The 72,089-nt window shown below is 42.6% G+C and overlaps 3 protein-coding genes across 3 annotated transcripts; 1 reads left to right on the forward strand and 2 right to left on the reverse strand.

Moving 5' to 3' along the window:
• Window positions 1–381: 381 nt before the first annotated feature.
• On the reverse strand, window positions 382–12,105 carry tubb6 (tubulin, beta 6 class V). Its single transcript, XM_064941911.1, has 5 exons — window positions 11,980–12,105; window positions 11,254–11,362; window positions 6,505–6,615; window positions 3,395–4,454; window positions 382–841 (listed from the first exon to the last, which is right to left on the reverse strand). Exons 1-5 carry the CDS (start codon window positions 12,034–12,036, stop codon window positions 817–819), a joined length of 1,362 nt encoding a protein of 453 aa, XP_064797983.1. The 5' UTR covers window positions 12,037–12,105; the 3' UTR covers window positions 382–816.
• Window positions 12,106–15,190: 3,085 nt separating this feature from the next.
• cidea (cell death inducing DFFA like effector a) lies at window positions 15,191–28,861 on the reverse strand. Its single transcript, XM_064943735.1, has 5 exons — window positions 28,669–28,861; window positions 24,023–24,161; window positions 21,912–22,058; window positions 17,358–17,530; window positions 15,191–16,143 (listed from the first exon to the last, which is right to left on the reverse strand). Exons 1-5 carry the CDS (start codon window positions 28,734–28,736, stop codon window positions 16,041–16,043), a joined length of 630 nt encoding a protein of 209 aa, XP_064799807.1. The 5' UTR covers window positions 28,737–28,861; the 3' UTR covers window positions 15,191–16,040.
• Window positions 28,862–36,936: 8,075 nt separating this feature from the next.
• eci2 (enoyl-CoA delta isomerase 2) lies at window positions 36,937–49,904 on the forward strand. Its single transcript, XM_064941912.1, has 10 exons — window positions 36,937–37,069; window positions 38,108–38,270; window positions 42,300–42,398; window positions 43,126–43,308; window positions 43,613–43,682; window positions 43,978–44,080; window positions 44,192–44,312; window positions 46,197–46,286; window positions 46,530–46,673; window positions 48,900–49,904. The coding sequence occupies exons 1-10, from the start codon at window positions 37,026–37,028 to the stop codon at window positions 49,053–49,055; spliced, it is 1,173 nt and encodes a 390-aa protein (XP_064797984.1). The 5' UTR covers window positions 36,937–37,025; the 3' UTR covers window positions 49,056–49,904.
• The last annotated feature ends 22,185 nt before the right edge of the window (window positions 49,905–72,089 follow it).

Consider the following 72,089-nt stretch of genomic DNA (forward strand, 5'->3'; position numbering starts at 1 on the left):
TTTGTTAAAAAAGTTTTAAATATCCAATAAATGTCGTTCCACTTCATGATTGTGTCCCACTTGTTGTTGATTCTTCACAAAAAAATACAGTTTTATATCTTTATGTTTGAAGCCTGAAATGTGGCAAAAGGTCGCAAAGTTCAAGGGGGCCGAATACTTTCGCAAGGCACTGTATACTAAGTCACTCTTCCCCTTATTATTTTCATAACCCAGTCTGAGAGCCAGCACAGTCCTCCCTTAATAGGCAGTGGGTTTCTGCTAGAGTGAGGCTACAGAGACACATGGGAGGGTTACACTGGGTCTTTAACAGCTGCAAGTACTGTCTCTTTAAGACAGTGTCCGCCAATTTCACCAACTGTAGTTATTTTCAATCTTCAAACTCACAACAAATTGACAATTTCAAGGAAACATTTATTGAGTTTTGATTCACATACTATTCAGACCCGAAATGCTCGAAGACAATTGCAACATCTTACTTACTAAAGCAAACTACTTGGTTGGTTGTTGGTTGTGACATACTGCAATCTAGCATTACTGTTTCTGGTTCTGGCTCTAATGCAAGAACAGCTTTCTATAGAGAGTTCAATTGGCTTTCTTTTTCTCACATGTTTGTTCTGCTGTCAACGATTCATTTTATAATTTCTGAGTCAGTGAATCTTTACAGGGATAAGACTTACAGTGTCTGATAATACTTAAACAATCACTATTAAAGTAAAAACACTGTCAGCTTCATTGCCGGATTTTTCTGTTTCCAGTGCTAACGCCTTAGCTTTAGCTCAGTGAGATAACATTGTCTTCAAAGATGGGGGCTTCAAGCTATTGGGCTTCAAGGTTCCATTCCCTGTTGGATACAGGATACAGTTAACATGTATCAAGATCAAAGTGTAATAAACAGCCTGCTCATGCTAATGTAATACATAAAGTAATTCAGACACACACGCACACACACACACACACACACACTGGAGTTGTTCTCAGGGTCAGTGCCAATGTAATTTGAGTGGCATGAAGCACTTCTGCAGCTGACTTCCCGGCTAACTGGCTGGGCCAAGATCGTTTGTGACGCCAGCTGTGCATACCACGGCAAGCCCTTCCAACCACCACATCAGGTCAACGTACAGCCAATACCAATTCACTTCCTACCCATTCCCCATGGCCCTAACACTAAGATGTTAACAGATCTGAAGGATCTGTATACAGTAGGTGTAAGCAGTGTGGGGGAGCTTCCACCTTTATTGGGCTGATATACTGAGAGAGCTTTTAAAATCAGATGGTGATCATGCTTCATCTTGTTCATATCACGGGGAAAGATTCACTTCCTGTTTGCTTCATTTCCCTAAAGCACACAGCATGCACGGTGCTTTTATTGTGACATTTAGTAAAGTTGTCTTTAAAGGTATAAACCTTTTCACACATGGTATCTGTTTCTCTTCAATGCTTCCAAATGTAGCACTAAGCTGACTCAGTTAGCCAGTATGTGTATGGCAGAAGACTCATTGAGGCCATGAATAGCTCTAAATAGTTTGGTGCAGACTGGAGGTCCCCTATTGTTAGCTCCACAGTTCTAAATGGAGAAAGCCTTGCTCAGCAGCTGTTGTGAGTAACTAGGGGTAGGAGGGGGATTTTCCCCCACCATAGGAACGTTGAAGCCTGTCTGCTGTGGGACATGACTGAGGCGGATATGAACAAAGCACTTGGGGTTTACAATGACTGGTTCCCTTTATTTGTTCCCTAAATAGAACTGCTAGGAAATCAAGTTCTAACCACAATAGAGGGAGAACGATTAGCAAGCTATTGTAAGTGTACTACTCTGTATTGTCCATTATCACAGTCATACCGTAGAGTGTCTGGAGCTATATCTACTAAGCATTTACACCAGTGTTGTTCTTTATTCATCCAGGAAGTCCCTTAAGGCTTGACACTTCCAATGGAACAAGTTATATTCTAAAAGGTATTCTAAAGGGTATAAAACACAAAGAGTTGAAGGTAAAATAAAGATTAAGAGATGTATAAGGAAAAGTTCATCAAGACATTTTCATGTTTTGTCTTCCATTTGCATTGCACTAGACTAGAGCAGAAGCTTCGCAAATCAGTTTCCCAATGTACTAATCAACACACATCAACCATCAAACATATCTTGCCCACAACTTACCAACATGAATTCCATATTTGAATATACAGTTGTTCCATTTGATTTCAATCACTTTTTGAACTAAACTTTCTATACATATTTGCCCATGGTAGAAGTGTTCAGAAAGTGACTTTCAGGACCTGAATGCAAAAACAATTAGGAGATATATGTGCTCAAAGTTGACCTGTTTTGCATACCCCACCCTCCCGAGTGCCGCAGCGGTCTAAGGCACTGCGTCTCAGTGCAAGATGCGTCCCTACAGTCCCTTGTTCGAATCCAGGCTGTATCACATCCGGCCGTGATTTGGAGTCCCATAGAGCAGCGCACAATTGGCCCAGCGTCTTCTGGGTTTGGGCGGGGTAGGCCGTCATTGTAAATAAGATTTATTTTATTTACCATGAGACATCCATGTCTTCATCACTGGAACAATTAAACGGTTAAGTTTGATATAATTTAAAAGCTTACAAACAGAGTTATATTATTATTTATTTATTTATCATCTTTAATGTCAATTATCTAAAAATATGTAAAAGACACAGCATACTCTTGTAGACCGAGGGGGTCATTTCAATCATAGAAATAGCAATCATAGAATGGACATACAGTATCCCTTCAGACCACTGCAATTTAGCTGGTACATAATTTAAATTGAATCGAAATATTAACTTCAAAAGATAGATTAACTACAAAGGTGACTGCCGGTCAACCCACTGTTGAATGTCAACTTAAATGGGAATGTATATTCTAGTACTGTATTTCTATGATTTCAATAGGTTTCCTATGGAAGATTGACACTGTAGATTAAAACAACATTTTCTGATGTGGTGACCTCCAATAATCTTTGTGCTACCAATCTTTTCCAGAAATGAAGGAATGGATGTCTCTCGGTAGGGTGAGGTATGCAAAACTATCGAGCACCTCTATCCCTTAAATGTTTTGGCATTCCAGTCCAAAAAGTTACTTTCTGACCAGTGTCAAATACGTATAGAACGTTTTGCTCAAATCAAAAGGGGTGCAGTCAAAAAGTGATCAAAATCAAATGGAACGACCCCATACACAACATATGACACAATGGAAAACTGCACTAGATGAAAACTTTACAACACATTCAAAGCCTTTAAAAAGGCTTTATTTCCACCACTGCTTCCGAGACCTCTGGGCATAAAACAGTACACATCAAAACACATGTTAAAAAAAATATATATATAATAATAATAAATAAAATGTATATTTTTTTTTACAAACAGGCAACGTTATCCTTACTCATTGAGTTCTTCTTCCTCGTCGTCGAATGTCTCTTCCTCGTCATTAGCCGTGGCCTCCTGGTACTGCTGGTACTCAGACACCAGGTCGTTCATGTTGCTCTCGGCCTCTGTGAACTCCATCTCGTCCATGCCCTCCCCGGTGAACCAGTGCAAGAAGGCCTTGCGGCGGAACATGGCCGAGAACTGCTCCGAGAAGCGCTTGAACAGCTCCTGGATGGCCGTGCTGTTGCCGATGAATGTGGAGGCCATCTTAAGGCCGCGGGGCGCAATGTCACACACGGCCACCTTGACGTTGTTGGGGATCCACTCCACAAAGTAGCTGCTGTTCTTGTTCTGGATGGCCAGCATCTGCTCGTCCACCTCCTTCATGGACATGGGCCCTCGGAAAACAGTGGCCACGGTGAGGTAGCGGCCATGGCGCGGGTCGCACGCCGCCATCATGTTGCGGGCGTCAAACATTTGCTGAGTGAGTTCGGGCACTGTCAGGGCGCGATACTGCTGGCTCCCCCGGGCGGTTAGTGGTGCAAAGCCAGGCATGAAGAAATGTAGGCGGGGAAAGGGCACCATGTTGACGGCCAGTTTGCGAAGGTCGGCGTTGAGCTGGCCAGGGAAGCGCAGTGAGGTGGTCACACCGCTCATGGTGGCCGACACCAGGTGGTTGAGGTCTCCGTAAGTGGGTGTGGTCAGTTTTAGGGTACGGAAGCAGATGTCGTAGAGCGCCTCGTTGTCAATGCAGTATGTCTCATCCGTGTTCTCCACCAGCTGGTGCACAGAGAGCGTGGCGTTGTACGGTTCGACCACTGTATCAGACACCTTGGGTGAGGGCATGACGCTGAACGTGTTCATGATGCGGTCGGGGTACTCCTCACGGATCTTGCTGATGAGCAGGGTGCCCATGCCTGAGCCCGTGCCCCCACCCAGGGAGTGGGTGAGCTGGAAGCCCTGGAGACAGTCACAGTGCTCACACTCCTTCCTCACCACATCCAGCACAGAGTCTACCAGCTCTGCTCCCTCAGTGTAGTGGCCCTTGGCCCAGTTGTTCCCCGCACCCGTCTGCCCTGCAAGGACAGCAAAAAGGGATGAAAATTGTCAGTTAAATCCTACACCCCATCCCTTAGGCAAGAATGTAGGTTGGGTCTGGCATTTGTACAAGCTTCATATTCTGTCAAATAGTTTTCCATTGTCTCCCCGTAGCTGCTAATGAAAAGGTAAATGACTAAGGCCATGTATCATGCATCTCTTGACAACTTTTGCTGGGACCGCCCCACTTGATCCATCCCAGTCTTCATTAGGTCATGCAATGGAAAACTTCTAAAAAATTAAATGAGTGTTTCTTATTGGACAAACCTAGGTAGTCCCTCCCTGTTTCACTCAGCTTTTTTACATGTGATGCCTAATGGTGCCTAATGACTATATCCACCTCCTGAAAAATACTGCTGGCACCACCACACTTGAAACCAGGTAGGAATGTTTGTGCAGGGACTTCGAACAGAAGAAAACTGTCTGTGAGGGACTTCCTTCACTTGTCCAATGAGAAACTAATTTCTGTTCTCAATTGCAGAACATTTTAAAACGTTTTCCATTTGTGTGCCCTAATGAAAACAACTGGACTAGGACATCATATGGATTATGATGTGTGCTGATTGAACGATTTAATTCATAACTGTAGATCACTTAATTCCATTTTGTTTTTGTATGACAATCATGTGTAGTTTAGAGTCACATGTCATATCTTTGGTTTGTACTAGACACAACACAAGATAGCACGCAAGTCCTTGATGTAGATTGACAATCAGTTGTTATGTCTGTAGAGGATCCCATTTTAACAGCCTCACATATTCACATTTACCTCACATATTGCCCACTCAAGTAAGCTTAAACAGTCTGTATATGCTGCTATCAAATCCTTGATGGATTTCCCTATCGTTACCAATTAGAGATGGGTGAAAACGTGCAGCTAAAGTAAATACCCTCCTAAAAAACAACCTGCCATTCATTTTGAGGGCACTGTTCAGAACCAAAACATCCATTGCTTTGATGCCATGGCTCATCTAGGGAGCTTTCAGGGGCTTTGTGTTATAAACTTGATCAATTCTGATCCCCAGGGCCCAGTTTTTCAAAAGTTCACTGATCAGATTTAGACAATCAGACAGGATTAAACGTCAGGTTTAATTGGGTTTTTCAAAACTAAAAATGTTGATTCTGATCCTGCAGGTATGGATTTGGATTTTGTAAATCCAATTTGACCTTTAATCAGGATTAAATGTTGTTTTTTTGCGTTTTTCAAAGGTGATTAAGATAGTTTTGATGCCGAAAATCAGGAATATCTTGATCCCACTAGATGGCTGGTTTCAGGTTGTATTTAGAAAGGTTAAAAGCACTACAACCAAGACATTGCAATGAAACTAAGGAAAGGCTAAAAAGAAACAGTATTACATTTGAAAACCAAAGGTTAATTGGGTTAAATTGACAGCAGTTTATGTATGTGGTCAGTTGTTATATTGAGTAGTATCAAATAAATGTATGCACTTACTTGTAAGTGATATGAAGGCTAATTTATGTTTTATTTCTATCTCAGGTACCTTTATTTGTGTAGTTTACTCCTCTCTGTTTCCCTATGACAGTGTAGAAGTAGTACCATAACCTGTCCAGTAGATGGCAAGGTGTAGGTTTGTTCGAAACACTGAGAATCCGTATTCTGTGATCTTAATATTGTGGTATCTGGATCAGAATGATATTTCCGATTATGTTCTGAAAAACTGGCTCAAAAACAGCCAGCACGATCTGATCCTGGATTGCTAAAAAAGACAAATACAGATCATTCTGATCCAGATTAAAAGTTTTTCAAAAACTGGGCCCAGTAGACCTCACGCGACTGCCGCCACACCTCATGCTGTGTGTCCTTGATATTGAAGAAACAATGAAATGGTACACATACCTAAAAACAGCCATTTAGAATCAGTAGGGGGAAAAAAATGTGTTTGCTACATAGAGACAAAATAAGCCATATAATAGGATATTATAAACGCTTTAAGATGCATATAATACCTAATAACAATGCATTATTTAGCTGTTGACTTTAAGTAAAGTGTTACAGTGTCCACTTACCGAAGATAAAGTTGTCAGGTCTGAATAGCTGTCCAAAAGACCCCGACCGGACACTGTCCATGGTCCCCGGTTCCAGGTCCACAAGGATTGCTCTGGGGACATACTTGTGTGCTAGAAAAAAAGACAACCAAACACCTATACAGATTGGAATACATTTCAAATGTATCTGAATGCATGGTATTCTACTGTAGTCTGTTTCACAAGCAGGACTTCGTCAGGTATGCCTATAACCTATTACCTAAAGCACATTCCTTATTTTAGGCCTTAAAGAATTGCCAACAACCTGATAACATTTCCCTTTTCAATGCGGCCTGCCATCTTCCCCTCACACTGAATATTTCAGTCCTAACTAACACTAACCTTAAAGGCTGAATGAATACAAAAGGTGAACATAGATGCGTCAGAAATAATGTATTCACATCATGCTATATAAAACATAGTATTATATATTACATATTAACATAGTAAGTAACAATCTAAGCAACAATCTAAGCAACATTAAAAAAAGCGATAGATTTTTGCATTGAATGCATCTCAATCCATCGCATCCGCCTGTATCGCACTTCCGCATCGGCGGTGAAAGGTAGTAGAGCTAGAGAGGTGTTGTCAGGCTATCGGACGTCCCAAAAATCAGACTTCTCACGAAAACGTCTGTAGCGTCCAAACGGTTTTGCTCAACGACCCCCACAGGCGTCAGTTGACTCGTCTGACGTCGGTACCGTCGATGTGCCAACTTCTGTTTGTAACGTCCGAAAGGTTTGGGCTACACACTAATCTCCCCTAATGTCAAAGGGAGATTCTCAAAGACACGATGGTGTTCTCAGTTTTGCATTACGACCCCCATAAGTGTCACGTGAGTTGTTGAAATGTCCCAAAAAATTAATGGAAGAATGAAGGTCGTTTTGTGCCTACCCCAAAAAATGGGTGAAATAAATATCCCAGCAAAAAAAGAAACAACTCACTGTCAACTGCGTTCATTTTCAGCAAACTTAACATGGGTAAATATTTGTATGAACATAAGATTCAACAACTGAGATGTAAACTGGACAAGTTCCACTGACATGCGACTAACAGAAATGGAATAATGTGTCCATGAACAAAAGGGGGGAATCTCCTCATGGACTGTACCAGATTTGCCAGTTCTTGCTGTGAGATGTTACCCCACTCTTCCACCGAGTCACCTGCAAGTTCCCGGACATTTTAGGGAGGGGAGGGGAGTCCCTAGCCCTCACCCTCCGATCAAACAGGTCCCAGACGTGCTCTATGGGAATGAGATCCGGGCTCTTTGCTGGCCATGCAGAACACAGACATTCCCGTCTTGCAGGAAATCACGCACAGAACGAGCAGTATGGCTGGTGGCATTGTCATGCTGGAGGGTCATGTCAGGTTATGCCTGGAGGACGGGTACCACATGAGGGAGGAGGATGTCTTCGCTGTAACGCACAGTGCTGTGACACACAGCCCTAGACCATGACGGACCCTCCACCTCCAAATCGATCCGGCTCCAGAGTACAGACCTCGGTGTAACGCTCATTCCTTCGACGATAAATGTGAATCCGATCATCACCCCTGGTGAGACAAAACTGCGACTCGTCAGTGAAGAGCACTTTTTGCCAATCCTATCTGGTCCAGCGACGCTGGGTTTGTGCCCATAGGAGACGTTGTTGCAGGTGATGTCTGGTGAGGACCTGCCTTACAACAGGCCTACAAGCTCTCAGTCCAGCCTCTCTCAGCCTATTGTGGACAGTGTGGGTACTGATGAAGGGATTGTGCGTTCCTGGTGTAACTCAGGCAGTTGTTGTTGCCATCCTGTACCTGTCCCGCAGGTGTGACGTTCGGATGTACCGATCCTGTGCAGGTGTTGCCACTGCGAGGATGATCAGCTGTCCATCCTGTCTCCCTGTAGCGCTGTCTTAGGCGTCTCACAGTACGGACATTAAAATGTATTGCTCTGGCCATATCTGCAGTCCTCATGCCTCCTTGCAGCATGCCTAAGGCACGTTCACACAGATGAGCAGGGACCCTGGGCATCTTTCTTTTGGTGTTTTTCAGAGTCAGTAGAAAGGCCTCTTTAATGTCCTAAGTTTTCATAACCGTGACCTTAATAGCCTACCGTCTGTAAGCTGTTAATGTCTCAACGACTGTTCCACAGTTGCATGTTCATTAATTGTTTATGGTTCATTGAACAATCATGGGAAACCGTGTTTAAACCATTTACAATGAAGATCTGTGAAGTAATTTGGATTTTTACGAAATATCTTTGAAAGACAGGGTCCTGAAAAAGGGACGTTTCTTTTTTTGCTGAGTTTATATATACACTGTATATACACACACACATACACAGTTGAATTCGGAAGTTTACATACACTTAGGTAGGAAAACCTTGTTTTCAACCACTCCATACATTTCTTGTTAACAAACTGTAGTTTTGGCAAGTCGGTTAGGACATGACAAGTAATTTTTCCAACAAATGTTTACAGACAGATTATTTCACTTATAACTCACTGTATCACAATTCCGGTGGGTCAGAAGTTTACATACACTAAGTTGACTGATCCTTTAAACAGCTTGGAAAATTCCAGAAAATTATGTCATGGCTTTAGAAGCTTCCGATGACTCGATTGAGTCAATTGGAGGTGTACCTGTGGATGTATTTCAAGGCCTACCTTCAAACCCAGTGCCTCTTTGCTTGACATCATGGGAAAATCAAAAGAAATCAGCCAAGACCTCAGGAAAAAAAATTGTAGACCTCCACAAGTCTGGATCATCCTTGGGAGCAATTTCCACACACCTGAAGGTACCAAGTTCATCTGTACAAACAATAGCACCCAAGTATAAACACCATGGGATCACACAGCCGTCATACCGCTCAGGAAGGAGACGAATTCTGTCTCCTAGAGATGAACTTACTTTGGTGTGAAAAGTGCAAATCAATCTCAGAACAACAGTAAAGGACCTTGTAAAGATGGAGGAAACAGGTACAAAAGTATCTATATCCACAGTAAAATGAGTCCTATATCGACATAACCTGAAAGGCCGCTCAGCAATTAAGAAGCCACTGCTCCAAAACCACCATAAAAAAGACAGACTACCGTTTGCATCTGCACATGGGGACAAATATTGTACTTTTTGGATAAATGTCCTCTGGTCCGATTAAAAAAAATAGAACTGTTTGGCCATAATGACCATCGTTATGTTTGGAGGAATAAGGGGGAGGCTTGGAAGCCGAAGAACACCATCCCAACTGTGAAGCGCAGGGGTGGCAGCATCATGTTGTGGGGGTGCTTTGCTGCAGGAGGGACTTGTGCACTTCACAAAATAGATGTCATCATGAGGAGGAAAATTATGTGGATATAATTAAGCAACATCTCAAGACATCAGTCAAGAAGTTAAAGCTTGGTCGCAAATGGGTCTTCCAAATGGACAATGACCCCAAGCATACTTCCAAAGTTGTGGCAAAATGGCTTAAGGACAACAAAGTCAAGGTTTTGGAGTGGCCATCAAAATCCTGACATCAATCCTATAGAAAAAGTGTGTGCAAGCAAGAAGGCCTACAAACCTGACTCAGTTACACCAGCCCTGTCAGGAAGAATGGGCCAAAATTCACCCAACTTACTGTGGGAAGCTTGTGGAAGGCTACCCAAAATGTTTGACTCAGGGGAAACATTTATTTAATACATTTTAGAATAAGACTGTAATGTAAGAAAATGTGGAAAAGAAAGGGTCTGAACACTTTTGAATGCACAGTATATTTCCGGAGCTTTCTTATATCTCCTAGATATAGGACAGACACTTCAAGAGCTTGTTTCTTACGATTTTTGTTTTTGCCATTTATGAATGTGTTATTCAATGCATTTCTCTGGGCTATAGTAGTAAAAGGCTAAATTCAATATTATATCAAATAATTTGTTCATATATATTTTTTGGTACCTAAAGGAGTCCTTAATTCAATAGCTAAATGATCCATAGTATGACCATCTTAAAATAATTCCATTGTTAGAATCACCCCATTGTCGTGCTATTCCTCCTCCTCACCCTTAAGTTTCAGCGTGATAATGCACGGCCCCATGTTTCAAGGATCTGTACACAATTCCTGGAATCTGAAAATGTCCGAGTTCTTCCATGGCCTGCATTCTCACCCATTGAGCATGTTTGGAATGCTCTAGATTGGCCTGTATGACAGAGTGTTCCAGTTCCCGCCAATATCCAGAAACTTTGCACTGCCATTGAAGAGGAGTGGGACAACATTCCACAGGCCACAATCAACAGCCTAATCAACTCTATGCGAAGGAGATGTGTCACGCTGCACGAGGAAAATGGTGGTCACACCAGATGTGGACTGGTTTTCCTATCCACAGCCCTACCTTTTTTGTTAAAGGTATCTTCGACCAGGTGAATATCTGTATTCCCAGTCATGTTAAATACATAGATTATGACATAATGAATTCATTTCCATTTACTAATTTTATTATAAGAACTGTAACTCATAGCATTTTTTAAATTGTTGCATGTTGCTTTTATTTTTGTTCAGTTTAATTGGAGTGTTCCGGATTTACATTTACTGTTACGTCTACCACTGAGTTCAGGTTGCGGCAAAATGTGGCAAAAGGGTTATGGCAATATATCAAAGCACCAGAAGTAAGGACCCTGTAGCAGGCCATGAGTGCGCTTATGTTAAATGCTCTATGCCTTTAACAATTGGGAACAACTTGGAAGCATGATGACTCATTCTACCACAGGCACACTTACCGGACGCTTCGTTGTAGTACACATTAATCCTGTCGATTTGAAGCGATGAGTCACCCACATAGTTTCCTGCCGGATCGATGCCGTGTTCATCGCTGATAACTTCCCAAAACTGTCGAGTTATCAACGTGAGGAAAACAAGGTTACAGTTAAATATCCTAAAGTTATCAAGGCATCATGAAAAAACGATTGGACATTGTGCATCCTTCGGTCTTATTTGATGACTGAAGCACACTCAGCTGCTGAAATTGCTAGACTCGCACAGCGCGAATTTCATGGCACTCCATGGCTGAACGCTCGGGACCGTTATGCAGTTTATTATAGGATAAATAGATTTGTAATTAAGCGATGGCAATTTACATTTTCAAAAGGCAAAGTCGCAGCCTATGACCCAAAGCATGGGGTCATATGCTATACAACACTGGCCTACAATTAGCCTATAATTTGTCACATCAGCTTCTAAAAATTTGGGGCTAATGCCACACACGGTATTTTCGGAGTTAAAAGACATTCCGATCATTCGTCATCCGTTGTCATTCATCTGGCAACGGATGATTCCCACTGAAAAAACATTGGCGGCAGTAACAAAAAATATTGGACAAAATCCGTGTGCGATGGCATAATAGAGTTAAGAAATTGTTTTACTACACAAAACATGCAAGGTGTTAATTCAAATAAAAAAAGTAATTCTTAATGAAAAAGTAATTCAGTTCAATGGTCTCTACTTGCCTTGGTGCCAATCTGATTCCCACATTGTCCGGCTTGTATGTGAACTATTTCTCTCATTCTGTCTGTGTGCAAAGGTGTCTTGGCGGCTGGAGTGTGTATGCAGCCTGGTAAACTCAACTGATTAGCAGGCGCGCTAAATTCCTGTTCACCTCTGCCGAACTTCCACGCCCAGTAGGGCTGGACAAGTGAATGACACCCCCAGCTGTGCAATAAAATAGTGAACCGTTATCTTCCATCCCATCTCCGTTCTCACAAGATAAGTATATTATCAGGCTTAGTTTGTTGAAATAATGTATCAATTCAATTGTGATAATTAGAATAGCCGAGGCTGTATTTGCTTTAGGTCTTGCACCGTTTCAAGTGTTAAAGTTAAAGTTGAGCTCACTACACTCATTCATTATGAGTGTAGTTCACTTGGGTACAAAAATATAAAAATACACAAAATATACCTTCAGGAGGTACACATATGATCTAACATGGTACTGTTTGGTACACTTTTGGGTACATGTGCAGCTAATCTATTAATTGTACATTTTTGTACCCAATATTTTGTATATAAAAAAGGTATAATTATTGGGGACGTGGTTTTCAGTTATTTTTGGCCGCCGTGAGTTGAAGTGTTGTACCAGTTTAAGTGGTCTACTGTTGTATTGCAAGTTTGAGCATGTCTGCTGATAGTTCTGAAATCTTTATATAGACTTATGTAATTTTGTAGCGAGCATAACCCAACACTGAGCAACTTAGTCAAGTACAGACCTCTTGGTGTAATGGTTAAGGTGTTCGCTTGATAGTCGCTGGAGCCAGGTTCGAATCCCAGTTGGGGCTACCCTCTGAATTTGCTACGTTGTTGTCAGAAGTGAGATGGTGAAGTGTAAGGGACTTAAGTTAATATTTGCCACTTGAAAAAGGTACAAACTGCAAAAAGGTACAATGGATGTACCTTACAGGGTGTGACAAGCAACCCATCACACAAAGGAAGTACATGTTGCACATGTGAAGCGTTTCAGGGAACCAGGTGTATGTCACAAGTCTGGAACTTTCATGTGCCTTAATAACAAACTTGGATGCCATCTGTAAATACGAATAAAATTGTTAAATTACAAGCCTTGGTTAAGCCACAGAAAAAGGTAGCTACCATCCCACTAGCCATGATTGGCTGAGATAATGAGTGGGCTGGACATGTCAAGAGAGGAATTCGGATTGGTCTGCCAAATAGAAGGCTTCTGTCTATTTGAGCTGGGCAGTCTGCGTTAGTAATCCTGTCGAACGCAGCTTTTTTTGATGTATCGTGTAGTGGAGCTGCATAAGTGTTGCTCTCCACTTTCTGGAGAATCAAATTTTGAGACGGAGGGAAAAAAAAAAGTTACCCGGACTATTTGCATTGTGCGCCACATCCCACCTCAATAACACTGACTAACAGGTGTCTGTCTGTATATAGCCTTGCTACTCTTTTTTTCAAATGTCTTTTACCGGTTTTATTTCTTTACTTACCTACACACACACACACTTTTTTCCCCCGCACCATTGGTTTCAGCTTGTAAGTAAGCACTTCACTCCCCTGTCGTATTCGGCGCACGTGACAAACTGATTTGAAAACACCTGTCTATGGATTACATCTTCAAACTAAGGGCATCTGTGACAGGGAAACGCGTCCATCATGCATGATGTTGTATACGGGTAAGATAGTCGAGCTAGCTACATTTTCAGATAATACACATTCTAATTGACAGAAAGTGGTTTCATTTCAAGCTAAAGTATACTGTTAGCTAGCTAACGTTAGTTGGCTGGCTCCCTAGCTAACGTCACGTGTATGACATTATTCGTATCCCAGAGCCATTTGCTTTGCTAGTTAGTTAGAGCCTAGCAAGCTAACATTGAACCTGGTTGGTATGCTCCCAGCAGATTCATGCAGGGTAGTAGTGCCAAATCAGGTCATTATGTTCATTGTTGTTTACCTAACTTTAGCTGGCCAGCTCGTTAGCTAACATTACATGTGTGATCTTACACTGTTTACCTAGCTAGCTCCTGGTCTTAAGCTGAAGTGTACAACACCCGGTGAATATGGCCTGTGTCAGTAAACGTCAACAAAAAAGCATAATGAAATTGCCAGCAGAGCTGGTAGGCTGTTTGTTATCCAGAGTTAAAATCACACAAAGTGTGCGCTCTGAACACGCAGAGAGCGAAATGAGATGGTGGGGCTAAAGCTTAAGAGGGTGTGAACAATGCCATAATGGGTGTAGACAGAGCTCTTCTCGAGATACCAAAAGATTCAAAAGGCCATTTTCTCAATGAGTTTACAGGTTTATCAACTTTCAAAGCAGAGTTACATTCCCACTGTTCCTCAAATGCAGTGAATGATACACATTTTTATAGATCTGAATAAACTTATCCAAATGTTATAAAACAAAAACACATTTTCAAATTTTGCAACATACTGTAACACTAAATCCAGGTGGGGAGTCACACACACCAGACTGAAACAGGGGGACTAGATGGGTTGTATTCATAGAACTCAACAAGCTAGTCTTGGACAGGTATTTGTAGTCTGTCCATTTTATGCCAATTTGGTATGGGGTTCCCTTATGAACACAACCCAGAATGTAGCCTACTACCCTTTATTCATGGTCAGCAGTCAGGGGAATTGATGACATTACTGCAAGTGTCAAGACTAAAAGGATCAAATTACCCAATTGAGGAAATCAGAAGTGTGGCTTTCACACTGCTAACTTTGGACTGCCCATTTAGGAACTAAGGCCCTTGGTTCAGGAGGGTGCAACAATATACAGATAGAATTGTACCATGTAGAACAAACAGGATTGATTAGTCATGTATTGGGAAGTGTCCACGAGTAGTCTGATTGCACTCAAAGATTCTAAATGCCTGTTCACAGAATGTGTGTATTACTCGGGTGAAGGATATGTAAAAGTCAGTGGTTACCCAGCAGAATTAGTGAATGCACTGTCCCATTTCTGACCACCCATCACTAGCACACAGCTCAAATGGATTTAAATAGCTTATGGCCGACAAAGGAAATCATGGCAGTCTGCAAAATGACTGCAGCTAGGCTCTGACTGAAGCGTAGGGGCCCCAATGTTCATGTATTTGACATCACCCACAGAAAATATACAATCATTGACAAACTAATAGCTTGCATCAAGGCAGATGAGACTTTTTACAAAAACCTTTATTTATAGATTTGACAGGACAAATATTCAGTGACATTTTAGTTTGAGTAGTTCCAAATTGAATGTTTTTGTACTTAGAAAATGCACAGTCCCAGACAGTTGGGCTTTCAATTGGTCCTGGAGTAAACCCCATTTTAGTCATTTAGCAGATGCTCTTATCCAGAGTGACTTACAGGCACAATTAGGGCCTTGCTCAAGGGCACAATAACCGATTTTTCAGAGTCAACTATTCAAACCTAGGCTACCTAGCGTTGGGCCAGAAAGTCTTTGCCTGATTCCTCACAACTTCAAAACTCATTGGAGGACAAGATCTGAGGTGATCTCCTCCAATGCAATTTGAGAAGATGCATGGAGAGGAAATACTTGAGATTCACGCTAGTAGATTGCTATTCTGATGGGGAATGGAATCACTCAGTCACCACGTCAATTCAAGCGACTTTTTCAGGCATGCATTTCTCTTTAAAAACATACGACACAAATGGAGCCATCCAGATTAAGGGATAGTTTAAGAACATTGATATTTTGCTACAGAAGCCAACCAGATTTGTTTTTTTTAGAGACTTTAAAAATCAACAAAATCACATCATCCCAACTAGAGATGCATGCAAGTTGGTATGTGTTGCCCATAGTAAAAATGTGCATATTGTATTTGTCCTCCTCCAGCAGGGCAGTGCTTTTATTTGATGTGTATCAACATTGTTTTACATACATTTGCAATGGCTCAACGAAACCAGCCGGTAACAAGGTCTACACGCATCTCACGAAGGAATTTTCCCAGTTACTTAGTGAGACAAATGGCATTCAGGAGGCCCTGGACACTTTTCACCTGGTTAATTTTAAAGAGCTCAAACGGGGCTTTGGAACTTTGGTCACGTCCTAGTAGTCATCGTCCCCAATGTACTGCAGTATGTACGAGGAACCACACAGAAGCAGCTGCCCCGCCACTCTCGCCACAGACGTCAGACAACGCAGAAGAGCTCTAAAGAGAATGCGAAAAGGCAGAGCTGAAAACTTCCTAAAAACAGTCAAAGCACATATTCTGTTGTTATCTCAGAACTTGTTCAGTGAAGACCCATTTGTAAGCCCCAACTTGTTCATGTTAAAAAAACAACTGGAATCTTCAGATATCCTTGCAGCCAACCCACTGGACACAAACTGGTAAAATAAACATTGTTTCTATGTAATTTAAACACCAACAATTGTCCCATCTGATGACGTTGAATCAACATGGAAAACTGGCAAAGGAATTTAAATATTTTTTACTTTAGTCCAATGACATGGTTCAATTTCTTGTTGGTTTCACATTAGTTGCCAACGCCATTAAATGTAAATCAGAACTAGATGTTTAACTGACGTCTGTGCCCAGTGGGAAGGAATGAACAAAAACACGAGGACACAATGACCTGCCGACTGAATATTTCTCTGCTAAAATATTTTACATTTTGACTAGTGCCTATAAAAATGTACAGTTCCAGTCAAAAGATTTGAAACCTACTCATTCAAGGTTTATTTTATTTTTTGCCATTTTCTACATTGTAGAACAATAGTGAAGACATCAAAACTATGAAACACGTATGGAATCATGTAGTAACTAAAAGTGTTATATCAAAACAATTTTATATTTCAGATTCTTCAAAGTAGCCATTCTTTGCCTTGATGACAGCTTTGCACACTGACATTTTCTCAACCAACTTCATGAGGTAGTCACCTGGAATGCATTTCAATAAACAGGTGTGCGTGTTAATTCCAGACAGTTAATTTGTGGAATTTCTTTTCTTTCTTGCGTTTGATCCAATCAGTTGGGTTGTGACAAGGTAGGGGTGGTGTACAGAATATAGTCCTATTTGGTAAAAGACCAAGTCCATATTGTGGCAAGGACAGCTCAAATACGCAGAGAGATGACAGATGATCTAGCCTCCGCAATCACCCGACCTCAACCCAATTGAGATGGTTGGGATGAGATGGACCGCAGAGTTAAGGAAAAGGAGCTAACAAGTGCTCAGCATGTGGGATCTCCTTCAAGACTGTTGGAAAAGCATTCCAGGTGCAGCTGGTTGAGTTTAAAGAAAAATCCTTGAATGAGTAGATGTCCAAACTTTTGACTGGTACTGTAAATCAAGTCTACTTCACCTGACATTTAAACCCCCCCCCATGATGTCCCCTTGAGAGATGGTGTGGTAGTAGTGCACTCACTTCAAGATACCCTTGGCCCTGGTGCATTGAACGTCGTACGACAGTGTGTAGATTTCATAAAGAGTCGCTTTGATGGTTAGACACCCGATGAAGTCCTTGGGGTTCAACTTGTACAGGTCAAAACTCAATTTACCGATTCCATTTCTCTTGGGCTGGCTGGAACTTGGGAGGACCTGTACAAGAATGGACAAAGGTCAGTCTAAGACAGGACTATTAAAATCTGGCAAGCTAGCTGAGTTACACTTCTGGTTCATTCTTCCCTCTAATCAAGGCATGATTTAGACAGTGAATTCAGAAAGTATTCACACCGACTTTTTCCAAAATTGGTTATTTTACAAAGTGGGATTAAGATGGTGTAATTTTGTCTCAACAATCACACAAAATATACTGAAAGATCCAAAAATAAAAATTAGATAATTATTCAACCCCCAGAGTTAAGAGATCACTTTAGCCAGAGATTACAGCTGTGAGTCTTTCTGGGTAAGTCTCAGAGCTTTGCACACCTGGATTGTACAATATTTGCCAATTATTCTTTTAGAAATTCCTCAAGCTCGGGCAAGCTGGTTGATCATTTCTAGACAGCCATTTTCAATTATTGCCACAGATTTAAGACCATTTAAGTCAAAACTAACTCCACCCATACCATAAACCCACCATGGGTTACAACGTGTTCACAACGTTGACATCAGCAAACCACTCGTTCACACACACACGTTCTGCAGTTGCGAGGCCGGTTGAAGATACTGAAGTTCTAAAACATTGGAGTCAGCTTAGGGTAGAGAATTTTACATTTCCAGAATCTTTTATTTCAGCTCATGAAACTTGTGACCAACACTTCACGTTGCGTTTATATTTTTTGTTCAGTGTATATTTAGCCTTGCGTTTTAGGTAATTGTCTTGCTGAACAGTGAATTTGTCTCCCAGTGTCTGTTGGAAAGCAGACAGATCCAAGTTTCTCTAGGATTTTGACTGTACTTAGCTCTATTTCGGACCTAGTCTTGTCGACGACAAGCATACCCATAACATGATGCAGCCACCACCATGCTAGAAAAAAAAAAGTGGAACTCGGTGATTGTATTTGCCCCAAACAAAACACCTTTGTATTCAGGACAAAAAGTTAATTTGTTTGCACTAAAATAATACTGCAAAAAATGTAGCAAACAGCATGCATGTTCTGGAATATTTTATTCTGTACAGGCTTCCTTTTCACTCAATTAGGTTAGTATTGTGGATTAACTACAATGTTATTGATCCATCCTCAGTTTTCTCCTATTACAGCCATTAAACTCTGCAACTGTTTTAAAGTCACCATTGGCCTCATGGTGAAATCCAGCAACTGCGTTTGGAAGAACGCCTGTATCTTTGTAGTGACTGTGTATTGATGCACCATCCAAAGTGTAATTAACAACTGCACCATGCTCAAACGGATATTCAATATCATTTTTCAAATTATTTCCCCCCTCTCTTCATCTACCAATAGCTGCACCTTTGTGAACCATTGGAAAAACCTTCCTGGTCTTTGTGGTTGAATCTGTGCTTGAGATTGACTGCTCAACTGAGGGACCTTACAGATAATTGTGTGGAGTACATGTTAAACAACTTTATTGCACACTGAGTCCATGCAACTTATTAGGCACATTCACTCCTGAACTTTAGGCTTGCCATAACAAAAAAGGGTTGAATACTTATTATTAAAATCAAGACATTTCAGCTTTACATTTGTAAACATTTCTAAAAACAAGAGGGCCACACTTTCACATCAAACCAGGGAACTCTGGTTCCAGACAGCTACTTGGAGATGCCTGGTTTGATGTGAAAGTGTGGCCCCTTGTGGTGTGTGATAATACAGCAAGTCTACACAATTGGGAAACGTGACATCCCAAAATTGTTAAAGTCAGTCCTACAACAGAGAAGTACGACACGGCCAGCCCTCATTTGATATGAACTTGCAGCAGATAGTGATCTTCAAATGCTTTCCCAAGGCAACAGTATGCCTCGCACTAAAGTTAACTTCTGTGTGCATGTACAGTCAGGTCAATAAATATTTGGACATTGTTATTTTAGCCATCAACAACAGCATATTGGAGTTGAGATTAAATAATGAATATGACTTTCAGGTTTAATTTGAGGGTATTTACATCCAAATCAGGTGAACAGTGTAGGAATTATAGCCTTTTTAACAGACCAAAAGTAATTGGACAATTGGCTACTCAGCTGTTCCATGGCCAGGTGTGTGTTATTCCCTCATTAGTTAAGTTACAAATGAGCAGATAAAAGGTCTAGAGTTGATTTCAAGTGTGGCATTTGGAATCTGTTGCTGACAACCCTCAATATGAAGGCCAAAGAGCAGTCACTGTCAGTGAAGCAAACCATCATTAGGCAAAAAAATAAATTAAAATCAAACCAATCAGAAATAGCAAAAACATTAGGTGTGGCCAAATCAACTATTTGGTACATTCTTAAAAAGTTAAAACACACTGGTGAGCTCAGGAAAACCAAACGGCTCAGAAGACCACAGAAAACAACTGTGGTGGATGACAAATGGTTTCCCTGGTGAAGAAAAACCCCATCACAACAGTTGGCCAGATCAAGAACATCCTCAAGGACGTAGGCCTATCTGTGTCAAAGTCAACAGAGAAGACTTCACCAGAATAAATACAGAACTGCTCATGATCCGACGCTTACCACCTTATCTGTGAAGCATGGTGGAGGCAGTGTTATGGCGTGGGCATGTATGGCTGCCAATGGAGCTGGTTCCCTTGTATTTATTGATGTGACTGTTGACAAAAGCAGCAGGGTGAATTCTGAAGTGTTCATGGCTATATTATCTGCTCAGATTCAGAGAATGCGTCACAACTCATTGGATGGCTCGTCACAGTGCAGCTGGACAATGACCCGAAGCATACTGCGAAAGCAACCCAAAACTTTAAGGCAAAGAAGTGCAATGTTCTGCAATGGACAAGTCAATTACCTGACGTGAATCCAATTGAGCATCAATTTCACTTGCAGAAGGCAAATCGCCCCAAGAACAAACAGGAACTGAAGACAGCTGCAATAAAGGCCTGGCATAGCATCACTGGGGAAGAAACCCAGCATCTGGTGATGTCTATGGGTTCCAGAGTTCAGGTAGTCATTGATGGCAAATGATTTAGCCAAGTATTAAAACTCAATTTAAAATGTATGATTGTTAGTTTGTCCAATTCATTTTGAGCCCCTAAATTTCAGGGGCTATGTATAGTTGTATACATAGTTGTAATTCCTACATGGTTAATACAGTAATTGACAAAACCCTTAAACTAAAGATGAGTCACTTAAAGAACATCTTGATTGTTTCTTTTCAAATCCATTGCTCTGGCATACAGACAAATTATGCAAATTGTGTCACTGTCCAAATAGTTATGGACCTGACTGTATGCATATACAGTTGTAGGTGGGAAGTTTACATACACTTAGGTTGGAGTCATTAAAACTCGTTTTTTAACCACTCCGCACATTTCTTGTTGACAAACTATAGTTTTGGCAAATCTACTTTGCATAACAAGTAATTTTTCCAACAATTGTTTACAGACAGTATTTAAATTATAATTCACTGTAATCACAATTCCAGTGGGTCAGAAGTTTACATAAACTGAATTGGCTGTGCCTTTAAAACAGCTTCAATTCCAGAAAATGTCATGCTTTAGAAGCTTCTGATAGGCTAATTGACATCATTTGAGGTGTACCTGTGGATGTTTTTTGAGGCCTACCTTCAAACTCAGTGCCTCTTTGCTTGACATCATAGGAAAATCTAAAATAAATCAGCAAAGACCTCAGAAAAAAAGTTGTAGACCTCCACAAGTCTGGTTCACCTTTAGGAGCAATTTCCAAACGCCTGACGGTACCACGTTCATCTGTACAAACAATAGTATGCAAGTATAAACACAATGGGACCACACAGCCGTCACACCGCTCAGGAAAGAGACGCGTTCTGTCTCCTAGAGATTAATGTACTTTGAGAAAAGTGCAGATCAATCCCAGAACAACAGCAAAGGATCTTGTGAAGATGCTGGAGTAAACAGGTACAAAAGTATCTATATCCACAGTAAAACGGGTCCTATATCGACAACCTGAAAAGCCGCTCAGCAAGGAAGAAGCCACTGCTCAAAAACCGACATACAAAAGCCAGACTATCGTTTGCAACTGCACATGGGGACAAATATTGTACTTTTGAGAAATGTTCTCCGGTCTGATGAAACAAAAATAGAACCGTTTGGCCATAACGACCATCGTTATGTTTGGAGGAAAAAGGGAGGCTTGCAAGCCAAAGAACACCACACCATCCCAAATTTGAATCACAGGGGTGGCAGCATGTTGTGGGGAAAAGCCTAAATAAATCACTGTACTATTACTCTGGCATTTCACATTCTTAAAATAAAAGTGGAGATCCTAACTGACCTAAGACAGGAATTTTTACTTGGATCAAATGTCAGGAATTGTGAAAACTGAGTTAATGCATTTGACTAAGGTGTATGTAAACTTGACTTCAACTGTATGTATGTATGTATGTATACGTACCCGAGTCCACATCTCTCCCTTCTGCAGGACCATGACTGGAGTATTGGCTGGCAGTGACTGGAAGAAGGCCTCAGAGTCCACCACTGTCCCATCTTCCTCTAGCACCAGGATGAGGAACTGGCATGTCAACAGGAAGGCACTTGCTGTCTGGGTAGGACCGGTGTCATAACACACTATGAGATTTTCAAATAGTTGTATTTTTCATTAAAAATATATATATAAAAGTAGGCAACAACGATTTTGTTCAATCAACAATTTTAACATTGTGTTTGTGTTGAACTTCGCTTTTACAGATGACATGCCAGGTGACCATCCTTGGAAGATCAACCATACAAAAAAAAAGAAAAAAAAGAAATGTCCCTTTTTCAGCACCCCATCTTTCAAAAGAGAAGGCGTAAAAAAAATTATAATAACAACCTCACAGATCTTCATTGTAAAGGGTTTAAACACTGAACAAGCATGGGAAACAAACCATAAACAATTAATGAACATGCACCTGTGGAAGTCGTTAAAACACTAACAGCTTACAGACGGTAGGATATTAAAGTCACAGTTATGAAAACTTACGATACTAAAAATGCCTTCCTACCGACACTGAAAAACACAAAAGAAAGATGCCCAAGGTCCCTGCTCATCTGCGTGAACGTGCCTTAGGCAAGGAGAAATGAGGACCGCAGATGTGGCCAGGGCAATAAATTGCAATGTCCGTACTGTGAGATGCTTTATACAGCGCTACAGGACAGACAGCGGATCTTCCTCGCTGTGGCAGACCACATGCACAGGATCGGTACATCCGAACATCACATCTGCGGGACAGGTACAAGATGGCAACAGCTGCCTGAGTTACACCAGGATCGCACAATCCCTCCATCAGTGCTCAGACTGTGCGCAATAAGCTAAGAGGGCTTGTAGGCCTGTTGTAAGGCAGGTCCTGACCAGACATCACCGGCAACCACATCGCCCATGGGCACAAACCCACCGTCGCTGGACCAGATAGGATTGGCAAAAAGTACTCTCCACTGAAGAGTCACAGTTTTGTCTCACCAGGGGCGATTGTCGGAGTCGCATTTATCGTCGGAGGAATCTGCGTTACACCGAGGCCTGTACTCTGGAGCGGGATCGATTTGGAGGTGGAGGGTCCGTCATGGTCTGGGGCGGTGCGTCACAGCATCATTGGACTGAGCTTGTCGTTATTGCAGGGAATCATGTCTGTGGAACTTGTTCAGTTTATGTCTCAGTTGCTGAATCTTATGGTCATACAAATATTTACACGTTAAGTTTGCTTAAAATAAAAGCAGTTGACAGAGGACGTTTCTTTTTTTGTTGAGTTTATATATCCATTTGTGAATCACATACTGTAGGTCATTTGCACAAGATGACTGGGTTGCGTTCAGGAGGGCAAAACATTCTGCCGATTGAAATGTCTTGCATATGATTTCCCTGAACATTTCACTCCACTGCACTCCGGACCCCAAGTCTCTCGGGTGAAGTTACTCAACAATTGCAACAAGCAGCGTCACCTTAACAGGGTCAGTAAACCAGGAGTGTATTAAATGTGTTGAAATGGTCATATTTTGTTTAACATTTGGTTACAGAGTTGCCTGTCTAGTAGCAGTGCTTGCAATTTTGTGTATATTAACTTCACAAGGTCATGTAACCTGTCCTTCATGACGTCTCATTAGCAGGAAGTTCCACCTCACATTCCTCTAATTAGACATTACTTTAAAAAAAAATCTTACCAATTATTTGGTGGGGTTGATGTAAGTGTTGGAGACTGATTTTCTGTCCCCATGAAATGGCTCTCTGAATACTTTAAAGACTGACATGTTGAATGACAACCATTGTAAATACCGTAGCAGCACAAACAGTATGCAAACGTTGTAGATATGAATGTATTCAGCTCTGGATGTAATTTGTATTTTAGTTAGACACTTTAGCACACACTCCTATCCAGGGTGACTTCCTGTTGGTGCATTCATCTTAAGATAATCACTTAGCTAAGTTATTTCTTATTTCACTTGTCAGAGGCATGTTTGTTCTGCGAAATATATTTGTATCTGAACGCTCCACAACGTTGTCCTGCTGAACGTAGCCCAGGAGTATGCATTTACCTGGTCTAGGAGGTCATCCAGGGAGGCGGCCATTAACCCTTTCCTCTGCCTTCGGCTCTGGGTACAGAGCCTGAAGGGACGGGGCTGGGGTGGGGGAAGGATCCGGCGTGAGATTGTTGTTTGGATAGTTGACACTGACCTGTCAGTATAGAAGCAAAAATGACAAAAAAAAGGAAAACTAGCTTAGTTCAAGGTCGTGTTCAGTAGAGCACAATGTGTGTTCAGGACAGGTAAAGTCTTCAGTTAAAACTGAGCGTTTTGTGCCTCGCTTCTTAGTGTGGAGCGATACTACCTGCTGGACTTCTTACAGAGACACTGTCTACCTTCTTGTTTTACCACATCTCCACAGCGAGGAGACAGCATCTCAAATGTTGCATTAGGATCATCAGGTTTTAGCAGAATAAGTATTAGAGGTCGACAGATTTATGATTTTTCAACGCCGATACCGATTATAGGAGGACCACAAAGAAGCCAATACCGATTAATATATATATATATATTTAACACAATACTGAATGAACACTTATAATACATAATCAATTTAGTCTCAAATAATGAAACATGTTCAATTTGGTTTAAATAATGCAAAAACACTGTTGGAGAAGCAAAAAAAAAAGTGTCTCATGTAAGAAAACTAACATTTGAGTTCCTTGCTCAGAAAATATGAAAGCTGGTGGTTCCTTTTAACATGAGTCTTATTATAATATTCCCAGTTAAGAAGTTTTCAGTTGTAGTTATAGGACTATTTCTCTCCACCATTTGTATTTCCTACACCTTTGACTATTGGATGTTCTTATAGGCACTATAGTATTGCCAAGCCTATCAACTCCCAAGATTAGGCTGAAGTCATAAACAGTGCAATACTTGAAGCACAGTGAAGAGCTGGTGGCAAACGCAGGAAAGTGCTGTTTGAATGAATGCTTATGAGCCTGCTGCTGCCTACCACCACTCAGTCAGACTGCTCTATCAAATCATAGACTTAATTATAATAAAAACACATGTGAGCCTTTGGTCATTAATATGGTCAAATCCGTAAACTATCATTTCAAAAACATTTATTCTTTCAGTAAAATACAGAACTGTGCTGTATTTTAACTAACGGGTGGCAACCCTAAGTCTAAATATCAGAGGTGTGGACTCAAGTCACATTGCAACTCAACTTAGCCTCATTGCTGGTCAACAAATTGACAGTTGTGCAGAACTGAAATTGAACTTTAAAGAAAAATCATATTTATATGAACTAGTTAACTTCTAATTTATTTAAGCCTCGTTCACACTGCAGGCCTAGTTTATCAAGTCTGTTTTGGAATAATGACCGTCCAAACAGCAAGTTACAAGTGACCAAAGTGTGTGCGCGCATTCAGAGAACAATCATTTGCTGACATGTCATTATTATGAGAAATAGCATGGACAGGTGTGTGTGCAGTGTAGGCTGATTAGTGATAGGAAGCAGGAGCACCACCAAAGAAGTTATGTAGCAAACTAAGGTGACAATGGCTGCCATGGACATTTCCCAGTTGCTTTGAATGTTCACAATTATAGTGTAAGAAAAACTAACTTATCCTCGAGGCTTTAATTTTTTTTTTTTTAATAAGATAAAATGATCCAACTTTCAATACAAGTCCTTTTTGGCTAGCCACAGCAGTCAACTAGCTAGTCAGGTTTATCAGTTTCTAGCACATTCACTAATTTGTTTGTAAACAATTAACAAGTTAGTTATCCTATTATATGTTCTTGTCAAAATGTCAACCAGTGGCGTTTAAGATGAGGGAGGATCATTTCTCTCATGAGCATGGCCTTAATTCTATTACAGCATATTGGATGACTCATTTGTATTACATTCATCCAGTTCAATGTAACAGCGATAGTTAGGCTACAAGACACTCAAACTTTCCCCTATACCCATCATGAGGTTTCTACAACCAACCCTATGAATGAAAGCTTACAAAGTAGGTGCACAGGTCAAGAGAAATTTGAGTGACACATGGACAGACAGTGACATTCAACAGCGCCTTGCACACTCTTGCCAGCAGCTAGCTGATGTAGGGCGTAATCATTAGTTCAACAGTTGCAAATGAGTTTCTATTGGCCAAATTCAGTTATGTTTATCCCTGTTTTTTTCCATTTGAGAAACGTTTTCACAGAGTCAGTGGAATTAAGACACCCCTGATGACACGTGCAGTAACAGTGTACAGTCAGTAGCTGTTACACCGGCAGGCACAGTGACAAAGAGTTTGGTATTACCAATTTAACTTGGAAAGTCATAGCCAACTAGCTAAGATCGCAATCATTGCTTGAGCATGTTGTTTCAGTAAGCTAAATTTGCTAGCTGCATTTGCTAAGTAAGTGAAATAGAAATACAAATAAAATTAAAAAAAACTTGTTTCTCCTTCATTTCAGAAATAAATTTGTTAAACAGTTTAACAAATGTATTTATCTTTGAGTCAACTACTCACCACATTATGCACTGCAGTGCTAGCTAGCTGTAGCTTATGCTTTCAGTACTAGATTCATTCTCTGATCCTTCGAATGGAGGGACAACATGTCAGTTCATGCTGCAAGAGCTCTGCTAGGTTAGAGGACATCCTCTGGAAGTTGTCATAATTACTGTGCAAGTCTATTGAAAGTGGTGAGAACCATGAGCCTTCTAGGTTTTGTATTGAAGTCAATGTACCCAGAGGAGGACAGCAGCTAGCTGTCCTCCAGCTACACCATGGTGCTACCCTACTGAGGACTGTTGAAGCTACTATAGACCTTTGCAAAATAGTGTTTTAATCAGTTATTTGGTGAAGTGATTATATTTAGTATAGTTTTATCTAAAAAGCATAACTTTAAACATTATACAATTTAAATGTATGAAATTCCCTGAGGATGGTCCCCCCAAAGAGCTTCCACATAGTCGCTAGCAAGCAAGATATGCCAAATATGTCTAAAAACCACTTGTGGGCAAATAAATCATATGGCCAGCAACCAGATTTGTATCTGATTTCAAAGCACCTACAAAAGGTGGTTTGAAATGCAGCTTGTAATATCCAATTCAGTGTGCTTTTTGGATGTTCAGAAAGTAGGAAAAAGAACAGATTCAAACATGCAAAGAAAGATTTTTTTTGTCACTTCAAACTGCCAGTGTGAACAAGGCTTTAGAGTTGTTAAGTCTGACCAGGTTGTTCTCCCAGTGTTAGCTAATCAAGAATTGAGTTTCATGCCTAATCACACAACTATTGACAATATCCGTTAATAAAAAAAAAAACTTCAGTCCTATCATATTGTAACATCATTACACTGCCAATGAAGGGAGAGGGGAGGTAGACCTCTGTGGAAATGTATGACAAAGGGCACATCCACAGGCATAAGTGAAATCACAGAAGAATTAACACTACTTGACATACTTTGCTTTCAGCCTATATTACCATCATTTTATTCAAGTTCAGATGTTTGAGTTTAAGAGTTTCAAAATGGCCATTTAAAAAAAGTCTTACTAATTTGGAGCAGGGCCACACAGCTGTGGAAATGCCATGACTAGGGTGGACATGATTCCTTGTTCTACATGTCGGATAGGCATGTTTGCTCTACATAACACATCTGAACTTTCAACTTTGAAAATACCATTCTGCATGATCTAAAGACGCACCTGTGAAGCGTAGGCTATATAATTAGGATTTGCCAATTAGTCATGACCCTGTTGCGCGTTCAACAGGGGTATATTCATTACGCCGATTCTGTTGCAAACCAGTTCACTCAAAACAATGTTGAGTTCGGTTTTGTTCTTAAACGGTAGTTGCAGTTCAGTAGTGTCTATTAAAAAATGCATTATGCTGTCTGGAAGAAGGCTGGTCTCTCTCGCACGGGGACATAACTCATTGGCAAATCCTAGTTATGTAGGCTACGCTTCACAGGTGCGTCTTTAGATGATTCAAAATAGTATTTTCAAATGTTTGGTGGCTTAAATGCAGTAGGATATAGGGGAGAGCTGGGACGAAAGTAAAACATTTCAGATAACACAGAAGCTAAAATTACGCACTGAAATCAGCACATTCCTATAGGAGGATGAACTGCCTGCAACCCCCCCAAAATAGAACAGCCCAGTCTGACCATGTTACCCCAAGTTAAGTGGTTTTGAGCAACGCAAGTACAAAAAAAATGTAAGTCACTGCATTGAAAATTGTGAAAAACAAATCCTACTAGATTCCCATTAAAGTGAGATGAAAATTATGTCAAACCTATAGCAAAATCATACCAATTGAAACATGAAATTATGGCTGATACTTTAAGTGTATGAAATAACGAGCATTACAAACCGGACTTAAGACCGATATTGATATAGAACAGCATGCACTTCGACAGCTTTTACTTCTGTAACAATGCTGTTATTCTCGCCCGCCGGCAGTTAGAAGTAATTTCGCATAGGTCTGTTCAATGCATATTTAATTTACCCTAGAAAATGAGTTGCTGATGTAGAGGACACATAGACTAAGCCGTTTTTCACAAAATATGGAGTCGCTACTTCTATCGATCAGGGTAATCAGGAGACAAAAAAAAAACAAGTGTTACTTTCGTCCCGGTTCTCCCCTGCTAGTACGTGGAGCTCTAAATAGGCTACCTGTAATGCTGGAATATTAAATGACACCTGGGTAGTTTATCCTTACCTCACCCAAAAGTCCGGGAGAAGGGTTTTCGCATAATCCACACTTGAATGGATAGACAGTGAAGCCATTGTTTAAAATCAAGTGCAATCCTTGTTTTTGCAAGACTATCGAAAATCAATTGGGTTAGATGAGAAAAGAAAGTTGTCGCGCTATTCCCGGTTCTTGCCCGCCTGTGTCCTACCGGTGGTCACTGGCCCTGCCAACGGAAGCGAATAACCGAGGGTTCACTTTACGCCTACCACATCAGGTGATCAACAATAATAGTGATGCCTTTTTAGAAGGTTGCCCCTCACGCGATTGGTCGCTTGTTAGTGACAAAAGCAACACCATGTGCCACAAGTTGTCCCATCATCGTAATAATAAATTATTCCCCCCCCCAAAAAATACAGGTAGACCTTGTCCTAGAATCAATAAAAAAATATAAATAGCCTGAGATGCCTATAAATAATTAGCAAACCACTGGCACCCAAAGCACACACATCCCTGGGTCACTCCTCTTTTCAGTTCGCTTCAGCTAACGACTGGAACGAGCTGCAACAAACACTCAAACTGGACAGTTTTATCTCTTCATTCAAAGACTCAATCATGGATACTCTTACTGACAGTTGTGGCTGCTTTGCTTGATGTATTGTTGTCTTTACCTTCTTGCCCTTTGTGTTGTTGTCTGTGCCCAATAATGTTTGTACCATGTTGTTGACATGTTGTGTTGCTACCATGCTGTGTTATCCTGTGTTGCTATGTTGTCATCTTAGGTCTATCTTTATGTAGTGTTGTGTTGTCTCTCTTGTTGTGATGTGTGTTTTGTCCTATATTTTTATCCCAGCTCCCTTCCCCGAAGGAGGCCATTTGCCTTTTGGTTGTCTGTAATTGTAATTAAGAATGTGTTCTTAACTGAGTTGCCTATTTAAATAAAGGTTAAATAAATAAAAATGACAGTGCCATGTGGAAAGTCACTGAGCTCTACAGTAAAGCCATTCTACTGCCAGTGTTTGGCTATGGAGATTGCATGGCTGTGTGCTCGATGTTATACACTTGTCAGCAACTGGTGTGGCTGAAATAGCCGAATCCACTAATTTGAAGAGGTGTCCACATACTTTTGTGTATATAAAGTGTAATTTCAGCCACTTACGAATTTAACTAAAATAGGCCTGCAAACGATATTGGTGTGTCTGAGCCCTTACAGGTGCTACATGGTCAATCTGCTGTCTGCATTGGCTGTGCAGCATTTACGGTGTTATTGCCTCTGCAGAGCAGTACAGAGCCTTTGTCAAGGAAGTGAGTTTTTGTTTATACAGGACCTCCCGCCCCCACCTAAGGTGAACAAATCATGTCAATGAGGAGCCCTCTGCATTGTTACAACATTTGAGAGTCACACCGCAATGAGGTATGGCGCTAAATGTGGCCCCTGGAGACTTTGAAATTGTGTTACGTTTTCAATATGGCGCCTCCGACCACATTTTTCAGATGAACCATACATTGCCTTGGTAAGACAACGGGTAATGCATTAAGCGCAAGCTGGGTGCCAGTGGTTTGCTAATTATTTATGTATATATACATTCTGTATATATACAGTGAGAGTGGGGATTGGAACCAGGTGTGTATAATAATGAGACAATTCCGGGGTAGATGAGTGAAGGGCGTTTGCCAGTAGCTAGAAGGCCGGCAACGGCGAACGCCTGAGCTGGACCGTAGGGGGAACAAAAGCGAAGGCTGGTGGGACAGTACCTCCCCTGAGGCGATGCTCCAGCAGCGGGGGAGCCGCCAACCTTGGGGACCACCCCGGCAACGCTGTGCGGTTTGACGGCTGTGGAAGTCCCGAATGAGAGAACGATTCGCGCCGGAACCCAGCACAGCTCTTCAGGACCGCACGCCTCCCAGTCAACCATGTACTGGAGAAGCCCCCCACGACGCAGTGAGTCTACAAGACGCTCCCTTGACATCCAAGTGAGGGGGAGGTGCGTTGTGGGGTCCAGCACTAGCCAAGGGACCAGCTGCCACCGGCCTGAGGAGATATACGTGAAATGAGGGTGAGATATACATGAAATGAGGGTGAGATACGGTAATTGACAGGGAGCTATAATCTGTACATCACCTCATTGAAAAGCCCCACAAACCGTGGACTCAGCTTTTGGCAGTGCAGGCGGAGGGTCATATCCTTCAAACAAAGCCAAACCCTGTGAAAAACCGGGGCCACGCTGTGGTGACGATCGGCCTGCGCCTTCTGTCGGAGGACGACGCACTGGAGATGGGTGTGCATGGTGTTCCATTCCTCCTGGGCATGCCGGAACCAACTGTCCACAGCAGGAGTCTCGATCTGACTCTGGTGCCAGGGTGCCAGTGCCAGCTGATTGCGAAGAACACGATGGATGAGAGGGTGTGAGGTTAGTGAAGGAGTGATGAAGGGAGTTTTGTGGGTATTCTGCCCAAGGCAGAAATGCAGCCCACTCCCCAGGCCGGTTCTGATAGTAACTACAAAGGTACCTCCGCAGTTCCTGATTTACCCTTTCCACCTGCCCATTTGATTGGGGACGGTACTCGGAGGTGAGGCTGACAGCGACCCCCAGTTGTTCAATGAAAGGCCTTCCAGACACGGGAGGTGAACTGAGGAGCACGGTCAGACACAATGTCCTCCAGGATCCCGTAGTGCCGGAAGACGTGAGAGAAGAGAACCTCCACGGTCTACAGGGCCGTAAGGAGACCAGGCAGTGGAATCAAACGACAGGCTTTGTTAAACCAGTCCACAATGACAAGGATGGTGGTGTGCCCCTCAAAGGGATGCCTCCTCCAAGTTCCTGTGGTCCGTCCAGACAATGAATTGGTGTTTAGCACCCTCCAGCCAGTGTCCCCATGCTTTCAGAGCCTTCTTGACGGTCCACAACTCACGAACCCCCAAGTCGTAATTCCGCTCCGTGGGAGACAGCTTCCATAAGTAGAAGGCCCATGGATGGAGTTTAGGCGGCTATCCAGTGGGAGAGAACAGCCCCTACTCCAACCCTAGAGGCGTCCACCTCCACGATGAAGGGCAGAGACGGGTCAGGGGAAGCCAGAACAGGTGCGTTAGTAAAACGTTCCTTGAGTGCACAGTATGCTTTGTTGGTCTTCCCAGTCCAGCGCAGCTGTTGAGGACCTTCCTTCAGGAGGGAGGTGAGAGGAGCCACCACTGTGCTGAAACCCCTAATGAAATGCCAGAAATAGTTGGAAAAACCAAGGAAGCGCTGCACCGCCTTGATGTTGGATGAAATAGGCCACAACCGTACTACATTGACCCTGCTCTCCAACACCAGCAGTGGATATCCAATAGCCCAGGAAGGAGACAGACTGCTGAAAGAAAAGGCACTTCTCCGCCTTGGCGTACAGTTGATTCCCTATCAGCCTCTCAAAATGGACCTGACATGAGAGACATGTTGCTTGTGCGTAGTGGAGTACACCAAGATGTTGTCCGTGCACACCACTACACAGTGACCCAACATGTCTCTAAACACCTCATTAATGAATGATTGAAAAACTGAGGTTGCATTTGTCAGGCCGTAGGGCATTACCCTGTATTCGTAGTGCCCGGTGCTGAAGGCGATATTCCATTCAGCCCCCTCTCTGATGCGCACCAGGTTGTAGGGACTGTGTAAATCCAATTTAGTAAAGTACTTACCCACTGTGATCAAACAAATGCACGGTGCTATGAGAGGCAGGGGATAACTGAATTTAACAGTAGCCTTATTCCGAGTCTGGTAATCGATACAGGGGCGAAGACCTCCCTCCTTCACAAAAAAGAAGCTGGAGGTGGCCAGAGAAGTGGACGGACGGATGAATCCTTGGGCCAGCGCCTCCTGGATGTAGGTCTCCATGGCTTCGGTCTCTGCATGCAAGAGAGGGTAGATGTGCCCCAGCGGGAGGGTAGAACCAGACAGTATGTTGATGGTGCAGTCCCATGGGCGATGTGGGGGCAGGCACATGGCACGAGTCTTTGAAAAGGCTGCCTGTAGGTCCCGGTACTCCTCCAGGATAGGTATGTGGGTGGCCTGTTCCGGACTTTCCATGGAGGTGGCACAGATTGACACCGAGAGACGCCTCCCTTCATACTCCTGCGACCAACCCAACAACCTCCTCTCTGTCTACAATATGCTGGGGCTATGCAACTGTAGCCAGGGGAAACCTACAACTACGGGGTGTGCAGGAGAGTCTAAGATGAGGAAATTGATGCGTTCATGGTTGTTGTGAGTAACTGAGGGAAATGAGAATTGTGGTCTGGCGCACCAGTCCTGTTCCTAGGGGACGGTTGTCTAGGGGGACAAGGCCACTGACCAGTCTAGGAAGTTGCCTGCAGCACCTGAGTGAACTAGGGCAGGACTCAGTGGGTGCCAGGATAGTCAGGGAAGGTGATAGGGAGGAGGACAGGCTGGGTGGACAGAGAGGAGCAAGGCACGTCCACGCCTACCTGGGAAGGTGCAGGAGCGCTCCTCTGCCTTTCGCTTCCTCGCTTGGTTTTCCTCCTGGGACAGGTGTGGGGTGGTCCGACTCCCCACAGTAGGAGCAGAGACCCTGTTGACGGTGACGTTTAAGTTCCTCAGGGGGAAGGTGCGTCGTGCCTACCTCCATAGGCTCAGTATCGCAGAGGTTCCTGGGAGAGACCCGAATTCCTGGGATGACAGGCAGGCAGGAGATTTCCAGGCTGATGGCCATGGCGAATAGCTGGTCCAGCATGAGGTTCTCATCACGACAGGCCAGCTCGGTCTGGACGTCAGCCTGTAGCCCGCTGCAGAAAACCGTCAACAGGGCCTGGTCGTTCCAGCCATTTGACGCAGCCACCTTCCGGAAATACAGAGAGTACTCCGACGCTGTCCTGGACCCCTGGCATAGACGCAGAAGACGCTCACCTCCTCTCGGCCCTCTGTAGGGTGGTAGAGTTGGGTGAAGCGCTCATAGGACTACACTTCTGGTCCATTCCTCTCCCAGATGGCGTACGCCTACTCCAGAGCCCGGCCTGTCAGCACCGAGATCACCAAGGCCACCTTGCCCGTCTCGGAGGCTACCCTGGCATGACAGGCCAGGTGGAGGTCACACTGCAGGAGAAACCCCTACAATGAGCTAGGGTTCGTCAAACCGCTCCGGGAGGGGCAGGTGGATGTTGCTGATTGGACCGGGTGATGTAGATGGTGATGGGGTGGCTGGAATGACTGTGGGAAACTGGGAAGGTGGTGGTGTAGCTTGCAGTTGGTGTAAGGCCTGGAGCACCTCATCCATGGCAGTCCCGAGGCACTCCAGGCATGAGTCGTGGTGGTGGACCTTTGATCCTTCAGCGGAGATGGCGGGATATCCTGCTGCATCCTGTATTCTTGGGTCGGTCGGTCTGTCACTGGTTTAGAGAGGAGGAGGCAGGAGGCAGTCGCAGGTTTAGAACTACTGAACTTATTTAAGCACCATAGAACAAAGTGAGATGAAATCCAAATGCTGTTGGCTCAAAATAAACCCAGCAAAAAAAGAATTGTCCCTTTTTCAGGACCCTATCTTTCAAATACAATTCCTAAAAATCCAAATAACTTCACAGATCTTCATTGTAAAGGGTTTAAACACTTATTCAATGAACCATAGCAATTAATGAACATTGAAAGGTCGTTAAGACACTAACAGCTTACAGATGGTAGGCAATTAAGGTCACAGTTATGAAAACTTAGGACACTAAAGAGGCCTTTCCACTGACTCGAAAAACACCAAAAGAAAGATGCCCAGGGTCCCTGCTCATCTGCGTGAACGTGCCTTAGGTATGCTGCAATGAGGCATGAGGACTGCAGATGTGGCCAGGGCAATGAATTGCAATGTCCGTATTGTGAGACACCTAAGACAGCGCTACAGGGAGACAGGATGGACAGCAGATTGTCCTCGCAGTTGCAGACCACGTGTAACAACACGTGCACAGAATCGGTACATCCAAACATCATACCTGCGGGACAGGTACAGGATGGCAACAACAACTGCCCAAGTTACACCAGGAACCCACAATCCCTCCATCAGTGCTCTGACTGTCCGCAATAGGTTGAGAGAGTCTGGACTGAGGGCTTGTAGGCCTGTTGTAAGGCAGGTCCTCACCAGACATCACCAGCAACAGCGTGGCCTATGAGCACAAACCCATCGTCGCTGGACCAGGTGGCATTGACAAAAAGTGCTCTTCACTGACGAGTCACGGTTTTGTTTCACCAGGGGTGATGGTCGGATTCGTGTTTATGGTCGAAGGAATGAGCGTTACACCGAGGCCTGTAATCTGGAGCGGGATTGATTTGGAGGTGGAGGGTTCGTCATGTTCTGGGGTGTGTCACAGCATCATCGGACTGAGCTTGTTGTCATTGCAGGCAATCTCAATGCTGTGCGTTACAGGGCAGACATCCTCCTCCCTCATGTGGTACCCTTCCTGTAGGCTCATCCTGACATGACAATGCCACCAGCCATACTGCTCATTCTGTGCGTGATTTCCTGCTAGACAGGAATGTCAGTGTTCTGACATGGCCAGCGAAGAGCCTGGATCGCAATCCCATTGAACACGTCTGGGACCTGTTGGATGGGAGGGTGAGGGCTAGGCCCATTCCCCCCAGAAATGTCTGGGAACTTGCAGGTACCTTGATGGAAGAGTGGGGTAACATTTGACAGCAAGAACTGGCAAATCTGGTGCAGTCCATGAGGAGGAGATGCACTGCAGTACTTAATGCAGCTGGTGGCCACACCAGATACTGACTTTTAATTTTGATTTTGACCACCCCCTTTGTTCAGGGACACATTTTCCATTTCTGTTAGTCACATGTTTGTGGACCTTGTCCAGTTTATGTCTCAGTTGTTGAATCTTGTATGTTCATGCCAATATTTAAACATGTTAAGTTTTCTGAAAATTTACGCAGTTGACAGTGAGAGGACGTTTCTATTATTGCTGAGTTTATATCTTCATAAACAAAAGGGCACAGGGCGAACCCAAAGTGACAGATATAAAGTACTCAGTCAATAGTAGGTGATATTCCTTTCAGGAAAACAAGTAACATTTACAATTACCGACAAAGACAAATGGCAGAGGGAGTATATACACAGTGATAGAGTGGGGATTGGAACCAGATGTGTGTAATGATGACGAGACACGTCCAGGGTTGATGAGTCAAGGGCGTTTGCCAGCAGTAGGTTCGGCAGCAGCCAGGAGGCCGTCGATGCCGAACGCCTGAGCTGGACCGGAGGGGGAGCCAATGCGAAGTCTGGTGGGACATAGGCAAAAGGCTACATTAGCCTTATAGAAATTGCTGCCCAAATAAATGCTTCACAGAGTTCAAGTAACAGACCCATTTCAACATCAACTGTTCAGAGTAGACTGCGTGAATCAAGCCTTCATGGTCGAACTGCTGCAAAGAAACCACTGCTAAAGGACACCAATAGTAAGAAGAGACTTGGTTGGGCCAAGAAATATGAGCAATGGACATTAGACTGGTGGAAATTTGTCCTTTGGTCTGATAAGTCTGCATGTGTGGTTCCCAACATGAAGCATAGAGTAGGATGTGTGATGATGTGGGGTTGCATTGCTGTTAACACTGTTAGGGATTTATTTAGAATTCAAGGAACTCTTAACCAGCATGTTTACCACAGCATTCTGCAGCGATACGACATCCTATATTGTTTGCAGTTAGTGGGACTATCATTTGTTTTTCAACAAGACAATGACCCACACACCTCCAGGCTGTGTAAGGGCTATTTGACCAAGAAGGAGAGTGATGGAGTGCTGCATCAGGTGACCTGGCCTCCACAATCACCCAAGCTCAACCCAATTGAGATGGTTTGGGTGAGTTGGACCGCAGAGTGAAGGACAAGCAGCCAACAAGATCTCAGCATATGTGGGAACTCCTTCAAGACTGTTGGAAAAGCATTCCAGGTGAAGCTGGTTGAGAGAATGCCAAGAGTGTGCAAAGCTGTCATCAAGGTGAAGGGTGGCTACTTTGAAGAATTTGTTTCATGGTTTTTTGGGGTACTACGTGATTCCATATGTGTTATTTCATTGTTTTGATGTCATCACTATTATTCTAAAATGTATAAAACAGTACAAATAAAGAAAAACCCTTGAATGAGTAGTTGTATCCAAACTTTTGACTGGTACTGTATATAACTCCGTGGGGAACGATTTGCGCAAGGCTCCCCAGTCCCCACGGTCATCACCTGAGCAACACGACAACAGCCTGGAACGCACCCTTCATGGAAAGGGTGGTGCAAATGCCTTAGCCAATGGTGAAGGACAACGAAGGTCAAGGGGAGGGTTCAATATTGTAAACAGCTAATTCATTGCGCTGGATTGTCTTGAACATCCAAGTTATTGTATTTTGGACTGAAATTACCTAACTGTCATGGCTGTGGCTTTACGCAAAATTTCTCCGTGGCGATTTGTCAGGTAAGATTAGCTATAAAGAATCCCCTCACTTGCAATGTAGCCTATGTTGCACGGATTTGAGGTCAAACCATAGACCTAGTAACAGTAAATTAGCCCGGCTAATTTAAGTAGATCTTTAGTTTAGCTGTCCTGTATGACGGGAGCTAGTTAGTTTAGCTACCATTATAACAGTAGCCTAATCGTCATAGCGAATAGTTATTATTGTATCTTCACCATGCAGTTTTGGCTGGTTGGCACGAGAGTCTGTTAAAACTCTGCCTGTATTTAAAGGGTGTCATGTTCTGAACGAGCTGGGGCTGTCTGTCTTGCTTGGAATTAAGTTTAGCTTGCTAGGTTAGCTCAAGTTAGCTATCTCTCAGCTGTTCTGGGGTGCTTCCGTATCCCTGACGAAAATAAGATTGCAGTCAGAGAGCAGAATAACAATTCTGCCGTTTTTATGTCCAAAATACCACAGTCGACTTCAGTTACAGCAGCAAATGACAATATAAAAACAGGATGTTCATAACCTAACATTCCAACGTATCAGCTACCACGAAAAACACTTACACGATGACCTGTTGCTAGGATGTGGGGCAAAGGGCATAGCTGGTTGTTGAAAGGCTAGTTACGCCGTTCAACAGCTAGCTATGCCCTTGGCCTCACATCCAGACGGAGCTAGGTTCCGTGTCTATCCAAATACCCACTCTAAAGTCTAACTAGCTACCATGAATAAAGACCAGAGGAAAGGTCACAACTCATTCTTGATGGCCCATCCAATGCTGTCACTACATTGTATCACAAACTATACTGTAACTCCCAGTACATTTATCTTTCGTCCTGTTCCTGGTCATATATAATACCACTAATTATTTAGAAAGGCCACTTTAGGTGTTTGGATCTCGTTTAATGCCCTCAGCCAAGATCAGTTCATTTGTGCTTGGCTATTTAATTGAAACAATTTGGCTTATATAATATTATTTAGTCTTTGTGGCAGTCAGTAATTGTTTTTTGAAACCGTACCACTTATGTCACTAATTTGACCTGAAATCATCTCTTCAGGGCTGTCCAAGTCACACACATTCCCACTCTGAAGCTGCACACGACTGGTTCTATGATGGGGGCGACGGTGGAGCAATTCAATCATGCCAAGAGTCAGATGGGCACGCTGAAGGAAGACCCTGGCAATGAGGCCAAGCTGAAAATCTATGCACTCTTCAAACAGGTTAGAGGTCATTGTGCTTTCGTCTTCGCTACTTGGCTGTCATGTTTCTGAACATCGAGCAATGTTCCCTCTAATCTTTTTCAGTAATGAGCAAATTTCAGGTCTGCTGAGCACAAACTTTAGTTGTGAAAATTCGGTGCAACTTCTAGTGCGCTTTTACTGTGAACACTGAGGCTGTATCCGCTATAAGTTACAGTTTTAAATGGTCAAGTTGGCTACTGTGGCTATTTGATAACGTAGGCCTACCATCAAAAACAGTGGATAAAATGCATCCCATAATATTTTAACATGGAAAAAGCTATTCTATCATTCAGCAGCAGCAAATGTGTGGTGTTCAATGTAGGCCTACATTCCATGAGAAAATAACATGCAGGGAGTGACATAAAACTGTTTATCCACATGTCCTTCAGACAAGGTGACTGAAAATGTTGTCATTTGATGCAAGAAACCACTTTACAAAATAAAATACATTATTATTCCAATACCCTTATTACAGAGAATCAGACAAATAATGCTACCCTCTGCCTATAGGCTACTTAACTTATTCAAGACTTAAAATACAACACGGGCCCTTTTTAAGAAATTTAAAAAAGCTCTTTAACTGACTAGCTCTTCAGATGGCTAGAACTGCACACATTTTGTGCTCTTATATGAAGCAACCACTCCCCCATTGTTAACTAGAAGTTAGCTATAACTGGGATAATTACTCACTAACTAGCAAAGAATATGAACAAATGTGCACAGGTGGCTACATGTAGCTCTCGCTTTGATCTAAAAACAAGCGCATCTACTTGTGACCACTCATGCTGTAAACACAGTCCAGTTCAAAGTGAATGGCACAGATCCATATATGGCAATGTCTATTTGCATATAGGCCTACTGCAGCTCTGATAGCTTATGGCGCACCGGTCTGTGTCGACGACTGGCATGAGTCATGCCTGTCAATGCAATAGAATCTTACTCTGATGCGCTATGCCTACAAACAAATCTCTTGCACAGGTAGTTTTGCATATTAAGTCTTGCATAGTTCGTTTTGTTTTTGTATGTTACATTGAAAGTGGTTAATATTGCATTGATTCGAGCACCGTTCCCACAGTAGAGCGAAACGTTGACAATGTTAACTAAAGGGGAAAACTCTTGAAGTTCAATTTTGTGCTTCTCTGCACTGGCTGATATTTCTTCTGCATAGTTTAGAGGGAACATTGATCAAGAGTATGATAGATAGAAGGGGTGCTCCTTTTTTCTTTTGCTGTGTGACAGTTGTATTGAGTAGCATATTACTGAAGGAAGCTTTGGGCTTATAGCGGTGGGCCAGTAACTGAAGGGTTGACGATTTCGAATCCCAGGGCTAACAAAAAAGATCTTGAGGGTTGCTGGCATCATCTCGGGTGACTCAACTTACTTCAACGGACTCTGTGCGGCTCTTAGGATGTCTGTGTGTGTGTGGGGTCGGGTGCTTGCATGTTTGATGCTGTTTCAGCAAAAATACAAGTTTTCATTGTACTGTACACAGAAAATTCTCCAGTGTTAAATCAACACTGAAAGAGGGGGACCATATAGATACTGGAACCAGTGTTAAATTAACACACTGCTTAGTGTAAAACCTTATTTGAATATTTCCTAGAGTGCCATGCCTTTCAAGTGAATTGTAGAGTTTTACATTCTATAGCTAGAGCACTCCTGATATCTCCAGGAGTGATAAGTATCATTTTTTGTATTTATCTGTTGTGGTTTAGTACTGTCACTTTTTGCATCCTATGACTCACACTGTCCCCTTTCCTCCCGGCTGGCTTGGCCCTCCCCTCCTGATCTGTGGCTGAGCGACTCATTGTGAGCTTACAGAACAGGGGTGCGGGCAGCTGACTGAAAATGGAGGAAAGGTCCTCGAAGTTTAGTTATCATCCTTTCACTCCCTCCTCTCTACCTTCTCTTCCTCTGTATCTGCTGCTAAAGCCTCTTTCAAACCACTCTAAATTTCAAGCTTCTGCCTCTAACCCTAAACTCTTTTCCACCTTCTCCAACCCCTCCCTCGCTGCGGACGACTTTGTCAATCACTTTGGTGACAAAAAGGATGACGACATTCGCTACTCATTCACTCAGCCTATTGAGTCCACTGGTCTCACATACACAGAACTACCCTAAACCTTGACCTCTTTCTTCCCTCTATCTCCAGATGACATCCTGCAACTAGTGAGGTCTGACACCCTGCCCACTCGACCCTATCCTCTCCTCCCTTCTCTTGAGACCTTCTCTCATTCCTCACTTCCTTCATCCCTGACCACTGGCTGTGTTCCCTCTGACTTCAAAGTGGCCCTAGTTGCTCCCCTCCTCAAGAACCCAACACTGGACTCATCTGACGTCAAAAACTATAGACATGTATCCCTTTTTTTCTGTCCAAAACACTTGAGCATACTGTCTCTGATAAACTTTCTTGTTATCTCTCTCAGAATGAACATCTTGACCTTAACCAGGCAGGCTTCAAGACCGGTCACTTAAACGCGACTGCTCTTCACTATCACGGAGGCTCTCAGCACTGCCAAAGCTGACTCGCTCTCCTCTATTCTCATCCTCCTAGATCTTTCTGGTGCCTTTGACACTGTGAACCATCAGATCCTCCTCTCCACCCTCTGAGCTGGGTGTCTCATGCTATGCACACTCTTGGAATTCATCCTACCTGGCAGGCCACTCCTAACAGGTGATGTGGAGAGAATCTGTGTCTGCACCACGTACTCTCACTACTGGCATCCCCCAGGGCTCAGTTTTAGGCCCTCTCTTCTTTCTATACACCAAGATACTCAGCTCTTTCATATCTTCACATGGTCTCTCCTATCATTGCTATGCGGATGACACTCAACTACTTATCTCCTTCCAGCCTTCTGACACCCAGGTGGCGACACGCATCAGCAGGGGTTCGGGCACGGCACGGCACTGATCCCGTAGAGGTTAAAGTCATGATGGACTGCTGTTTCTCTTTGCATATTTGAGCTGTTCTTGCCATAATATGGAATTGGTCTTTTACCGCCCCTACCTTGTCACAAGTGATTGGTTCAAACTCATTAAGAAGGAAATAAATTCCACAAATTAACTTAACAAGGCACACCTGTTCATTCAAATGCATTCCAGGTAACTTCCAGGTGATTCCACCTCAAGGAGCTTGTTGAGAGAATGCCAAGAGTGTACAAAGCTGTCATTAAGGCAAAGGGTGGCTATTTTGAAGAATATAAAATATATTTTGAACTTTTTTGTTGTTGTTGGTTAATATATGATTCCATGTGTTATTTAATAGTTTTGATGTCTTCAGTATTATTCTACAATGTAGAAAATAGTAAAAATAAAGAAAAACCCTGGAATGAGTAGGTGTCTAAACTATTGACTGATACTGTACATATTACATCAATTAGCTTGACTAACCTGGACCCACGCACATTGACTCGGTACCGGTACCCCCTGTATACTCTACATAGCCTCGTTATTGTTAAAATTTAGTAAATATTTTCTTAACCCATATTTTTTCTTAACTGCATTGTTGGCTAAGGGCTTGTAAATAAGCTACCACCTGTTGTATTCGACGCATGTGACAAATAACATTTGACTTGAAGTCCATAGGACCGAAAAATTTGTGAACGCAATAACCATGCTTCTGTCACTCACTAACAAATAGTCATTGGTGGTAACTAGAATTAATTTGAAAGGCAAGGCACTCTGGGAAATAATTGAATAAGGTCTGACACTAAGCAGTGTGTTAATTTAACACTGATTATAGTGTGTATATGGCCTCACACTTTCAATTTTGATTTAACACTGGATAATTTGCTGTGTATGTTTTAATGATTAGAAAGCTATCCAATGTATCACCTCTGTTCAATCTGTTTTCTTCCATCTGATATCTAGTGAAAATGACCTAGATTGTTCACCTGTCAGAGTTCATGAAGGAGACAGGACAAGTACAGTAAGACCTTAAAGTGTACTAGAGACACCAGCTGTATCTCATTTCAGTATCTCCTCTTCTCTCTTTTGGTGTCTTACTAGGCTACTCAGGGACCATGTAACACCCCAAAGCCAGGGATGCTCGACTTTGTCGGCAAGGCCAAATGGGATGCCTGGAAGTCTCTGGGTTCTGTATCTCAGGTAATCTACATTCCAACATTGCATATACACGGAGTATACAAAACATTATTTTTATTGCATAGACTGACCAGGTGAATCCAGGTGAAATCTATGATCCCTTATTGATGTCACTTATTAAATCCACTTCAATCAGTGTGGATGAAAGGGAGGAGACCGGTTAAAGAATGATTTTTAAGCCTTGAGACAATTGAGATGGATTATGAATGTCTGCCTTTTCAGACTAGGCAAGAGAAAAGATTTGTCTTTGAACCGGGTATGGTAGTAGGTGCCAGGCGCATCGGTTTATGTCAAGAACTGCAACTCTGCTGGGTTTTTCACCCTCAACAGTTTCCTGTGTGTATCAAGAATGGTCCACCACCCAAAGGACATCCAGCCAACTTGACACGACTGTGGCAAACATTGGAGTCAACATGGGTCAGCATCCCTGTGGAACTCCGTGTACATAACACCACTCGTACATCTTTTATTAAGATACCCATTTGTCCATTTTAAGACTATTCTTCCCTAGTTTATTAAAAACAACAGACAAACACACGACTTGCGAGCAATTTCAAACCCAGACAAAAATGATAGTAGTTAAAAAAACAAAACCATATTGGAATCAGCCGTTCTTTCTGAATGTCACCCAAAGCCAATAAAAGAACACTAAAAACTCCATTGTCATCACACAATGAAATTGACAGACAGGAATTAATACACTGTACGTCTCCTTTTCCCCTCCTCTCAGGAGGATGCCAGACAGCAGTATGTGGACCTGATCGATTCTCTGCTGGCTGCTGAGGGACCTGCGGTAGCCGCACAGCCCACTGGGAGCGCTGCTACCTTTGATACGTTGCTGGTCTCCACGGAGGACAACATCACCACTATCCGCCTCAACAGGCCACAGAAGAAAAACGCCATCACTGTGGAGGTATTTCAAATGCATACATTTATTAAGCATTCGTGTCATAGTCTATTTCCCGCCGCCCAACATCAGCGACCTATTTTGTAGATAGGTTTCACAGTTGTAAGTACTACACAACAATGTGACACCACAGAGTATCCTAAGGCTAAGTGTTACCGACGTTGTGGTATGATTTTTTTGTGTTTCATCAATGAAATGCCTCATAGTGAACGATTTGCTTACTGTCTATGAGAAGAGCAATTACAAACATCCAGTAATCATCCAGCTCTTCAATTATGTTATTTAAAATGGTTTCCCTCTTGATATCCAGATGTACAACGAGGTCATCAAGGCTTTGGAGCAAGCTGGCAAAGATGACTCTGTCATTACTGTAATCACAGGTAAGAGCCAAACCAACCAATTTCTCCAATGGAAGTCATGAATGCATTATGGAGAGACTATCAGTGATATGAATATGCACTCTTTTGCTGGCCCAGAAATGAAACGCTAGGAATAAAGAAAAGCCAGCACACAGTATATTATGGTGCAGGGAATAAAAGAATGTGGGGAGCAAGATTTACTGTGTTCCGGCTTTTCTTTCTTCAGACCTCCAAGGCTTTGCCGTGATACAGTAACTTGCACTGCTCCAGTCTTCTCAATTGCTCTAAGTGGCTCTCGCTAATTTACCCCCTCAAGGTAGTGGAGACTTCTACTGCAGTGGCAATGACCTGACAAACTTCACCAAAATCCCCGAGGGTGGAATCGAGCAGATGGCAAAGAATGCAGGCGAGTTGCTAAGGTAACGACTTTACCCAAGAGGAGCAGGCAAACGTTTACCTTGAAGGAACCTTTTTCCTAACGCTGTTGATATCATCTGTTGACAAATCTGTGTGTGTGTGTGTGTGTGTAGGGAGTTTGTCAAAGCGTTCATCGACTTCCCTAAGCCCCTGGTTGCAGTGGTCAATGGTCCGGCTGTGGGCGTTTCTGTCACTCTACTGGGCCTGTTCGAGATTGTCTATGCCACAGAGAGGGTAAGGTGCTTTGTCATGTCCACTCATTGCTGGCTAAGAACACATTTATATTGTATCTCTATGAGAGGTTGACCGATTAGGATTTTTCAACGTCGATACCGATTATTGGAGTACCAAAAAAGGCCGATGCCGATTTTTATATGTATTTGTAATAAACAATACTAAATGAACAATGAACACTTATTTTAACTTAATACATAAATCAAATAAATAATGAAACATGTTCAATTTGGTTTATGTAATGCAAAAACAGTGTTGGAGAAGTAAAAGTGCAATATCTGCCATGTAAAGAAACTAACATTTAAGTTCCTTGCTCAGAACATGAGAACAAATGAAAGCTGGTGGTTCCTTTTAACATTAGTCTTCAATATTCCCAGTTAAGAAGTTTTTAGGTTGTAGTTATTATAGGACTATTTCTCTCTCTACCATTTGTATTTCATATACCTTTGACTATTGGATGTTCTTATAGGCACTATAGTATTGGCAGCCTAATCTCGGGAGTTGATAGGCTTGAAGTCATAAACAGCGCTGTGCTTCAAGCATTGCTAAAAGCTGCTGTTTGAATGAATCCTTGCGAGCCTGCTGCTGCCTACCATCGCTCAGTCAGACTGCTCTATCAAATCATATATTTAATTATAATATAATAAACACACAGAAATACGAGCCTTTGGTCATTAATGTGGTCAAATCCGGAAACTATCATTTCGAAAACAAAACGTTTATTCTTTCAGTGAAATACGGAACCGTTCCGTATTTGATCGAACGTGTAGCAACCCACGTTTAAATATTACTGTTACATTGCACAATCTTCAATGTTATGTCAATTATGGCGACTTAATTACAGTCTTTGTTAGAAATAAATGGCATTTCAACAGTTTGCAACGAGCCAGGCGGCCCAAACAGCTGAATATACCCTGACTCTGCTTGCACTGAACGCAAGAGGTGACACAATTTCCCTAGTTATTATTGCCTGCTAACATGAGTTTCTTAACTACATATGCAGGTTTTAAAAAATATACCTGTGTATTGATTTTAAGAAAGGCATTGATGTTCATTGTTAGGTACATTATTGCAACGATTGTGCTTTTTTCCGCAAATTAGCTTTTGTTAAATCATCACCCGTTTGGCGAAGTTGAAGTAGGTTGTGATTCGACGATAAATTAACAGGCACCACATTGATTATATGCAACACGGAATAAGCTAGTTAACCTAGTAATATCATCAAACATGTGTAGTTAACTAGTGATTATGTGAATATTGATTTTTTTTTTTATAAGATAAGTTTAATGCTAGCTAGCGACTTCCTTGCAGCCACAAGGTCCTTTTGATGCTGCACTGGCGTAACAGGTGGTCAGCCTGCCACGCAGTCTCCTCGTGGATTGCAATGTTATAGGCCATAATCGGCGTCCAAAAAGGCTGATTACCAATTGTTATGAGAACTTGAAATCGGCCCTAACTATTCGGCCATGCCGATCGGTCAATCTCTATACATGTCTGTTAGTTGATAATACGATATTAGCATTGGTTTATATCAGGGTTGGGGTCAATTTCAATTCCAGTCAATTCAGAAAGTAAACCCAATTCCAAACGTTCCACATTGAAAAGCATTGAAGATAATTGGAATTTCAGTGTACTTCCTGATTTACCTGGAATTGAACCCAAACCTGGTTTCCAACTACACTCCTGGTGAGATACTGGGTCCCCAAGCTTTTGTTCCTGCCCACCAGCACTAATATACCTGCCAAGCTTGGTCACGATTGTTGTGACCACTAGTGCACTACACATACCACTACGTCCACATTGCCATTCTCCACTTCCATGCTTCACTATACTCTGCAGTAAGAGGGTTCCTACCTAACGTATGCTTCTTCCCCCTCCAAACAGGCTACATTCCACACCCCCTTCAGCCAGCTGGGACAGAGCCCAGAAGGCTGCTCCTCCTACACCTTCCCTAAAATAATGGGCAATGCAAAGGTATGGATGCACAACCTTGTTCTTTTGCTGCGAATGTTGCACTTCATAGAGGGGTATTCTCAGACAGTTCTTCTCAATTTCCCTTTTTCTAACATCAATGCATGATTGATACAAAAAAGGCAAAGTTTCAGATTTGGATCAACTATTTATTTTATACTTCTTGTATTTTAGTTGAATGTATTTAATTTACAATTGGAATTTAATGAAATTACGCTAATAGACATTGCCATGCTCTGTGACTAGGCCAGTGAGATGCTGCTGTTCAACAAGAAGCTGAGTGCCGTCCAAGCTTGTGCCCAGGGCCTGGTGACCGAGGTCTTCCCTGACAGTAGCTTCCAGACCGAGGTGGCCACCAGACTCAAGGCCTATGCCAAGCTGCCCAGAAATGTGAGTCAAAGCCCCAGTAAATATTGAAAGTCAGACGTTTGAAATGTTTGTGCATTTTGTGGAATATATTCCTGGAACGTATCAAAATTGATGAAAGCTGGTTGTATTTTACAGAACTTCCTTTTGAATGTTCCAGGAACTTTGAATGATGTTATTATTGGCCGTTGTTGTGCTTCTGTGGACCGGAGGGTGCCAAATCGTGCAAATTGAAGTTCATTGACACATTTTTCAAAAAGTCCCAAGCTGATCTGATGGACAGCGCAGTTGAATATTCAAAACTGTCACCAGTATATGATATGGCAGTATATCTAGACCACAATATTACATAATCGCTAACACAAGCAGAGAAAATGTTACAGGAATGCGTCATTAAGTCTGCATGGCAATGATGGCAAGGCTACAATATTTGCACAATTGGCAATGAGTTACAGACAACTGGGCCATTGTATAATGCTTGAAGATTGTTTTGCTTCAGATCAGTAGAAGAGCTGAGCCTAAAATTGTTTGTCATGCATGCCAAAATAGATTTAATCTCATAGTAAGCCTTTGATTCTGCTTTGTGCTGTTTAGGTGGTATCATTCCCTTATTATTGTTACTACTGGGCGAGGCATAACCAATACACAATGTAAATGTATACAAATCATTCATAAATTTGCAGGTTTGATGCCTTCATTGCATGTGAAAATGAACAAATTAAAAAAGATTGTATTTTTCCCTACCTATACCTGTGGATGTATGTACCTTCAAATTCAGTGCCTCTTTGCTCGAAATCCAAAGAAATCAGCCAAGACCTCAGAAAACAAATAGTAGACCTCCACAAGTCTGGTTCATCCTTGGGAGCAATTTCCAAACACCTGAAGGTACCACGTTCATCTGTACAAACAATAGTACGCAAGTATAAACACTGTGGGACCACACAGCCGTTATACTGCTCAGGAAGGAGATGCGTTCTGTCTCCTAGAGATGAACGTACTTTGGTGTGAAAAGTGCAAATCAATTCCAGATCAACAGTAAAGGACCTTGTGAAGATACTGAAGGGAACCGGTACAAAAGTATCTATATCCACAGTAAAACTGTAAAAGAGTCCTATATCGACAACCAGAAAGGCCGCTCAGCAAGGAAGATGCCACTGCTCCAAAACAGCCGTAAAAAAAGCCAGAATACGGTTTGCAACTGCACATGGGGACAAAGATTGTACTATTTGAGAAATGTCCTCTGGTCTGATGAAACAAAAATGGAACTGTTTGGCCATCATTATGTTTGGAGTAAAAAGGTGGAGCTTGCAAGCCAAAGAACACCATCCCAACCGTGAAGCACGGAGGTGGCAGCATCATGTTGTGCGGGTGATTTGCTGCAGGAGGGACTGGTGCACTTCACAAAATAGATGGCATCATGAGGAAGAATATTATGTGGATATATTGAAGCAACATCTCAAGACATCAGTCAGGAAGTTAAAGCTTGATCACAAATGGGTCTTCCAAATGGACAATGACCCCAAGCATACTTCCAAAGTTGGTGCAAAATGGCTTAAGGACAGCAAAGTCAAGGTATTGGAGTGGCCATCACAAAGTCCTGACCTCAATCCTATAGAAAATTTGTGGGCCGAACTGAAAAAGCGGGTGCGAGCAAGAAGGCCTACAAACCTGACTCGGTTACTCTTGCCCTGTCAGGAGGAATGGGCCAAAATTCACCCAACTTATTGTAGGAAGCTTGTGGAAGGCTACCCGAAACGTTTGACCCAGGGGAAACCTCTATTTTAGATTAAGACTAATGTAACAATGTGGAAAAGTCAAGGGGCCAGAACACTTTTGAATGCACAGTATATTTCCGGAGTGTTCTTATATCTCCTAGATATAGGACAGACACTTCAAGAGCTTGTTTCTAATGGTTTTTGCCATTTATGAATGTATTATTCAATAAATTTCTCTGGGCTATAGTAGTAAAGGTTAAATTCAATATTATATCAAATAATTTGTTCATATATATAATATATATATATATATATATACTTTTTTTTTGTACCTAAAGGAGTCCTTAATTCAATAGCTAAATCGTCCATCTTAAAACAATTCTCCATTACACCAGCTCTGTCAGGCGGAATGGGTTACCTACGGATCCGCATGAAACACAGACACATTTCCGCATCTTGTATGAACACTAAAGTTTTTCTAATCCTGTCTATTTGACCTCTACTTTCTTCCCATGGCTGTTCCCTGGCTGCCCAGTCCCTAGCCCTGTCCAAGCAACTGATCCGTGGGACAGAGAAGGAACGTCTCCACACTGTCAACGACCAGGAGGTGGAGCGCCTGGTGGAGCGCTGGCTCTCAGATGAGTGCATGCAGGCCATCATGAGCTTCTTCCAGGCTAAGGCTAAGCTGTGAGGAGATCCTCCCCCAGAGACCCACAGACAGAGCGCCTAACCAGAGTCATGCCCATTAGGTATCAATCGGGGAAAAAATGGACCGAAACACGCTCATTTACATTTTCCGTTGTAAAACATTTGGAAATGTATTCTGTCATGTGCCCTAATGAGCATGACCCACATCACACCAACCCGTACCTCCCCCCTTTTCCTCCCCTAGTACAGCTCCAGCCTAGATGCACTAACCTGTAAGAAGAGATGTCAATGGGATAAAGCCTGTAACCATGCTGAGCCTTGAGCTGATGCCTTTTTTTCCCCTTCAGTTTTATCAGTTGGTTTTGTAAATTAATTATAATATTAGTATTATTATTGTACCGTATGAACACCCAACACCCCGTTCTGTAGATTAACTGTTGATCTTGATTGTTTTGCAATTAGCATATCTGGGCATTCCATGTTTTGAAACACCAGTGAAGTTAACTGCCAAAATAAAGGAAACGCCATCATGAAGTGCCTTTTAATAGGGCGTAGGGTCACTAACTCAGGAACCACACCTCACACCTGTGTGGAAGCACCTGCTTTCAATATACTTTGTATCCCTCATTTATGCAAGTGTTTCCATTATTTTGGCAGTTACCTGTAACTTACATGGACTAAGCTTCCAAGAGGTGCATATGGTAAGTTGAAGGTGGGTAGTGCCTTACAGTCCAAAAAAACTGAGCTGAGCAAAGCGGATTGTGTTTAGCACTGTCCAATGGTATTTTATATGCACTCAAAAGTATTCTTGGAGATGGCATCGTTTCACACACCTATATCTGTTTGATTACAGTAATAAATACATTTGAGCAAAAAAACAACAAAAAAAACATCAATGTGTCTTTGTCAAACTTATTTGACAAAAGGATGATAATGATGGTGAAGGGTTGTAGGATAGTTCTGCCATTTTATTTAATATCCTGTAGAGGGCGTACTGCACCAAAAAACAACTGCAACAGCTCTGCAGCCTTCATGCCAGCAATATTTAGATAGTAAATCAAAAGGGACAAAGGACGATTAGTTGCTAATTGTATACATAACATTTTGGTTTGAATGTAAGTGTACTTAAATTATATAATATTAATACATGTCTTATCTCATGAAACCTGTATTCTTTAGCTCATTGTTATGGGGAGGTGTACCCCTGTGTCCAGTGAGCTGAATTCAGGACAGTATTTCTGTCCATTTGGAGTGGCCTCTTTTGGCCCAAGGGCACCCCAGAGGCACATTCCAGTACTACTTCTATTCACACCATCTGCACTAGATGACATAGGTCCTCCTATCCATTGGATAAGGTTTGACAGGCCAACACAGTAGATCTCAAGGCATGAATGATGAGTTAATTTTCCAACACAACTGGGACAAGGGAAATATATTATCATGTCATCCACTGATGGGGGGGCCCCCACACTGGGCTGTCACTAACCCACTTAGGGGCCCTGCTTTGCATGTTACACCTGGTTTGCTTACCCTTTCCTTGACCGATAGCAGCTAGGCCTACATAACTTGTTTTTGCCAAGCAAAACAATTGTAGCGATAAAGTGGTCCCCAAAGGTTACCTTTCCGATCTGTGGGCTGAACATTCAAATGGCTGTGAATGGATATGGAACGTGATAGGTTGGATGAAACACTAGTATAACATAGGCCTACAGTTTGAATTATGACATACTAGACTCTTGGGTATTTAGAATAGTGTAAATTCAAACAAGGATGGCTGTAAGGTTATACCACACTACCACCTTTCGCCAGTTGCTTTGAATAGCTAAGCTTGTTCAAGTAAATCAGTGGTGTTAGTCAAAGAATGATGTTGACTCATTTGATTATATTCAAATGCCATCAGCACTGAACAAACCTAGCAAGGAGATTAGAAATCCTACAGTCAACCGACATTGAGGATGCAATGAAGTTGAGTAGATATATAGAATAGCCTAGATATAGGCAGGGAAAGAATATTTGCAGTGATGTGTTTTCACTGTCACTGGCCGTGTTGCGGCACACAGCTCTTGGAGGTCATTAGCAGTACGTGAGCATTGTCACTGAAAGGCAGTTGTTGAAACATCGGTCTCCTTTGTTCAGGGAAATAACCACTCTTTATCTCCCAACTTTCCTCTCCGGGCACTGAGCGCCCCTTCACGGTTAGGCTACGCTTCACCTACCGCCCTCTCAGACGCGCCATCCAACCAAATGTTGGCATTTCCAGAAGTGGCTGGGCAATAACGCTGATCATGTTCCCCTGACGCCACAGTGCGAGGCCCACACCCACTAAATTTTGAATGGTGCTCTTGGCGCTGCGACCCAGGCCAGTGTCAGGAGGATGGGAAGGATTATACCCGTATTGAGATTTTTGGGGGGAGAGTTAAAAGCTAGAGGGAGAGTTAAAAGGGAGAGTTAAAAGCTAGATGGCAGCTCCCTTGTCGCTGAATCATCTGTGTTTCAGTGGGTAGGGCCCGGCATAATGGACTGTTGTGGCTTTGTGGTAGAATGTGCAAGGCGACCATCGGGCCCCTACGGATCTGCAACTGCTGTGAGACGAAGTCGCATCGAAAAGACATCCGACTGTGTCATGTTAATTTTGAGTCACAATAATGATTTAAAATCAGGAAAAGCACATCTCTTATCTCAGGGACAGTTATTCTACCGTGTGGAGTGGAGGCCTCTACAACCCGTTTCTATTTTCTTTTACATGGTCGTTGGCATAACAAAACAGCTCTATGATGGAATGAGGCAGATGATTCATCTTTGGCCTGTCTATATGGGGCCACAGCATAGAAGCTGAACCCAAGCCCAGACAGACTTCTCCATCCTCTCCCACTCCACTCTGTGTTTGACAGACAGCAGTTAAGCACAGCCTATCACGCGACTTATGAATGAGCCCTCCCCAACAGGGTCTGGCAAATCAGGCCTCTGTGAAGTGTTACCACTGCTACTGGAGGCACAGCCATGGGGAGGAAGTCAAACGGATACAAATAGAGAGAGGCTAGTGCATCCAAGGACCCTGCGAGAGTGAAAGTGAGGGGGAGGGGTGGAAATAGTTGTCAGACATCTGGGAGAGCTGCTCTGCTCTGCTCTTATAGGTGCACAAGATAATTTGCTAACAGGTCCTTTGCAAATGGAATGACACTCAGAAGGAACCTATTCACCTTTGTCACTGACAAGGTAATTAGCCAATTGGTGTCTTGATTAGCTGGCAATTTCACACACTTGCTATTCAGCCTAATTCAGGGAGAGTATTATTCATTCTTATTACAAGGCAAAGATGAACACAAACAACACATGCTAACATTTTTTTATTTTTGAATATACTGCTTCGGGCCTTGGTCTGCTTCACATTAGTATTCAGAGTGCCTTGGAGACACTACATAATATGGTAACATAAAGTTATCTTCTCCATGAAAAGTCTGGTCTGTTTTTTTTCCCTAAAGAACAATGATTCCACAGGCACTATAATGGAAGAGAGCCAGATCTGTCAAGGTGGACTTCAGTTCCTACTCATCACGTCCTTCCTGTGTTACATGCCGACCGCAGAGTAGGGATACATCGAACCAACATGTTTTATTCCTTTCCTCCGCCCCATATCCCATGTACATTTAGTGTGGTATTATCCATAATGTGCACTTGGTGAGTCACATATTTCACTATTACTGTGCATGCAGTTCCTCCGTGTCCAGTAAAAAAGGATTCAGAATGTATCCTATTGCTAATCCAAGGAGAACCTCCAAAGGTCATAAATAATGTGTCCTAGTGACTCCGTGATTTAAACGTACACTAGGGTTGTAGCTGGGATCCACCTGGTCTTTAGGTTTCCTGGTAGACTCATCTCGCTACATTTACCTCATTCATTGTCAGTGTGTTAAGTAGGTGTCTTTGAGCGCTCGTATACAAGCATTCAACGTGCCCTACATGCGCGTAAGCGTCCCACATGTGACACTTTGTTTATAGGGCGCGAGGAGATAAGGCCCGTGGACATTCACCATGTGGAAGGGGGAGCGAGGGGGCTGTGGGATTTTAGGAGTGAGAGAAAGGGAAGAGAGAGGAAGGCCCATGTCTGCTAGAGTGGTAGACTGAAGGGTCCCGGGACGCCCCTGCCACGAGATGAGAGATGTTCCCCAGGAGAGATCGCCTGTCTGACCCCAAGCAAGGCCAGCCTAAGCTGGGAGTCCTGAGTTAACATTTAGGTGGTGGTGGTCGGGGGGAGAAATGATGGGCCTCCAGGGGCTTCAATTAGGACAAGAGGGTAGAAGAGGGGAAGAACGGAGGATAATATGAGAGGGCCCCGGCCCTAGAATGCCTGGTGCTGAGTACCGTCTCACATGAGGACCATAGCCGTCTAACAGGAAGCCCTTGGCGTGAAATGTTCATTATCTCACGAGTGCACTTTGGGGGCTCGGGAAATCACACAGGCATGGGCTGCTGACTCAATGTTTCGCATTTCGTGTCGTATAGTAAAAAGAAAAGATTCACACCCCCAACTTCTCAAAGGAAGGAACCAATGATGAAAAACGGGGTGGATGTTTTGCTCCACCTTGTGTATGCTGCCTGCTACCTAGACTTCCCTTTCATTTCTAATTGTAAAAGGCATTTGATTGAGTTGACTATGATAACATAGATTTCAATGAAGGACTATTCACCTAAGGAGAGTTCAGTGAACTGAAATGGGATCAGGATTACATTTTAGGCATGAAAAACAGTTTAGTGGTTTGTCTTATGGATGTTGCAGCTCCACACTCAAACAGCAATCCCAAGTTAAGTACCTTATTGAGAGATGCTGAGAAGATGAGAGGGTTGGACCTGGTGCGGTTGGGAGGTTTCACCAGGTCACTGGATAATCTGTGGGTTTTCAGTATACAATATCTGCATAATGAACCCGGATGTTCAATGGCTCTGAGCCATGACCTCACTGGGCTGTTACAGGGAAAGGTTTAAAGTGCCCCAGTGGGCAAAACTGGTTGTAATTACATCATTGTGATGTCTTTCATGACATCATAGTCAGGTCTGCAAAGTCAGTGTTTTAGATGTTTCTGTATGGGTCACATTTTAGATTTTTAGCTTTGGATAAAATGCTTTCATTTGAATATAAACTGTTGTCTCTGTTTGGGTCAGTTAGATTTGTACTGTACTTCTAAGACTTGAGTTTTACTATCATGTCTTGTCAGGTTTTGACTATGTTATTATCAGTAAGAAGTGAGTTTTTGTAGAGAATTAACATACTGTAGCAGGTTTAGAAAAAGGGTTAGTTTTAAATGTAAATTCTCCCTGAAGCGACTCCATCATGCAACTTCATTACCATACCTGTATACCATCTAGCCACAGCCATCTCACAGGCAGACCAATTCTGATCTTTTGCCCAAAAAGTTGCATGTTCGGCTCACGTCACGAATACAGGCCAAGAAGTACATGTAATGTTTTTCTTTTTCTTTTTACGTTCTTGTCTTTGGCACATTACTTTGAGGATTTGAAAGGAATAGCAAGGAAGTAATCTGGAAAAGGTATTATTTTCCAGTTATTTTATTGTAAGTATATGAACATAGCAATACTAAAGTGACATCAAATAAATAACCCCCCCAAAAATATGATGTATCTTGACACTAGACTATGTTTACAGGGTAAAAACATCTGGAAAACGTAGATTTTTGGAGTGTACCTTTATGACATATTTTTCCCACTGAGATCCCTTTTGCCATGGGGTCACGAGTTGACTCTCGACAAAGACCTGCTTCAAAATATTTTTTAGAGATGGGAGTCATGTTACAGTAAAGTCTCCCTAATCCATATGATTGATTGCAAGTCATAATGTACATATGAAATACAGATAAGTGAGTAGCTACAGTACATGCATTTGTTAATCATTTCACTAATACTGTACATTCTGAACTGATTAGTACACCTGCGCAACTATGCTGGTCTTGTGACAATACAAATCCAGCAACTTGCTGGTATACATATTAAATATCCACAAGGGTTATCCAAGGACTTCGAATTCAGACTCATTGAAAGCCCCTTATTCCACCACACTGCTATACATACGCCTAGACATCTTAGATTGCATTTTTGAGAATGGGCAGGATAGTGACACTCAATAAGAGGTTTGTGTCGTGTCATGATCGTGTCACGATATCTTAAAAAAAAAAAAAAACGTTTAATCTCCATTACATTTTCCTCCCTGGCATAAACTTGAATGAACTTCGTTGGTGCGTCCTTTTTAAAGTAAGCACTGCAGTCTGCCCCCTTTGATATGACCATAAATATTTCCTGAGATTCCCAACTTTTAATTTTGCAAACTCTTCTCAGAAACCAAGTGAATTCCTTGGTTTTTAATAAATCTACTTAAGACGTGAGTCAAGTTCAGTAAGTAAAGCCTGAATACACACTCCAAAATATCTAACCTACAACATGCAAATAGAGACATAATTTGCTTAATACACCCTTTAATCTTCTCAAAAATACTTTCCCAGTGGACAGAAATTTGGAACGAGAAGTGATAATGACAGCATTTTCTAGTTGAAATACATTTTTTCTGGATAAAGTGACATCAGATTACAACTTGTTACTAGAGACAAAATTCACAAATTCTACAGCACAACGGTGGAGTCATGTCTTAAGTGTAAAACTAATAATGACGCAAGCAGTACAATTAGATTTTTTTTTTAAACAATTTAAAAAAACACCTTATGGAACAGCGGGGACTGTGAAGCAACACAAACATTTGCACACACACACGCACACACACACGCACACACACACACACACACACACACACACACACACACACACACACACACACACACACACACACACACACACACACGCGCGCGCGATAACATACGCACTGTACATACACATGGATTTAGTACTGTAGATATGTGGTGGTGGTGGAGTAGGGGCCCGAGGGCACACAGTGTGTTGTGAAATCTGTGAATGTATTGTAATGTTTTTGAAATTGTAATAACTGCCTTAATTTTGCTGGACCCCAGGAAGATTAATGGGGATCCATAATTAATACAAATACAATACAAATAAAAATCCATGCTTTCTAGGAATGCTTTAAAGTCCGGAATTTGTGGGTAGCTGTCAGAAGTATTACAATGTAAACATACTTTTAATCCGTCTGTCTGTATATTTCAAGAAATGGCATATGGCGTGTAGTGAAATACCCAATGGGCTGGACGATTCTTTTCTCATCATTCATCTTGAAAAAACATATATTAAAAAACTCGGAAATACAATTAATCCGCCATCATTAACACAATGGAAAAATCAAATGATTTATTATTAAAATATTGAAATGGCATGGGCGACCAAGAAAAACAAATTGGTTCAATTTAAGGCCAATAATGCAGGCACTAGGCATGTGAGCATGTGGGTCTGGGCAGAAGAAATGTAGTTGTTGTTTGTGTGCAACTGTAAGTTGTTGTATGTGTGTGTATGCTGGTATTTTGTGAAAAAAAAATAAAGACTACAACTCGTTAGAGGCCCAGTCTAGTATTGTCTTATCTTTTCAACATGGAAAACAATATTCTGAGTTTACCCATGATGTTGTGCAAACGTTTTAGTCTAGTTACAATTGTTTTAGTAGAAATATAGATCAATACCTTTGCTCTGCCTATCAAATAATTATTCTGGTTGAGGCACATTCTTTTAGTGCAATAATTTGCAAAACATTGCACAGCTCATCCTTTCTTCCCACTGCAGTGGTAGTGTCTGTATGTTCCTATTACACGGGACTCTCTTAGAGTCACTTTACTCTAAAGAAAACAAAAGAATCCTCTGACTTAATCTATGTACTCTAGAATGAATTAGGGCCCATTGCAGTCTATATTGTGACAGTTGATGGAGAGGTATTTCCAGGAAAGGATGATCCTCTGTTTCCAAAAGAGACTGACTGGTGCTTTTGTAGCGCAATAAGTGCAAGACACTGAATTTGACGACGAGGCTGTCCACGTTATGTGAACCATTGGGCCATTGCAGTGTAACGTCAGCCACTTCTCTGTGTGTGTGTGTGCATTTAATTTAGTATTTACCAGATGTTGAAAGCCAAAGCATTTGTATTCGTTAACAGCCTAGGCGCCAGTATCTGCCTCATAAAATTAGCCCACCCAAAAAAGTAAGCTTCATGAATCATCTCCTGGTGTGTGCCTCTAATATGTTTACTGTGGCAACCAGTTGTATTACAACACGCACACACACCTCGACCACATTACAAGCTGGGACAATAAGATCAGCCCAGCTGGGGTAGTAGCAGCTGAATGCTCAATGGCAGTGCTGACTAATCAATGGTGTTTCAGGTGTCTTCACTTTTGTGTTTCTGACAAATCCTTATATGGGCATTATTAAAATAGAGGACGCTTTCACTCCCAGTGATGTCATTCTTTCATGTCAAGGGCTGTCTGCTTCTATTTTGTGTTTACTGACTAAGTGAGCTTTCAGCTTTTATAGCTCAAAGAGTCAAAGTGAAAACCTTAAGCTGCACTGCTGTTCATCACTTCTGCTTGTTTGATCTGGAGCCCTCGTCAAAGTGTGGGCTTTGAAATGTGCAATGTTGTGGTTTGAGGCTGACACACAACAGTGAGAACATACACGAGGCAGAGTGTCTGTGGCCTCAGGGCCAGAAAAGTGAGTCTGTTTTCTATGGCTGCATTAAACCACTCAAGCTGTGGGCCCACTAGAGTCCAATGGGGTTTCCTATAGAAAACTCTTAGATATCATTATTCATCAGAACAATTTTGACAGTAAGGGGATGTGGAGCAGAATAAAGATACTAATAGCAGTATCATGCTGTGATACAAATGTTTACCTGCAAAACCCCCATTGACATTTGTGCTAAAAAAGGTCATAATACATGTTATTCATCCCCCCCTGTTACTTGTTTTTACCCCTTTTTCATTATATCCAGTTGGTAGTGAGTCTTGTGCCAACTTCCGTAAGGGCTTGGAAGAGGCGAAGGTCAAGAGCCATTCGTCCTCCAAAACACGACCCCGCCAAGCCACACTGCTTACTTAACCCGGAAGCCAGCCGCACCAATGTTATAGAGAAAACACTGTACAGCTGGTGACCGTTGTCAGCGTGCATTCACCCACCCCACCACAAGGAGTCACTAGAGCACGATGGGACAAGGGCATCCCAGCCGGCCAAACCCTCCCGAACCCAGTCGATGCTGGGTCAATTGTGTGCCGCCTCATGGGTCTAACTGGTCAAGGCTGTCTGCAACAGCTTGGGATCTAACTAGGGTCTGTAGTAACGCCTCCAGCACTGCACGCTGTACAGTGCCTTAGACCGCTGCGCCACTCGGGCGGCCCTAGTTCATTATATTTTGAGGTAGATTTGAGGCTGGACTTTTAAAGAGGCTGTTTGGAACATTTGCTGTTGAGCCAAAAGGGGTCCCTAAAACTCTCATACTGTATCTTTAACAGCATTGGTTTAACTTCAAGGGCAGCCTCTGTTCTTTGTCCTGTGCCTGGTATTAGTAGTTATTGAAGCATGTCTGGGCCGGCCACAGACCGCCAGCTCCATAACCATTATAGAGGAGGTGGAGTCTGGACCTCCTCCAAAGCTAAGAGAGTTGTCCAACTTTCCCTAGGCTGCTGTGGAAACATTGAGACGGAAATGTTGGATTATTGCACAGTCTTCGCACCTCATTCACCTCTACTGACACCATTTATATTGCAAAAGCGGGAGCCACCTCTGCTCTCCTGGGCTCTCTTTCCCTTCACTTGTTCATTTCCAAAAAGCAGGAGTGCAGGTTTATAAGTTATTTGTCCAGAGAGCTCTGTGCCCCGTGCACCGTTCACGCCAGACAGGCCGAAAGTACCAGCGTTCCTGCTCTTGGGAGGCTGAGAAAGTTGGAGAGACACGGTTTTAAAAAGTGGCGAAAAAATGCAATCCGTGAAGATCCATAGCAGTCTTTTAAGTGCTTTGGATTCCGATTCGAGGGCTATGCAGCTCACATTAACACTTCCAGTCTCCTGTTGCAGGTACTATTCAGAGGAGTTTGGATGAGGAGACATACATTGACATCTTGGCAGTGACAATTTACATGTGTATGGCTTGGGAAAAAGCAATCCCTTTAGTCGTCTCAATCTGACCAGGGCCACACAGAAATCGAGAAGACATATTTCCTGGAACATAGTCTGAGTTTTGGCTAACTTGTCAGGGACACACATTGTGACTAAACTCCAAGTGCAATACTCTAAACCATGACTGATACGCCACTGCGGCTTCTCTTGAGACCTCCGACTTATTCCACTTCTACCACTCTGTTAGGGATTTTCTCTTACAATGAAGCTACAGTTTTGAAGAAGCATTGCGGCTCTAGATGCTTTCAAGAGCTGGGAAAACGTTCTTTTCATTTGAAATTCAGGTCTGCAGAGAGCCACAGCCCTACCCGTGACAAGTCGTCAAATGAACAGGAATCCCAATGTGCAGCTAAGATGGAACTGCTGGTAGGAAAGTGAAAAATAACCTGGACATTTTCGGGAAAATACCCGACTGGTAATGAATAATTTCATTCAGTTAGTTTCCAGTGATCTTAAAAAAATAAATCTAATGGCTGCACAAAAAGGCAGAGCATAGTTTTGGAAGTAGTTTGCATTAAAGGAAATAAAGTTTTTAAGTGGCTGTCTAGACATGAGACATGCCTTTTTGGGTCAATTTGGAATGCATTGGGAGTGAAGCGGATGCACTTGGTTAAACACTTTCCACGGCGATGAAGTTCCAAAAGGGAGTCGACCAAATTATAATTATGGGATTTGATTCTACGTTCTCTACACATTTCATAATTCATCGACGACAACAAATAGACTTCTTTAATTTGCAACATATGTTGTTTTCTTTGTTAACACCCCTCTCCCACTTCATGAAAGACACTCAAATTAGAATATTGATATACTATTCTTTCCATGGGGCTATTAAACAGTGCTTATCTACGTACATTAAAGACGCTATAAAAAAAAAAAAACTCGGGGGGGGGGTGCTGAGCCAAAAGATGTCACCTAAACGGATAGGGGCACACCTCCCCACACCCAAAAGAATATTACTGTTTGCCTAAAACTAAGATTTTGGAGGCTTCATGAGCTAAGAAATGTATTAATGTTGCATCATATGATTATATGAACTGCAGGCAACACATTTGGAGGTAAAAATTTGGCAACTAAACTTCAGTAGAGCCTCTTTAATAAACTGCTGTTGTAAACTGAAGAATGACACTTCAATCACAATCTATTTTGGAATGAAAGGCAAAAGTTTCAAGACGTTTTTTTACAAGCATCCCCCCAAACATAATTTTGTTCTTTGGCTGGTCAAATAAGTACAGGTGATCAAACACATTCAGCATGCTATAATGTAGCATAAATCAAGTGTGTTATTTAGCTATTGACTCAGGCATAGGCGCGAGAAAAGCCAGAGGAGGTTGTGAAATATAGTAAATATAGAAAATAAAGATTGCTATTATTTTCTGTGCATATCATGAAAGAAGATCCATCATTTTTTTAAAGTTCTAATTCAACACCCTACTCCTGCTCTCTACTTACTAGCTGTAGAAGCTACACCCAGGCGTAGGTCAAAGAAGGGCATACACCCAGGTGGTGTAACAGGTATAATTTTTAGGTCCGGCATAAAGCACATTTTACATCGGATGTAGAGTCACAACCCGCTTACGACCAACTGTTGCAACCGGACCCAGTTTAGGACAGGACAAAAACATTTGCATAAGGGTGCCCACACCTGTTTTACACCTTGGACAAAATGTAGAATATTATTAAGAATGAATTGTATATAGCCTCTTTGGTGTAAAGTAGACCCTATGTAAAATAGTGAACTGCCTCAACTTGTGCCTTGTGTTAAATTAAAGACGTTGAGCATCTAAAAAGAGCTTTCCCCACTTCTTGTGGACCAGAGTACATGTATGAAATGAAACCTTTCATCCCTCTCCTCTCCAACCACAGTTTATCAGATGTGGATGTATTCATGGGCTGAATCCTACCTTCCTGTTGAGTGGCTATATAATGCCTGACCTGGAAGTACTTGAAGAAATTAGTTTGTGGTAACTGAAAATGAGATGCCAGTTGTTGGAAGGATAATAGTTCACCATCTCTATACAGTTGACCAAATGTTTTGATTCCTTTGTTGAACCATACAAATGTGATACCATCTCTCAGAGCTTTGGATAATATGGAATGTTATGAAAAGGTGTTTGTTTGCATATGGATCTGCAGTGCCTTCAGAAAGTATTCACATCCATTCACCTTTTCCACATTTCGTTGTGTTGTAGCCTAAATTCAAAATTCATTCGATTTAGATATTTTGTCATTGGCCTACACACAAAACCCCATAATGTCAAAGCGGAAATTTTAAACAAATTAATAAAACATCTGAAATGTCTTGTGTCAATAAGTATTCAACACCTTTGTTATGGCAAGCCTAAATAAGATCAAGTGTAAACATTTGCTTAACAAGTCACATAATATGTTGAATGGACTTCCTCTGTGTGCAATAATAGTGTTTAAAATTATATTTGAATGACTACCTCATCTCTGTACCACACACATACAATTATCTGTAAGGTCTCTCAGTCTAACAGTGAATTTCAAACACAGCTTCAACAACAAAAACCAGGGAGCTTTTCCAATGCATCGTAAAGAAAGGCACACATTGGTAGATGGGAAAAAATACAAAAGCATGAATATCCCTTTGAGCAGTGTGATATATTAATTACACCTTGGATGGTGTATCAATACACCCAGTCACTACAAAGATAGGCGTCCTTCCTAACTCAGTTGCCGGTGAGGAAGAAAACCCCTCAGGGATTTCACCATGAGGCCAATGGTATCACGGTTCAGGATATGACCAAGATGCAGACACAGGAGGCGGATGGTTCGGTTCTCAGAATATTTATTATCACAAAGGGTCAGGCTAAAGGGCAGGTTGAGGGCAAGCAGAGGTTCATAATCCAAGGCAGTCAACAAGGGACAGAACGGCAGGCAGGCTCAGGGTCAGGGCAGGCAGAAAGGTCGGAACCGTGAAGACTAGAAAACAAAACTAGAGAGAAGGTAACACACAGAAAACACGCTGGGACGACCTGGCGAGACAAGACGAACTGGCAACAGACAAACAGAAAACGCAGGTATAAATACACAGGGGATAATGGGGAAAAATAAGAGACACCTGGTGGGGGGTGAAGACAAGGAGGGCCTAGCAGGGCACATACCTGGTAGACTGGGGTGTCGGCGGCGGAACTCAGCGATGAGGACTGGGTCCAGGATGTTCCTAGTGGGGACCCAGCACCTCTGCTCCGGGCCATAACCCTCCCAGTCAACCAGGTACTGGAATCCTAGACACATGGAAAGTGGGATGTAGACGGAGGGTATGGGGCAACAGAATCAAATCAACATCAAATCAAATGTATTGATATAGCCCTTCGTACATCAGCTGATATCTCAAAGTGCTGTACAGAAACCCAGCCTAAAACCCCAAACAGCAAGCAATGCAGGTGTAGAAGCACGGAAGACAAACAGTAGAGGGGCTAAGGACTTTGGAGATGGGGAATGGACCAATAAAATGGGGGGAAAGTTTTTGTGACGCCACCTGGAGGGGCAGGTCACTGGTGGACAGCCATACCTTCTGCCCGGGCCAATAGCGGGGAGCCAGGATCCAGTGGCGATCCGCCTGTTCCCGATACCTGGAGGTGGTCTTAAGAAGAGCGGACTAGGCTCTCTTCCAGGTACACCGACAACAGCGGACGTATATCCGGGCCGAGGGTATGCAGACCTCTTCCTCTTGCTCAGGGAAGAGCGGGGGCTGGTAACCCAAGGAAAACTTGAGGAGCGAGAGTCCAGTGGCTGAGCAGGAAGGAGAGTTGCAGGCATATCCCAACCACACAAGTTGCTCGCTCCAGGTGGTGGGGTTTGAGGAGATGAGGCAATGAAGAGTAGTCTCCAGGTCCTGATTGGCCTTATTATGCACAAAGAAAAACCCTGCTCCAGCAGGGGAGGCAGAAGGACGCATGCTCCTGGCAGTTAGAGAGTACTCAATGTATACCTCCATGGTCTTGGTCTCCGGACCAGAGAGGGAATAAAGCCACCCCTAAGGTGGTGTGGTGCCCGGGAGGAGGTCAATAGCACATTTGTAGGGTCAATGCGGAGGAAGGGATGTGGCGCGAGCCTTGTTGAAGACCTTCCGGAAGTCCTGGTACTCCGCGGGAACGGCAGAGAGATCTGTGACTTTTCCCAAGCCCGCAGAAGGATGTCTCAGGACAGGCTGCACCGCCTTAAGGCAATGTGCGTGGCAGAATGGGCTCCAGCCCAGGATTGAACCAGTAGCTCAGTCGATCAGGGGGTTGTGTCTCTGGAGCCATTACAATCCCAAAACCACAGGTGTATGAGGAGATTAAATTTGTAGAAACTGTGTGGACTGTGATTACCCAACACTTGCAGGTTAATGTGAACCGTACGGTGAGTGACCCTGCCAATGGAGAATCGGTCAAAAGCTCTAGCGTCCATTGGAATGGAGAGGAGTTGAGTAGAGATACCCAGCTCAGATTCTTTTATTTTTTTTAATTTTTTTATTTTACCTTTATTTTACTAGGCAAGTCAGTTAAGAACAATGCGAGAGTCTTGACGCAAATGAAGTAGCTTCCGAGCCGCCTCTCTCCCGGACTCCGGGGAATCTGTGTCCTTAGTCTGGATGATTTTGGTGTCCATGAAATCACCCAGACTAAGGCAAATGCCGGTTGTTGATCCCACAACGCTGTAGCCCAGGTGAGCGCCCTTCCAGACATCAGTGTTATAAGATACGCTATCTTCGACCGATCCAAAGGAAATGAAGAGGGCTGTAGCTCAAAGATGAGGGACCACTGGGAGAGAGTGTAGAATGTCACCTTTTATTTGAGGGTATTTTCATACAGTGCCTTGCGAAAGTATTCGGCCCCCTTGAACTTTGCGACCTTTTGCCACATTTCAGGCTTCAAACATAAAGATATAAAACTGTATTTTTTTGTGAAGAATCAACAACAAGTGGGACACAATCATGAAGTGGAACGACATTTATTGGATATTTCAAACTTTTTTAACAAATCAAAAACTGAAAAATTGGGCGTGCAAAATTATTCAGCCCCTTTACTTTCAGTGCAGCAAACTCTCTCCAGAAGTTCAGTGAGGATCTCTGAATGATCCAATGTTGACCTAAATGACTAATGATGATAAATACAATCCACCTATGTGTAATCAAGTCTCCGTATAAATGCACCTGCACTGTGATAGTCTCAGAGGTGCGTTAAAAGCGCAGAGAGCATCATGAAGAACAAGGAACACACCAGGCAGGTCCGAGATACTGTTGTGAAGAAGTTAGGGTGGCTGTTTGAGACTGTTTAATGGGAGTTTTATGAGATATGTGTTTTAAAGTATTCAAACGTTTAGTATTTTTGTTTGGTATTACAGGTACTATATACATACATACTCAGTTCATGTCATATTTACCTCTGGGCTGCCACTTTAAAAAAAACATTAAAAAGGTACTTAATTACATTTGCAAGATGGCGCCGACAGAGATGTTCGCCTCGCTTCAGGTGCTTAAGGAAACTATGCAGTTATTCGTTTTTGTTTAATGTATTATTTTACGTATTATTTCTTACATTGTTAGCTCAGAAAATCTCAAGTGTTATTACATACAGCCGGGAAGAACTATTGGATATAAAAGCGCTGACAACTTGCTAACATAAGCCCAGGAATACGTCCCATTTGTTCCAAGACAGACCAGAGATATGACCATTGTAGTCTTTCAAAAGCTTTTTCTGCATCGAGAGATAAAACAGCCCAAGGAGCTGTTGTTATTGAGGAAGTATTTAAGATTTGTAATATTTTTTTAACAAACCCGCTTTGGTCCGTGTGGACCAATTTAAGTAAGTAATCCTCGAGATGGGGCAACAACATTTTGTAAAACAGTTTAATAGCTGTTTTAATCAAAGATAGGGGGCGACATAGAGAACACTTGGTTCCATCCATACCTTTTTTCCCATAAAAGTGTCCAATGCCCTTTTGACTTCATTGAGAGATTTGGGCTCCCAGCAAGGCGACTTCCTCTGTTGAGAAAAGAGCAGTTCTTAATTATTTTAGAACGGACTAAGTTTGGCTTGGTGTGTACTTACAATCAAAGGTGTGCAGTTCTTCATATAAGTGAGTGCATTCATTTCTAAACGGTAAACAGATATGTATGAAAATATCCTCAAATAAAAGGTGACATTCTGTACTGTCACCTCATATAAAACATTTGATCTCAAATCCAAAAAGCTGGAGCATAGAGCCAAATGAAAAGTTTTAGCTTCACTGTCCAAACAAATACATAGGGGAGTGTAGTAAACAGTTCAGGAGGAGTGTGACAATATCAGATAGTACACTTTGTGTCACCACGGCAGTGCATCACCACTCAAGCTCTCCAAAATAATTCAATATTTTTTACGTATTCTAAATGAAGCACATGCACAAAGACACAAAGTGAACCTGTTCACAGGGAAACACTGATTTACAAAGTGTGCGAACTGAATCCACAGGATAAAAGTGACAGCTAGAACTGGCATCAATTACTTCTACAGATGGAACCTACGCGGCAACTTTTTTCTTCTATATGGTCTTTCTTTTCTTTCTGTCTCTTCTTGGATTGTGTGAATTAGAGAGAAGGAGGATGAAAGGAAGTAAAGAAAAAAGTTCAGAAGGGATCCGGATTGTTGGCGTCACGTTGACAGGTGAAGCCGTGTTCAATCGATGCTGAGGATCAGAGGCGCAGGTGTGAGGTCGGTACCATGGTACCATAGCTATACCGCGGTGAGTCATCAGGGGTGAAGGGGGTAGAGTGGTGGGCGGCCACCAATAATCCTCGGGCAAGAAAGATGGCGAGGGATTCTGCCCGTGCGTCACACTCTCTCTCCACGAAGATCAGGGCTATCTGATTCACTGACAGAGAGATGGCTTTGAACGCCGAGACTATTCCCCACTTCCCCTCACCCTGCCCACTGCTTTCGCTCCCCACCAGGACATGGCATCGTTCAAAGAGGAATCAGGCTGGACAAAGTGATCACAAGTGAGGCATGTCAAAATCTTTGAACTCCTGGGGGAAGGTAGAGAATGATACAATCATTCATGGCGAGGCTTCTCCTCGTGTCGAATAAAACCCTTTCACTTTCATTCCCCTTTTTCTTTTCCTCTTCCTACCTTTTTCCGGGATTGAATATGTAGCTAGGATTGAACAGATAAATGAACTAGGCACTGCAATTGACATGTATGAGAATTTGTCTTGAAAGGTGTGTCACAGTGCACAGGTCAATTAACTCGGTGTATGTTTGAATCCCCGCTGTGTGTTTTAAACAGTGAGGCAAGCTTCCTGTCAAAGGCTTTCACACCGTTGGTGAATAACTTCTGAGGAATACTCACACGACTCACATCAAACACTTTGACTAGCATTTCGGACGGGCTATTCAGAGTTCCAGATATGGGCTGAGTGAGTTTTCCCCAGATGTTGTTCAACGACCTTTGATGGAAAGCTGACTACACTGATTACTACACAGGAAATAATATAATAATCTACTGAGTCACGACGATGCAGCTGATGATACAAATGGTTCATGCAGGTTTTCTTCTGACTTTTTTTGCAATTCATTAGGTTTTGTCTTTAAACACTGCCTTTTGCATCCCTTTGATATGTTAAGTAGAAATCGTGCATCAATATTGCATTTAAAAGCATGCTATATTAAATTAAGTCAATATAGACCACATGTAGAATTCAATAAATCCGATTATTAATATGAATAAAGAATTGCTAATGTTCTTTCGTGCACCCTCTGTGACTTTTAGGAAGATTTAACCACTTAACCCCAAAATGCCTCCACGTTTTCACCATCATTTACCCTAGTTATTTGTTGCTTTGACAATGTAATTTCTAAAGACGATTCTTTATTTCATGTCATTAGTGATTCATTTAAATCTGTCCCTCATTTGAAACTTAACCCTATTAAGTGAACTGAAGCTCGCATTCAATTGCTACTCCTTGTTGCACACAACAAGCTTTCATTCCCACTGGGGATTTATGTCTAATTTAAAATTAAATCATCAACCCTGTTACGGTCAACCCTGTTACGATACTTGGCACTTAATAGGCACTTACTACAGTGATTATTTAATTTACCCACTTGAGATGGGAAAACGTGTTTTCCGAAGTTGAACCTGTCTGTACTCTTTGACAGAATGTTAAAATGAGGTAAAATCAACAACACATTTTTTTTTACTAACTTACACTTCTCAAAAAGTCCCGAATTGGTGGAATGACCCAACTAGTGCCCCAAAGGGTTTTTAATGTATACAGTTGAAGTTAGAAGTTCACATACACTTAGGCTGTCATTAAAACTTGTTTTTCAACCACTCCACACATTTCTTGTTAACAAACTATAGTTTTGGCAAGTTGGTTAGGACATCTACTTTGTGTCAGAAGTTTACATACACTAAGTTGACTGTGCCTTCAAACAGCTTGTAAAATTCCAGAAAATAGTGTCATGGCTTTAGAAGCTTCTGATAGGCTAATTGACATAATTTGAGTCAATTCATCCTCATGGGAGCAATTTCCAAATGCCTGAAGGTACCAAGCTCATCTGGACAAACAACAGTACACAAGTATAAACACCATGGGACCATGCAGACATCATACCGCTCAGGAAGGAGACACGTTCTGTCTCCTAGAGATGAACGTACTTTGGTGCAAAAAGTGCAAATCAATCCCAGAACAACAGCAAAGGACCCTGTGAAGATGCTGGAGGAAACAGGTACAAAAGTATCTATATCCACAGTTAAATGAGTCCTATATCAACATAAGCTGAAAGGCCTCTCAGCAAGGAAGAAGCCACTGCTCCAAAACCATCATATAAAAGCAAGACTACGGTTTGCAACTGCACATGGGGACAAAGTTCATACTTTTTGGAGAAATGTCCTCTGGTCTGATGAAACAAAAATAGAACTGTTTGGCCATAATGACCATCATTATGTTTGGAGGAAAAAGGGGGAGGCTTGCAAGCCGAAGAACACCATCCCAAACTTGAAGCACAGGGGTGGCAGCATCAAATCAAATCAAATTTATTTATATAGCTCTTCGTACATCAGCTGATATCTCAAAGTGCTGTACAGAAACCCAGCCTAAAACCCCAAACAGCAAGCAATGCAGGTGTAGAAGCACGGTGGTTAGGAAAAACTCCCTAGAAAGGCCAAAACCTAGGAAGAAACCTAGAGAGGAACCAGGCTATGTGGGGTGGCCAGTCCTCTTCTGGCTGTGCCGGGTAGAGATTATAACAGAACATGGCCAAGATGTTCAAATGTTCATAAATGACCAGCATGGTCGAATAATAATAAGGCTGAACAGTTGAAACTGGAGCAGCAGCACGGCCAGGTGGACCGGGGACAGCAAGGAGTCATCATGTCAGGTAGTCCTGGGGCATGGTCCTAGGGCTCAGGTCCTCCGAGAGAGTGAAAGAGAGAGAGAAAGAAAGAATTAGAGAACGCACACTTAGATTCACACAGGACACCGAATTGGACAGGAGAAGTACTCCAGATATAACAAACTGACCCCAGCCCCCGACACATAAACTACTGCAGCATAAATACTGGAGGCTGAGACAGGAGGGGTCAGGAGACACTGTGGCCCCATCCGAGGACACCCCGGGCAGGGCCAAACAGGAAGGATATAAGCCCATCCACTTTGCCAAAGCACAGCCCCCACACCACTAAAGGGATATCTTCAACCACCAACTTACCATCCTGAGACAAAGCTGAGTATAGCCCACAAAGATCTCCGCCATGGCACAACCCAAGGGGGGGCACCAACCCAGACAGGATGACCACATCAGTGAATCAACCCACTCAGGTGACGCACCCCTTCCAGGGACGGCATGAGAGAGCCCCAGTAAGCCAGTGACTCAGCCCCTGTAATAGGGTTAGAGGCAGAGAATCCCAGTGGAAAGAGGGGAACCGGCCAGGCAGAGACAGCAAGGGCGGTTCGTTGCTCCAGAGCCTTTCCGTTCACCTTCCCACTCCTGGGCCAGACTACACTCAATCATATGACCCACTGAAGAGATGAGTCTTCAGTAAAGACTTAAAGGTTGAGACCGAGTTTGCGTCTCTGACATGGGCATCATGTTGTGGGGGTGCCCTGCTGCAGGAGGGACCGGTGCACTTCACAAAATACATGGCATCATGAGGCAGGAAAATGATCTGGATATATTGAAGCAACATCTCAAGACATCAGTCAGGAAGTTAAAGCTTGGTCACAAATGGTTCTTCCAAATGGACAATGACCCCCAAGCATACATTCAAAGTTGGTGCAAAATGGCTTAAGGACAACAAAGTCAAGGTATTGGAGTGGCCATCACAAAGCCCTGACTTCAGTCCTATAGAACATTTTGTGGGCAGAACTGAAAAACTGTGTGTGAGCAAGGAGGCCTACAAACCTGACTCAGTTACACCAGCCCTGTCAGGAGGAATGGGCCAAAATTCACCCAACTTATTGTGGGAAGCTTGTGGAAGGCTACCTGAAACGTTTGACCCAAGTTAAACAATGTAAAGGCAATGCTACCAAATACTAATTGAGTGTATGTAAACTTCTGACCCACTGGGAATGTGATGACAGAAATAAAAGCTGAAATAAATAATTCTCTCTACTATTATTCTGACTTCACATTCTTAAAATAAAGTGGTGATCCTAACTGGCCTAAGACAGGGAATTTTTACTCTGAATAAATGTCAGAAACAGAGTTTAAATGTATTTGGCTAAGGTGTATGTAAACTTCCGACTTCAACTCTATTTACATTTTGGTGTTATCTCTTAGCTAAAATCCCCATTAAGGTCCAGTTAGGGTTTTATCTAACACTCGGACGATAACATCCCAAAAACATTCAAATAATGTTTTTGTTCACAAAATGTTATTTTTGGTTTGTTTATGTTTTAAATGAAATATCCTTAGAATGTTCTCCTCACAGAACATTCCCCTGATGTTTCCAGGTAATGTAATAGCAACATGTGTTCTAGCAACACCAGGTGAATGCTTTATACAAAGATTGTGCAATCATCAGCACAACGGGACAGTTTTTGTGTTATTAGAACTTTTGAGGCAACCTAATGAATGTTCTGAAAACGTTCACAGAACTAATTTGGATTTGCTGGAATGGTAACTAGAGTAGTTCTGAAACACGTAACAATGAACCTACGTGTACAGTAAAGTGCTCAATCCAAATAGTACAGTGCTCGATCCACACAATAAGCTATTCCATCATATCTCTCTCATTTCATGTAGCAATCACATGAGTAGAGAAGGAAAAAGAGCTGCAAGCATTGAGAGTTTGTCATAAAAATAGTTGTCTTTACAACAAACACATGTCCTATGCTACATCCGGTACATACACTATATATGACTCATTATGTTATCACATTTTCCAAAGGGCACCAAGCCAGACCTACTTCAGAAACGGTGCAATTGTTCTGACTTGAGATCTATTCAATGAATTCACAAGTTTCCAATTGACATTTACGTGAAAATAAGAGTGGCTTGTACTTATCTCAACTCTGCATCGGTCCCAAAGTCATCATAGACTAGTTGAGATGGTTGATAACATTCATAGACCCTTTGCGATTTGCATATAGAGCATGCATAGGTGTAGATGATGGCATCCTTTGAACTTGATATACAATGCCTTCGGGAAAGTATTCAGACCCCTTAACTTTTTCCAAATTTGTCAATATTACAGCCCTATTCTAAAATGTATTAAATATTTGATTAAAAAAACAGACATACCTTATTTACATCAGTATTCAGACCCTTTGCTATGCAACTCTAAATTAAGCTCAGGTGCATCCAGTTTTGAATGATCAACCTTGAGATGTTTCTACAACTTGATTGGAGTCCACACACCTGTCTATATAAGGTCCCACATTTGACAGTGCATGTCAGAGCAGAAATCATGCCATGAGGTGGAAGGAATTGTCCGTAGAGCTCCAAGACAGGATTGTGTCGAGGCACAGATCTGGGGAAGGGTACCAAAACATTTCTACAGCATTCAAGGTCTCCTAGAATACAGTGACCTCCATCATTCTTAAATGGAAGAAGTTTGGAATAACCAAGACTCTTCCTAGAGCTCGCCGCCCTGCCAAACTGAGCAACCGGGGGAGAAGGGCCTTGGGCAGAGAGGTGACCATGCACCCGATGTTCACTCTGACAGAGCTCTAGAGTTCCTCTGTGGAGATGGGAGAACCTTCAAGAAAGACAACCAATCAGGCCTTTATGGTAGAGTGGTCAGACGGAAGCCACTCATCAGTAAAAGGCACATGAAAGCCTGCTTGGAGTTTTCCAAAAGGCACATAAAGACTCTCAGACCATGAGATTCTCTGGTCTGATGAAACCAAGATTGAACTCTTTGGCCTGATTGCCAAGCGTCACGTCTGGAGAAAACCTGGCACCATCCCTATGGTGAAGCATGGGGGTGGCAGCATCATGCTGTGGGGATATTCTTCTGTGGCAGGAACTGGGAAACTAGTCAGGATCGAGGCAAAGTGGAACGGAGCAAAGTACAGAGAGATCCTTGATTAAAACCTGCTCCAAAGCGCTCAGGACCTCAGGCTGGGGCGGAGGTTCGCCATCCGAAAGGACAACAAGCCTAAACACAATGCCAAGACAATGCAGGAGTGGCTTGTCTCTGAATTCCCTTGAGTGGCCCAGCCAGAGCTCGGACTTGAACCGGATCGAACATCTCTGGAGAGACCTGAAAATAGCTGTGCAGCGACGCTCCCCATCCAACTTGACAGAGCTTGAGGGGATCTGCAGAGAGGAATGGGTGAAACTCCCCAAATACAGGTGTGCTAAGGCTGTAATTGCTGCCAAAGATGCAGGCTGTAATGTAACAAAATGTGGAAAACATCAAGGGGTCTAAATACTTTCCGAATGCACTATATAAACACCTTGAAGAGACAAAGTTTCATGCTAGGTGTCACGTCCTGACCTTTGTTC

The sequence above is a fragment of the Oncorhynchus masou genome, chromosome 28 (genome assembly GCF_036934945.1).
Source record: "Oncorhynchus masou masou isolate Uvic2021 chromosome 28, UVic_Omas_1.1, whole genome shotgun sequence".
NCBI classification, from domain to species: Eukaryota; Metazoa; Chordata; class Actinopteri; order Salmoniformes; family Salmonidae; genus Oncorhynchus; species Oncorhynchus masou.

Bases quoted from the DNA above. Each gene is read 5' to 3' on its own strand.
- tubb6 (XM_064941911.1), bottom strand. From the start codon at position 12,036: ATGAGAGAAATAGTTCACATACAAGCCGGACAATGTGGGAATCAGATT. The intron at 6,616-11,253 runs GTAAGTGTGCCT...CTTTTTTTCTAG, and splicing joins GTACTACAACGAAGCGTCCG to CACACAAGTATGTCCCCAGA. The intron at 842-3,394 runs GTAAGGATAACG...TGTATCCAACAG, and splicing joins GAGGAAGAAGAACTCAATGA to GGAATGGAACCTTGAAGCCC.
- eci2 (XM_064941912.1), top strand. From the start codon at position 37,026: ATGGCTGTGGCTTTACGCAAAATTTCTCCGTGGCGATTTGTCAG. The intron at 42,399-43,125 runs GTAATCTACATT...CCCTCCTCTCAG, and splicing joins CTCTGGGTTCTGTATCTCAG to GAGGATGCCAGACAGCAGTA. The intron at 46,674-48,899 runs GTGAGTCAAAGC...CTGGCTGCCCAG, and splicing joins ATGCCAAGCTGCCCAGAAAT to TCCCTAGCCCTGTCCAAGCA.
- cidea (XM_064943735.1), bottom strand. From the start codon at position 28,736: ATGGCTTCACTGTCTATCCATTCAAGTGTGGATTATGCGAAAACCCTT. The intron at 17,531-21,911 runs GTACGTATACAT...ATTCTTGTACAG, and splicing joins AGGGAGAGATGTGGACTCGG to GTCCTCCCAAGTTCCAGCCA. The intron at 16,144-17,357 runs GTGAGTGCACTA...CATTCTCTTTAG, and splicing joins AGGGCCAAGGGTATCTTGAA to AGCTCTTCTGCGTTGTCTGA.